General features: G+C 38.4%; 1 protein-coding gene across 3 annotated transcripts; it reads left to right on the forward strand.

Annotated features, from left to right (window-relative positions):
• The first annotated feature begins 14,809 nt into the window (after positions 1 to 14,809).
• On the forward strand, positions 14,810 to 24,804 carry LOC122041159 (nuclear poly(A) polymerase 4-like). Of its 3 annotated transcripts, XM_042600760.1 has the most exons (13): positions 14,810 to 15,185; positions 15,575 to 15,742; positions 15,862 to 15,939; positions 19,466 to 19,573; positions 20,614 to 20,676; positions 20,754 to 20,915; positions 22,138 to 22,251; positions 22,331 to 22,393; positions 22,488 to 22,817; positions 22,898 to 23,062; positions 23,155 to 24,039; positions 24,122 to 24,195; positions 24,293 to 24,804. In XM_042600760.1, the coding sequence occupies exons 2-13, from the start codon at positions 15,617 to 15,619 to the stop codon at positions 24,324 to 24,326; spliced, it is 2,202 nt and encodes a 733-aa protein (XP_042456694.1). In that variant the 5' UTR covers positions 14,810 to 15,185; positions 15,575 to 15,616; the 3' UTR covers positions 24,327 to 24,804. The 3 variants fall into 3 exon arrangements, with proteins under 3 accessions (XP_042456694.1, XP_042456692.1, XP_042456693.1); XM_042600758.1 differs by having other exon boundaries at positions 24,122 to 24,804; XM_042600759.1 differs by having other exon boundaries at positions 14,810 to 15,167; positions 24,122 to 24,804.
• Positions 24,805 to 72,089: the final 47,285 nt, after the last annotated feature.

The raw sequence follows: 72,089 nt of genomic DNA on the forward strand, positions 1-72,089 counted from the left end.
TGTGAATGGAGATGTACTTGTAAGTTGGGGTTGCCTTGATAGTAGTATCAAAATAAGATCATTTGTAAATTGATAATGATTGGAGTGTTGGTTGCTATATTTGGAGACTGCTCTAGTTCCCTTGTACAAAAATTTTGTACAAGCATAGAACTTTCCTAGCTACCCTTGTGCTCTACTGAAGTTCAACTTAGATTGCAAACAAAACTTAATATTAATAATCCAAATTGTCCTTCAGAAGTTAAATTTGGATTGGGAACGATGCTTAACATTCTTACTCCAAATTTAACCGATATGTTCTTCTTAAGTTAAACCATATTATAGAAGTTGATCAAATATCTATTTCGAGGATCGACTCCCAGGTCAAACGTGGCGAGGCACATATCCTTCTTGGGTATGGGAGCATCCACACTGCTTAGACAAAGCCTTTCAAAGAAATCGGATATTTAAACTTCTTAAGTAACCTAGGTTTAACTATAAAGACCTCAATAGAAGCACAATATTGAAACATGAAATCAAAACGAAAAATCGATTACAAAAATGATAAATAAAAATTGATAGCCTCTTGTGTTTGGTTTTTCAAGATCTATACATAAGATGAACTAGTTATGATGCGGAATTAAATAACTAGTTATATCTTTTGTAACTTATAGACCTCACGATCTTCTATTGTATTCCTCTTCTTATTTCGGACGTTTTGTGGGCGACGATCTACCAAGATGAGAACCACCCAAGCCTTTCTTCTTCCTTCCAAGTTTCGGCCACCAACAATCTTCTAGAGATGAAGAACTTCGGCCACCAAACAAGCTCCAAGGGATGTTTAGAAACAATACCTCCTATCTCTCCTTCTTCTCCAAGCAAGATCCGGCCACCAAACAATCTCCTAGAGATGATGTTGTCGACCACCAAAGAAGAAGAGAAGAGGAAGAGCAAGGGAGGAGGGTCAGCCACACCAAGGAAGAGAGGAGAGGAATAATAAATGTCTATCTTTTGTGAGGCACCCCTACCCTCTCTTTTATATTCATTGGTTTTGGCAAATAAGGAAAGTTTTAGACATAACTTCCTTATTTTCCTTGCCAACAAAAAGAAATTTTAAAAACAATTTCCTTTTGTTCTTTCAATGGTTGGCCACCCCATCAAGCTCCAAACAAAGAAAGTTTTAAACACAAAATTAAAACTTCCTTAATTGTTTCTAATAAGAAATTTTAATTAAAAATTTCTTTCTTTAAATCCTTTCATGGTTGGTTATAAAAAGAAAGTTTTATAAATTAAAATCTCTTTTTTAAAAAATATGGATGGTTACAAAAAGGAAAGTTTTATCAAAAATTAAAATCTTTCTTTAAACTACAAATAAGGAAAGATATTAAATCTTTCTCTTAATCCTTTATAGAAAGCTATAAAAGGAAAGATTTATAATTAAAACTCTCTTTTAAAACCATGGCTTCCACATAAGGAAAGATTTAAAATTTATCAAAAAATTAAAATCTTCCTTTTAATTACAAATAAGGAAAGATATCAAACATTTCTCTTAATCCTTTATAGAAAGTTATAAAAGAAAAGATTTATAATTTTAAACTCCCTTTCAATGTGAATGTGGCCGACTACCCTTGCTTGGGCTCCAAGCTAGGGCCGGCCATAACTTGAACCCATCTACCTTGGTTTGGCCGACCCTAGCTTGGGCTCCAAGCCAGGCTTGGCCAACCACCTTAAGGTGGGTAAGAAGGTGGACTTTAGGTGGATATAAGACTTTATAATTAAGAGACTACAATAGGGACCGAAAGGAGGAATTGGTTTTGGTCTCCCGATGAACTTGAGCTTCCCGTGTTCGCCCCGAACACCCAACTCGAGTTCATCAATAATAATTCATACTACTAAATAGTTATTATTGAACTACCGCACCAATCTCATATTACTATATGGGTTCCTTCTTATCATGAGTGTGTTAATCTCCCTGTATTTAAGATATTGAATGTCCATTAATTAAATGAGTTACTGACAACTCACTTAATTAATATCTAGCTCCAAGAGTAATACCACTCAACCTTATTGTCATGTCGGACTAAGTCCACTTATAGGGGTTACATGACAATCCTTATAAGCTCCTCTTGGGGGCATCATCAACCTAGATTACTAGGACACAGTTTCATTCTATAATCAACAACACATCATATAAATAATATCATTTCCCAACTTATAGGGCCTATTGATTTAACTAGCTAAATCACACCTTTTGATAAATTAAAGAATAAACATTAAGTATACATGCTTGTCATTATATCATGATTAAGATCACACACTTCCATAATAACAAAGGTCTTGTTTTCTTATGCAGTCAGTATAAAAAGAAACTACCTTAAATGGTCCTGCCCAATACACTCAAAGTGTACTAGTATAATTTTATAGTCAAGATAAACTAATACCAAATTACACTACAACTATTCCAATGGTTTGTTCCTTTCCATCTTAGTCGTGCGCCACCTTTTATAATTTATAGGGAACTGATAACATGATCTTCTGTGTGTGACACCACACACCATGTTATCTACAATATAAATTAATTGAACAACTACACTTAGCATATAAATGTAGGCATTTAACCAATGTGATTCTTTATTTCAAAAAGCTAGACTTTTAGTATACACTCTAACATTGAGTACATGTACCCACCGTTTACTAAACTTGTTGGAAGTCAAATAATAATTCATAAGTTGAATTCATGATTAGACATTAGGTATGTCTAGATCAAAATATATACAATGTTAAATTTATGAAATACATACGCTCTTTATTAGTAAAGAAAATAACATTGTAGTATGTGATTCTACCACATGTGCTATAGCAACAATAAGGGTTGTAGGAGAATGTATCTCTACTTCTCTACTAGATGAGATCCTTAAAATTATAAGATAATCTTAGTTTTAATCTTAATGACTTTTTAATTGTATACTTGCAGTTTTAATCAGGGTCTACTACTTTAATATATATTCTAATGAATATGGTTGATTCAGTTTATGAGACATGACTAACAAAGTGACTGATTAAATTCTAGCTAATAAGGAATATTAAAATTATTTTATATTTTTAAATTTATTCACTAGTCCACCAATTATATATTTTTTTATTTAGTAGTAAAAATGTGATTGTGAATAATTATAATGATTAGAGATATTGAACATGTTATTATCATATAGTTATTATGAGATATTATAGATGTTTATATTGATATAAATGATTCAATCTAGTGTGAATACAAGGTATTGATGCCTCTAATTTGTCTTGAAGAGCGACTATGTAATGTGTGACAACTTTTATAGCTTTAATTGCTTAGTCTGCTTATTGTCGCATGAACTATTTTTTATAAATATGAATTGGATGTTCTAATATGATCTTAGTGACTTGACTTCTACAAATGAGATATGTTAGTAGTGGATGATAACTACACTTGTAGTTACCATAACTACCCACCTATAGTTAATAAAACTACCTATTTTCCATTATACAAAGGTGTCTAAGCAAAAAGAATGGATGATAAAAAATCTGTGAGAAGGAACATCGATCGAAAGGAATTTGGCTCGTGATTCTACAAAGGGTTTGTTGTAATCGTCCTTTAGATGACAAGCATAAACAAGAAGATATTGTTTGTCATCAGTGAGTTCATTCTACTTTATTTATTGCAATTTATTATGCAAATGTAGATTAACAATTGGTACAACCAAGTTGGTGTCACTTGACGAGGTCAAATTGTGCTGTTTAATGACTTAGAGATTCATTAGAGATTAGAGAAGCATGATATGAGACATTCAAATTGTAAGAAAAGAAGCATTGAGTTAGTTTGATAAAGCTTATAGATCTAACTTAGAATAACCAAGTTGGTGTTGTTTAGTTTCATCACACACAAAAAAAAGCTTCATAAAAAAGAGTTGGTGTTGTTTAGGGGCTCAAATGTCTGTTCGAGATCAGAGAAAGATGAAATGAGATATTCGAGAGACCATAAAATAAGAAACATTGAGTTGAGTTTTTTTAATAAATATTTTTTATCAACAAAAAAAGATGTACAATGTTCACCTTAAATATACTATCATGTTTAAGAGTGTCAAATCTGAATAGATGCTCAAAGTTTTATATACACGTTCCTACCTCAAACTGTCGATGAGTGAGCCGCTGGGCTCTTCTATGTTGATGAAGTTGTCAAGCATAGGAGGAAGGCCTAGCTATACGAGTGCTTGTAAAGCTTAAGAGAGGGTTAGAATGGAGGTTCTGGGTGCTTGTAAAGCTCTTCGCGACCCACTTGGACTTTTTCCTTGTTTAGCCTTGCTAAGACTTCCACTACCTAGTTCCCAACTAGGTCTTCATTGCCTAGCTCTGCTAGAACTTCCACTACTTAGTTTCCAACTAAATCTTCACTTCCTAGCCCCCGCTAGAACTTCTATTGCCTAGTTTCACTCACTAAGATTTTTCTTTTGCCGTGTCAAATCTAAAAGATGCACCGTGTATCATATGCATATGCACATGTATACGTCACTCTTACACATGTCTCCAAGCTATCACTATATCAATGTGGCCGAGACGGGCAGGGTGTAGAGTAGCTATCTAGCTACATAACAAGAGGGTTATTGACTGCGTGACTCTAGCCACCACTACACAGAGTAGCCGAGCAGGCATGATAGGACAGGTTGAACCCAACTCCAAGCTACCACTACACCTGAGTGGCCAAATGGGCAGCAAGATAACTGACGATCAGCTCATACAACAAGGGAGCAATGGTCATCGGTATGTAGTGCAATGATGAACATAATATAAGTAATCATGATACAGGTACAGTCATCAATAATGCAAATAACTCCATCATCATAGGTACATCCAATACATGATTTATCTATCACATAAGTCTATAGGTATGGATATATATTCAACATGTGTCTACTAGACAACAAGTGCAATAGGTAACGACACCTATAGTACACACTAGACACATATATACCCTACAATATAGGTATAATCAACATGATTCCTCTAATAATACACACCATACACATATGCACGCTACAACATAGGTATAATCAATATGATTCCTCCAATAGTACACACCAGACACGTATGCACCCTATAACATAGGTATAATCAACATAAATCCTCTAATAGTACATATCAGACATGTATGCATGCACAATATGCAAATGTACAATCAATATAGTATCTCCTATTGTACATACCATATATGTGTATATTTTACATTATATGTATAATCAACATGTTAACTTCTATAGTGCACACCATATACGTGTACACACTATATGCATATAATCAGTCAATATAGTATCTCCTATAGTACATACTCTGCAGAGTATATATATCCAAAGCTTAGACTATATAAACAATAAATAGATTATCTCTAAGGTCAAACATATAAGTATCAAGTATGGATAAATATGAGTAGATTTAAAATAAAGCAATCTAATCCATCAATTAAAAACTCATGCAATAAGTTCAATAAATTATAGAAGTCAAGGAAGAAGTACCCGCCTCAATATAATCTCGTGTCAAAAAATAGCCCCCATATCAATCTGCTCGTCGCCAATTAAGGTCATGCGCTACATGCGCAATTTATCTAATTACATATATTATAAATAGCTAAATTACATTTCGAGATAAATAGCTAACCCCAAATTATTAGTGAACCTTAGTTAATTCTCCTTTATTGATCAAATTGGATTTAACACAATCCCTAGTTTAATCCATCCAAATGATTATATTATTTTAGATCTAACCTCAATCATTTTGCAACTACATAGATTAATTAACTCCTACCTGTTGGTGCAATTTCCAGTAGGTCAAGGTTGACCTAGTTGACCAAGCGTAAACCTTGGTCATGGTTTCGATGTTTGACAATACAGAAAGACATGTAGACATGGACAATGCAGGTGCAGTTGTCCATGCGGAGAGATACTGATCAGAGTCTGATCAGGTTGGATGAAGAAGAGTCAAGTAGGTCAAGGTTGACCGGATACTTGACTGGGAAGTCCTAACTGGGATGTTAGGCAGTTCGGAAAGTCCTGGTGAGTGAAACCAGGCAGTTCGGAAAATCCTGGTGAGTGAAGTCAGACAGTTCGGAAAGTCCTGGTGAGTGAAGCCAGGCAGTCAGGAAATCCTGGTGAGTAAAGCCAGGTGAAAATCCTAGTGAGTGAAGCTAGGTGAAAGTGAAAGTCCTGGTGAGTGAAGCCAGGCAGGGGAAATACCTAGTGAGTGAAGCTAGACAGCTTGGAAGTCCTGGTGAGTGAAGCCAGGCAGATGGAAAGTCCTGGTGAGTGAAGCCAGGCAGTTGGAAAGTCCTGGTGAGTGAAGCCAGGCAGTTGGAAAGTCCTAGTGAGTGAAGCCAGGCAAGGGAAATCCAGATAGGTCAAGGTTGACCAGACATCTGGTGAAAAGTCCAAGCAGGGAGCTTGGCACGAGAAAAGTCCAAGTATGGAGACTTGGCACGGAAAAGTCCAAGCAGGGAGCTTGGCACGGGAGAAGTCCAAGTATGGAAGCTTGGCATGGGAAGTCAGAGAGGGCTCGGTAGCTCGGTAGCTCGGTAGCTCGTAGCTCGGCAGCTCGCTCTCCGGACTAGGTCAGAGAGGGCTCGGTAGCTCGTTCTCTGGACCGGATGGAGTCGGAGAGGGCTCGGTAGCTCGGTAGCTCGGTAGCCCGGTAGCTCGGTAGCTCGGTAGCTCGGTAGCTCGGTAGCTCGGTAGCTCGGTAGCTCGGTAGCTCGGTAGCTCGGTAGCTCGGTAGCTCGGTAGCTCGTAGCTCGGCAGCTCGCTCTCCGGACTAGGTCAGAGAGGGCTCGGTAGCTCGTTCTCTGGACCGGATGGAGTCGGAGAGGGCTCGGTAGCTCGTAGCTCGGTAGCTCATTCTCTGGACCGGACGAAGTCGGAAAGGGTTCGGCAGCTCGTTCTCCGGACTAGGTCAGAGAGGGCTCGATAGCTCGGTAGCTCGGTAGCTTGGTAGCTCGGCTGATCGGTCTGGTGACCGATCAGTAACCAAACAGAATGCTTCTGTGGATTATCTGATCGGTCTGGAGACCGATCAGAAAGCAAACAGAAGAAGAAGAAGGAGAAAGGCTAATCGGTCCAGGGACCGATCAGACTCCTCCTGGACCGATCAGGGCATAGCCTGATCGGTCCCCAAGACTGATCAGAACACTCCTGGACCGATCAGGAGTGTGCTTGATCGGTCCAGGCCCTAGCCGTTGCGACACAACGGCTAGTTTATGTGTCTTCTTCTTCGCAGGATATATATCGAGGTCTAGGGCCTCTACAAAAACAGTTCTTGCTCTTCCTCCTTGCTGTGATTTGAGCTTTGTTGAGCTCTCGTTTTGCTGAAGCTTCGCATGAGCTTCGTGCTGGTTTTCTAGCTGCTGGAGCCGTGAAGCTGCTGCTTCATCAACGGACTCCGACGAGAAGGCAAGCAAGTGTGTTTACAATTTCTATTGTTCTTATTTTTTTCCTCTATTGTTGTACTCCTCTGTTTTGCTGTTGCAAAGACTTTGTGGTGAGGTTTCTCCACCCAGAAGGAGTTCATATTAGCCGGTTATCCGGGGTTTCATCCACCGACGGATTGATAGGCTTCGTCCACCTTACGGACACGCCGAGGAGTAGGAGTTTCATCTCCGAACCTCGTTACATCGCTGCGTCTAAGGTTTGATCTTTTCGTTCTCGTTTCTATTATTGTATTTCCACTGCGCTAACTTGATTTGCAGAAAGAAACGCGAATTTGGGGTCGGCTATTCACACCCCCCTCTCTAGCCGAGTACGACGATCCTAACAAGTGGTATCAGAGCGAGGTCACTCTTCGTTGGATCGACACCCGGGGGAGCACAAGCTAGAGATGGATCAACTCGGAGAGGACATCACGATTCCACCCTTCTACGATCGCGACGACTTCGCGTTTTGGAAGGTAAGAATGAAATATTTTCTTATGACTAATCTTGAGAATTGGAGGTGTGTGCAAGTAGGTTTCACTCCTCCGAAGGATGAAGAAGGAAAACCTCTCAAGAAGAAGAAGTGGACGAAGGAACAAATCCACCGATTTACAATCAACGATGAGGTAACGAAAGTTTTGGAATTTTCATTACCTAATGACATTTTGTGTAAGGTAGGTGGATATAACAATGCCAAGGAGTTGTGGAACAACTTGGCCAAGCTCCATGAGGGAAGCTCCATTTCAAGTCATGAAGAGGAGTCAAGTGAGCCAAGTAGCTCACATCATGGAGGAGTGGAATTAGAAGTTGAGGGCTACTCAACATCTAAGGAAGAAGAGGAGGAGAGTTCTTCTTCAAGAATGGAGCAAGAGGAAGAAGCTTCTACCTCCGGAAGGGATGAAGAAGAAAGTCTTTATCCATCCTCAACCCTAGGTAACTCAAGCATTTCAATTTCAAATAAATTACACATAATGTGCTTTGAGTGTAGGGAGTATGGACATTACAAGAGTAAGTGTCCAAGGAGGATTAGGAAGACTCCACCGGCACCAAAAGTCAAGGAAGCCGGAGTCCCAACACGCAAGGGCAAGGAGCACGTGGTGTGCTTCCAATGCAAGCGAAGGGGACATTATCGGAGCCAATGTCCGAGGGGGAGGCAACCTCACAAGGACAAGAAGACGAGCACATCGATAGGGGGAGCTAAGGCAAACCCTAAGGTAATCTCTAAGGCACATTATTGCAATAATAATAAGACACATGCTAGTAGCCTTATTGCTATTGTTAATAATGGTAAGCATGATAACATTAGAAATCGATACACATGCTTAGGTGCCAAACATGTGAGCCTAGATAAGGATAATACTAGAAATGTCAACCCTAGAATTAACTCATCTAAGGCTAAGGAGAACCTCGGCAGAAATCCCAAAACAACTAGACATATGGCTAGGAATACCTCTAGGAAAAATGACAAATCAAAGCTTGAGGTGTTAGAGAAAGAAAATCAAGTCTTGAGGTCAAGACTTGACTCTCTAGAAAAGGCTCTTGAGGATTTGACTCTAGAGTCTAGGGGTCAAAAACCCAAGTCCAAGGACAAGAAAGGGTTGGGTCACAAACCTAAGTCCCAAGTGGTCAAGCCCACTTATCATAATGTTCCATTCGATTATGGAACAAAATATAGGGCTAGGAAGATCATCGCCAAGGTCACAAGGGGAGTCACCCCTAGAGTGGATCTTGATGAGTCCCAAATGACCAAGACTTTAAAGCCTAGGAGGGTCATTAGGAGGGTTGCTAGGGAAGTCATCCCTAGTGAATATTTAGTGAACCCAATGAGCTCCAATAGGTATTGGGTTCCTAGGAGCGTGATTTCATCACGCTAGATTAGTTAGGGTGTGCCAACCTTACTTGAATAGGTAGTTAACCTAATCATGGCAAAAGGTGGCACTTTAGGATTTTTCAAGGTATAATCAAGCCTTGAAAATGAAATTAAGAATTATTCCTAAGGTGATTAGAATGTGCCAATCGAATTTGAGGAGTTTTCTAGGGTCAATTGAATTGGCACATAGTGATCTAAACATCCTTGGTATGTGATTTTAGGTCTATTACACTTAGGAATATAGAATTTATGGCAAAATGATAGAAATTATAAAAAATGGCAACTAAGGCTAGAATTAGGTATTTTCTATACCTTTACATGTTATTTGCCATATATCGTTTGTCATATGTCATGTCATGACATCATATTTATTTTATGATCATTTAAAATGTCATGATAATGCTTAGGTTAGTTTAAATGTCATGCGTTATTTAAGTCTCACACTTTATGCCATGACATCATGACATTGGCACATGTTTCCATTTATGATACAATTATATGCTATGTCATCATCTTGTGCATTAATGATCAATGAAATTGATTTAAGGACTAAAACACAATTTGATATGGAGATCAAATTGTTATTTAGAAAATGCATGAGAACTTAGATTAAGATGACCTAAACTCATATCTCACATCAAAATTGACTTGGATGTGTTTGATACACCTTAGATGTGTGTGAGATATTAGGATCATGAGTTAGGATCAAGGTGCATAGTTCTTGTACCTAGATGAGCCTAATTCAAAACGGGGATCATAGGGAAAGCTTGTGTACAAGTCATGTACATTTAGCCCTAAGATTGTGGTCTCAAATTAAAGGGTTTAAAATCATTTCAAAATTGATTTGAAAAACCTTGATGAAGCTTTTCTAGTGATAGCATTCATCATTGAACAAGGTGATACAAAAATGAGTTAACTTTGAGCTATTTCAAAGACTTTTGAACTTTGTATCAAGATTTGAAAATGGAAGTTATTTTCATAGAAAACTATTTTTCCTTGATAGTATATGTTATGAGGAATGTATCCTCAAAGTTTTATAATTTCTGGAATTTTCTGGAATTTTGTAGGGGTTTCTGAATTTCGGAAGGAAATTCAGAAACTGATATCAGAGGTTGTGGGCCGATCAGAAGGGAGTCTGATCGGTCCAGGCAGTTGTGGATCGGTCACTGTGACCGATCCAGGGAAGACCTAATCGGTTTGGTGACCGATCAGGGCGTGCCAGTTTCGACTGTGGTGTCTGAAATTTCAGCAATGAAGTTGGTGTTTTGGATTTCTAAAGGGTTGAAACTCTCCAAGACATTGTTGGTGCAATGGTCAAGGGGGAGTTGACCTTTAGGGGGAGTTTCACCTATTGGTTAAGGGGAGTTGACCTTTAGGGGGAGTTGTCATGAGTGATATGGTATCACTAAATTGACTATTGACATTAGTATCAAGGGGGAAATTAAGGGTTTCAATGAAAGGTATGAGACTTTCATTAGGAAGAAACTCTTGACCTTGATTCACTCTTTTTGATGTGTGTCAAAAAGGGGGAGAATGGAGAATGTCTAGAGAATGTTCAAGGAAGAACATTGGAGTTAGTGGGAGAGTTTGTTGATCACAACGAGTGAAGTTGTGAACAACGGTAACTTACTCTTCAGGGGGAGAGTTTGTTGATGTGTGCCAATAGGGGGAGAATGAAGGGTTTAAGTTAGACCTTCATTATCTAAGAAGGAGGTTGTCTTCTTAGAAGGAGAATGTAAGGTTGTAACTTATGTTTCATTACCTAGTGGCATGAAGAAAGTTGAGGCTATTGGATTAGCCTAACTTAAAGGTATTGTCAAACATCAAAAAAGGGGAGATTGTTGGTGCAATTTCCAGTAGGTCAAGGTTGACCTAGTTGACCAAGCGTAAACCTTGGTCATGGTTTCGATGTTTGACAATACAGAAAGACATGTAGACATGGACAATGCAGGTGCAGTTGTCCATGCGGAGAGATACTGATCAGGGTCTGATCAGGTTGGATGAAGAAGAGTCAAGTAGGTCAAGGTTGACCGGATACTTGACTGGGAAGTCCTAACTGGGATGTTAGGCAGTTCGGAAAGTCCTGGTGAGTGAAACCAGACAGTTCGGAAAGTCCTGGTGAGTGAAGCCAGGCAGTTCGAAAAGTCCTAGTGAGTGAAGCCAGGCAGTCGGGAAATCCTGGTGAGTAAAGCCAGGTGAAAATCCTAGTGAGTGAAGCTAGGTGAAAGTGAAAGTCCTGGTGAGTGAAGCCAGGCAGGGGAAATACCTAGTGAGTGAAGCTAGGCAGCTTAGAAGTCCTGGTGAGTGAAGCCAGGCAGATGGAAAGTCCTGGTGAGTGAAGCCAGGCAGTTGGAAAGTCCTGGTGAGTGAAGCCAGGCAGTTGGAAAGTCCTGGTGAGTGAAGCCAGGCAAGGGAAATCCAGATAGGTCAAGGTTGACCAGACATCTGGTGAAAAGTCCAAGCAGGGAGCTTGGCACGAGAAAAGTCCAAGTATGGAGACTTGGCACGGAAAAGTCCAAGCAGGGAGCTTGGCACGGGAGAAGTCCAAGTATGGAAGCTTGGCATGGGAAGTCAGAGAGGGCTCGGTAGCTCGGTAGCTCGGTAGCTCGATAGCTCGTAGCTCGGCAGCTCGCTCTCCGGACTAGGTCAGAGAGGGCTCGGTAGCTCGTTCTCTGGACCGGATGGAGTCGGAGAGGGCTCGGTAGCTCGGTAGCTCGGTAGCCCGGTAGCTCGGTAGCTCGGTAGCTCGGTAGCTCGGTAGCTCGGTAGCTCGTAGCTCGGCGGACTAGGTCAGAGAGGGCTCGGTAGCTCGGTAGCTCGTAGCTCGGCAGCTCGCTCTCCGGACTAGGTCAGAGAGGGCTCGGTAGCTCGTTCTCTGGACCGGATGGAGTCGGAGAGGGCTCGGTAGCTCATAGCTCGGTAGCTCGGTAGCTCATTCTCTGGACCGGACGAAGTCGGAGAGGGCTCGGCAGCTCATTCTCCGGACGAAGTCGGACATAGCCTGATCGGTCCAGGCTTAGCCTGATCGGTCCCCAAGACCGATCAGAACACTCCTGGACCGATCAGGAGTGTGCCTGATCGGTCCAGGCCCTAGCCGTTGCGACACAACGGCTAGTTTATGTGTCTTCTTCTTCGCAGGATATATATCGAGGTCTAGGGCCTCTACAAAAACAGTTCTTGCTCTTCCTCCTTACTGCGATTTGAGCTTTGCTGAGCTCTCGTTTTGCTGAAGCTTCGCGTGAGCTTCGTGCTGGTTTTCTAGCTGCTGGAGCCGTGAAGCTGCTGCTTCATCAACGGACTCCGACGAGAAGGCAAGCAAGTGTGTTTACAATTTCTATTGTTCTTGTTTGTTTCCTCTATTGTTGTACTCCTCTGTTTTGCTGTTGCAAAGACTTTATGGTGAGGTTTCTCCACCCAGAAGGAGTTCATATTAGCCGATTATCCGGGGTTTCATCTACCGACGGATTGATAGGCTTCGTCCACCTTACGGACACGCCGAGGAGTAGGAGTTTCATCTCCGAACCTCGTTACATCGCTGCGTCTAAGGTTTGATCTTTTCGTTCTCGTTTCTATTATTGTATTTCCGCTGCGCTAACTTGATTTGTAGAAAGAAACGCGAATTTGGGGTCGGCTATTCACACCCCCCCTCTCTAGCCGAGTACGACGATCCTAACACTACCCATTCTATAATCAAATTGCATTTAGATTTATGCATAATCCATCACCCAAACTTATCCAAATCTGGAGACTCTACTGTTGACTTACAGTCAGAGATGCTTGTTGTCGAGAAATGTGGTCAAAGCAAGATGGAATTGCAGATCCCTAAGACAAACACCCTAAACACACAATCAATAATCCATATATGAGCATTAGACCTAATTACTGATGAATAACCTCTTAACCTAGAGATCTTACCCTCAATTGATCCCTGACTTCTATTTGGATCACTAACGCCTATAAAGATTTTGGTCGAAACAGTGTTGCTTGGCCAATACAGGGATTTGACTAGGAGCTTCATGTTAGACCAAGGAGAGAGGTCCAATACTATCCCTAGAGGTGGAGGGATATCCGGAGTGGAGAATACGGTGGCTGTAGTTAACCATTGGTGGCCAAGATCCAACTAAAATTGAACACTCAATAGAGGAGAAGATTTGGAGTGAGAGAGCTTGGTCTCTAGCAAGGGTTGGCTGGAACAGAGGATTCTAGTGGTCAGAGCTGTGGCGCGCAGGTGCGGCGAGGGAAGATTAACACTAGGGTTTAGATTTTTCCCCCTCTTGGCCGAAGATCTACCTGCATGGGTGGTGACTCTAGGAGAATGTCAACTGTCGAATAGACTCAGGAGATCGGTGGAGGAGAAGATAGGCTTGGGCGGTGCTGGGTTGAATGACGCCAAGCGATTAGGATTTTTGGCCTCGGGGTCATCGGGGCAGAGATGACAGAGGGAGAAATGGGATTGGGATGAACTTATGGTTCAATACTTATGTTTTTTATATTCCTAACCTAGTTTAATTAAATCCAACATTATGCTTGATAAACTCAATCACCTCCCATTTAAGAGATATCTTCATCCCCTTAAATGTATCATACAGATTCCGTTTAAATCCTAAAAAATTCAATAAATTCTCAAAAAAAAAAAAAAACTTTATAAGATTATTTAGAATCCTAGTATGAACTAATATTCTAGAAGTTTGGCTACTTTGGATATTGACACTTCTAATTCGAATTTAATAATTTAACATATTTCATATTAATAGGAGGCCATTTATATTTCTACTTCATGAATATGATATTTTATGAGTATTTTTGATAATATCAACTATCAAGTATTATTTCTATCTTGGCATCTATAATTTCCATAGTTTTAGAGTTTGAGGAGGACCAAAAAAAAAAAATTATCTAATTATGAATCGATATGGAATCCATAGAGGATGCTTAATTATAATTCCCAATCCGCTATTACATATTTGCTTTAGTTTTTATATGTTGAAATGATATTTCTTTATCGATAGACAATGAGTTTAGATGTGGTGGGTGTGTTGGTATGGATTTTATTTGATAAAATAACTGCTAGTATACTAAATATCCAGACATCTAGATTATAAAAAAAATGTCTATGATTGTTATATTTTAAAGATTTTTTTAAAATCAAAATGGGATGTAATATAACAAAAATAAAGGTTGTTTTTTTTAATCTTTTCATTTAATGGCAATTAAATTCAAAGAATTTGCCCGCATTATATTATTTTTTGCCTTAATAATTTCACCGCAAATTGAGCGACTGCGACGATTTAGGACCAATTTATCGGAACCGTCCGTTCATTTTAGTTCGATAAAATTATTCGTGACCGTCCAAAATAATCTCCCGTCAACGCATGCATCTGGGCCGTCGATCAGGACAGATGCGCGCACATGTGCCGGGTCATGCATCGCACGTGCCTTCCGCCACCAATTCCTATAAAAAATGGCACAATTTTAGCCAAGGCAAAGGCGAAGAGATATTTACAATTCGCCTCTTCGAGAAACAACGCGACAGCCAACGCCCCCTCCTTCCTCGTTCCCCCCTTTTGAGAGACGATCGCCCTCGACACCGAAACCGCGTGGAGGTCGATCCTGGCCCCTTCTCCTTCGGTTTCCTTCAAGATCCGGGTTCTTCAATCCTCCTGAACGGCCTTTTCCGCCGCGTCCTCCTCTCGTTTGGATTTGCCGCCGCCTCTGACTCCGACTCCGCCTCCGCCTCCACCGTCGCACGAGTAGAGGCCTGGCGTCCTGCATTTGAAGTTTCCCCGCTTCGCCGCTGCCGTACCGGATCAGAGGAGTCTTCGTGATTTGGTCAACTCTAGGGTTGGATCTGCCGTTTAGGTTTTCCTCCTTTTCTTTGTTGGCTCCGTCTCCGATTAGGTCTCATTGTTTTGGTGGAGTGTAAAAGGAAATTTTAGGTTTCTAGTGTTCTCGTCTCGAGTTTGTTTCTCCAGCGTGATTCTGTTTGCATTCTGATTCGTGGCTGTCGATGCCCCTTTTTTCCTTTCAAAGTTCTTTTCTTCGGTTCTGCTCTATAAGCTCTACCACTTTTTGTCAATAGATATTGATAAGGACGGAAAGTTAGATGTTAATTTAGGGTGTAAGAAAAATAAAAGGGTGTTTCGTCTCTTGTATTATGATTGGAATCTCACATGTGCTTGAGTTGCAATCATAATTGACTTCTGGAAGTTTTAATCTTCAAGTTTTTAATCTATTTTACTTTCTCATAGGACCGGCCCTCGTCTAGAGGGAATATCTCTTTCATCGTGTCCATGGGTAGTTCTTCTGAAATGGGCAATGCACCTCCACCTATCTCAACACAGTATGGCATAACCAAACCAATCTCGACCGCTGGACCTACTGAAGCTGATCTCAAGAGGACTGCTGAACTTGAAAGAGTATGCTTGTTGTATTTTTTGTCCTTTATCACGCTTCAGTTTTGATCTCCTTGGTCCTCCTATATTGCATCTAATTATCTACCATAATTTGACATATGCTTTTTGGTGTCTACTTAAAGCTCTTGGTTGATGCTGGACTGTATGAGAGCAAGGAAGAATCTACCAAGAGAGAGGAAGTATTAGAAGAATTAGATAAGGTATTTATTATTTTTTGAATGATCATCTTCTTTATCGTATGAATAGATATTTTCTTCCTATTCATTGGAGGATTACTTTCATAATCATTGTTTCATATGTTAGTATCTTAATTTTTTTTTCTGTTGGATCTACTGGTAGGCTGGTCAATCTATTTGAAAACTCTTTTGTCCATTTCTGTCTCTTTTAATCTTCTGAATAACTTTCTTCAATTGAACTTGGCACTAGGCTAATATTCTTAATAGAATAGGCCACCTTTTGTTATTTCCAAATCCAAGACATGTTCAAACCTGCTGACACAAGGTCTGCTCTGGTTTTCTATCAGATCTGGTTATAGAGACAACATGTAATGGAGTTCAGTCCAGTCACACTACAAGTGGGATTTTTCTGGTTCATTTGAATTGCCAAGAAATTGGTTGAGCTGACTGTAACCTTAGGAATTTGACTGAACTGTAACTAAACCCTGAGGTTCCAAGGGTGATCTTTGCAAGGTTCTGATGTTTACTTCAAAATATGCAAAGTTGCATCAGAGTTATCTAGATTCTGGAAACTTCCCTTAATCCTGATCTTTGGTCTATTTATAGGCTCAGAATAAATCCCTCCTGTCATGCAGTCAATGGATGATGACATGGCATAAGGGTTGATTGAGAACAATTTCTAAGGTAAGACATGCGTCAGCCTCTGATTTGTCCAGGTTGGCCTTTCCTGGTTTAAGTCAGGTCCTCCCATTGAGAAATGCATATTGGATACGTAAATTGATTAATCATAGTAATTGAAAGATATATCTACTATTGTCATTTAGAATTTCATCAGTGTGGTTTATGACATAGGATAATGATACTTTTATTACAAATGTTTCCTATGAAGGAGGGAGACAACTAAGGAAGGGAATATGGTGTGGTAAAATAATTACAAGGAAATGATAGAAAAATGTTTCTTTAGTTTGTATTTCCATAGAGGTGAATGGATGGAAGGAAAAAGGGGGAAGTTTTTAAAAGAAGTAACTAGAGTTGTAAATGAATTAAATGTTCATGAGCAAATTTGGTGTATGTCTCGGCAAGAGCTTGTTTATGTTTGTTCAATATGCGTAATTTCAATTAAATGAATAAGTTTGAACAAGCATAATTTCAATTAAATGAACAAGTTTGAACAACTTATTATCCTAAGTGGAAGGCTCAAACACATTTGTGTTTAGTTTGTTAATTTCATGAACAAAGATATGTGAGCTGCTCATTAACAATGTTCATGAACGATACCATGAATAAAGTTTTTGAACCACTCTCAAAATGAACAAATAAACTTGAAAAGCTCACCGACCAACGAAAGCTTAAAAATATAAAATTTTCAAACAAGAAAGCTTAAATTAAGAGCTCAATAATATTTAAACGAACCAAACCAAGCTCAAGCTTGTAAAATAGAAACCAAGTCAAATTTGAACACCCATTTTAACAACTTGGTTCATTCTAAGTTCAGTTCAAGCCGGGTTATCTTATATTTAAGCTAAGATTGGCTTGGCTTAGCTCGGTTGCATAAAGCTTGGCTTGTTTACAACCCTAGAAGTAATTCTAGAAATTTGATTTGATAAACATTAATAATTAACAGATTTGTAAAAAAAATAATTATGAATTTTCCATGTCAGATTTAACTAACATTTGGCTGATTATATGTGAATAGATTTTTTTTTCCTGTTTGGTTTGGGAGAAAGGAAATTTGGGTAATATTTGCCTTGCCCTTTTCTTCCTTCCATTCATTTTCATCAAATGGAGGGAAATGACTGCCGAGGAATCCCACAGCCCGATCCTTTCTCTAGTGTTTTCACTTATGGAAACACAGCTTAAATCTTTATTGTTTCTATTGTGATCTGTCTTTCATTTGAATCTTAGATATTGTCTTCTTGAACATAATTTGGATATTTTTTCTACTCCCAAACCTTTTATTTTATAGGATCTCCTAATTATTCTTCCTAGCTTGAGTTTGATATGTCCCTGGCCAAATGTTGTTTCATGCATATTGTATTTGAAACTTGGGTGTCATAGGGCACCATATGCCTTTAATAGTTTCATTGTCATTATTAAGCATATGCTTATTATAACATGGCTGCTAAGTAAGTATGGTTACACAAATTCAGTTAATTAAAGTCAAATCAGTGGAGGATAAATGGATAGCATTAATAACCAGAGTCCTAACAGTGTCACTGTCACTTTGGAAATCTATACGAGTCTACATTACTAGCAATATCTGGTCTTTTAAATTAGTTAATATGTTAAGAATTGATTTATTTCATCTTCTTCTATCTCTCACTTGTTATCTTTGTGCTCTTGCTTTCTTACTGTCTATCTGTTCTAATTGGACCCATAAAGTATAGCTTACTATACTCTAGTTTTATAAATTTTCTTTTGATGGTAAAATCTCGAAAGTTTTTCTTTTGACAATGCAATCATTGTCCTTGATAATATGCACCGAAGGTTAAAAGGTGATTATAGTAAGTTCTACTTTAAGTGATCAATAATGATCTGAATGATATTAATACTACTATTGGTATAGCTTCGAGCTTGATGACATTGCCGAATTTCCTCTTGTCTCATATGTTAATTAGGTTGCATTTTTTCATTTATTGTGGTAAAGATTTCATTAAGATTCCACCGTGGATGCTCCATAAACTAATAAGATTTAATTAAGATTCAAGAACACCTTCAAATTTAGATTTATGAATACCTACAACGTTAAAATCTTCATTTTATGAGTTGTGTATAATTAGATGTACATCCTTGGCCAAGTTGTTTGTTTTACTTTACCTCTCTTTGGTCAGTGATTTTCCCTCTCAACTCAATTGGAGAAATTGATCAATTAGAATTTGTGCAAACAAGGAGCAGTTTTAAGTTTAATTTTACTGATTTTGATCTAAATTTATCAACTATCCAAGTCAGTAATCTTAACATACCTCTCTTTGGATTGTTATTTTTATTTCTTAAACCGTTATGCAATATTACTACATATGTTATGTGATTACGTCAGATTAGGACTTATATACCAAATTATTCTTGTCTATGTCATTATGTATATTTCGGGCATTTGTAATTTTCACGTTTAATGACTTGTTCATGATTTGTCACTATCTATCTGAAGTATATTTTTTAAATGCTTAGAAAACTGCAATTTCTTAGGCATTTTTAATATTATCTTCTTCGAATGCTTGTAATTTACCCTTTTAGGTGGCATGGGCTGTGTGGTGTGAAGACATAGAATTTGTGAATGGTTTTATTGTTTGTGCATTAAGATCATTATAATTGAACTTATCCTTCATTGGAGCTACCATGAAGTATCATTGCTTGGTCCTTGAATGTTTTTTTCCTCTCTCTTTCCAAAAGAAACTCTTAGACTTGTTTTCTTAATAAATGCAACATTATTTATTTTCTGATTGTTTTTATCTAGTCACATTTGAAATTTGACATAGTTTGCTAATCTTGGTTCATACTTAGATATTTGGTTTCCAAGTTTTATATAGTTTTTTGGATTTGATATTGTCAGATTGTCAAAAATTGGGTGAAACAATTAACACGACAAAGGGGATATTCTGATCAAATGGTTGAAGAAGCAAATGCTGTCATCTTCACATTTGGTTCTTACAGATTGGGGGTATGATATCAATATTTCATATTCTAGATGTATAAAGCTTCAAGTATGTAATTTTGCTAGACCGTGTAATATGAATTTCACATTTCCATTCCAGATTTTTGTTTCCTGTGTATTTGTGTATTTGTAAATAAGAAATGAACCTATTAGTAAAAAAAAGATAGTCCGATGGATGAAGTTTCCACCAATACAGGTCTCGGAGAAGGTATTGTATGCAGCCTTACCTTGCTTTGCAAGAGGTTGTTTCCATGACTTGAACCCATGACCATCAGATCACACGGTAGCAACTATACCGCTGCACCAAGACTCTCCTTCAAACGAACCATTTAGATAATGATTCAAAATGAGCAACAACAAATTTTAAATGTGGGCCTAACTACTGGCTGCGGATTTCCTGGCTTTTCAGCTGTTAAATAAAATTCACATTGTGTCATTAACTCTTCCACTACTTTAACTATCATTTAAGTTATATGGGTTGGGAGCCAATCTATCTTCCTGCATAGAGGTTCAGTAGCTTTGCATAATTAATTACAGAATTAATCAAGTAATCACAGAATTATTGACAATATTATTTAATTAATTTCAGAATTATACATATAATTATTTGGACATGATTAATTAATTAAACTAACCAAAAGCTAATTGATTCGTGTTCATAGTGGATAGAACAAAATTTCCAAACGCTGGATAGAACAAAATATGAAATTGTAAGTTCATAATATCCCTGTCCGATTCATGTTCTACCTAGGATTTTGAATGTCTAGGCATCATCTAGGTCTGAATCTTAATCTTGACACCCATGGTTGCAACGACCTAGTGTATTTCTCTATATCCTTTTCGAAGGGTATATGCCCTGTTTATGAATTACTCATATATCCCTTTTCAGCTTAGTATGTAACCTATGAGTTTTTATCTAATGCTCTCTCTTACAAACAGTCTCTCTCATTCACCCACACACTTGTAATTTTTTTTGGCATTTGATAATGTTATTCAAGTTTCTTGTTAAATATTAGTAAGTTGACATTGCTTTTCCTGGGTGGCAGGTTAATGGACCTGGAGCTGATGTTGACACTTTATGTGTTGGACCTTCCTATGTTAACCGAGAGGTTCAGTTTTTCTCTCTCTCTCTCTATATATCTAATTTACTTCATGTGCTATACTTGTTCTCTGCTTTTTTATGCAGGAGGATTTCTTTATTATTCTCCATGATCTATTGGCTGAAATGGAGGAAGTCTCTGAACTACATCCAGTTCCTGATGCTCATGTTCCAGTTCTTAAATTTAAGTTCCTGGGAATATCCATCGATTTACTCTATGCCAGTATATCACAGTTAGTTGTTCCACTGGTATGTACATATGCTGTGAAAGTTGGGGTTCTTAATGTGTCATAGGATTTTTTTTTTCCTTTCAATGCTAGTCTTGTCTCAGTGTTTATATGCTTTACTATATTAGTTCAGTTTCTTTTTTACAGCTTGCTCTTACCAACTTACCCGCTTCCTGAGTTTTCTATTAAAAACAAGAAACTATCAACTAAAATATGACATTTGTCTGATTGGTTTTATTACCCTCGATGAGGCAATTATCTCTATGACTTCCTTCCATGTATTGGTGCTGTACCTACTTCATTGTTGTTCCTTGATTTTATTCCCTGGAATTTCTAAGTGTCGACCATATATAGCAATTGTCTGAACCACACCAAAAACATCAATTTTCAGACTGTAAGCATCTCTTTAGACCAGATATAACAATTGTCTGAACCCCGTCAAAGCATTTAAGATCAGAATGTAAGCATCTGTTGATGGCTTTCCTTAACACAAATTCCTTCTTTTCCTTATATTAGTTTCTTGTTCACTATACTCATCTGACTACACATTTCTGATAGTGATTTCACATACCCATATTTGATCCTCTTTATTTTTTCTTCATGTGACAGACCTGATACCTAGTTGTAGCAATAATCATTGTGAATCACAGGGAAGTCTATCATGTGTTATCTCGATGTTACAACACTATTGTTTTGGTGGGTTGTGAGATGCTCAATGGTCAATGCTCCTGTTCTCTTTTATAGCCTCCTTTTATCTTAACTGCATATGTATGCCAAAACCTGACAATGTCTGGCTATTGTTAACGACTTACACTACTCAAAATTTGGTCCTTACTCTTAGATCATATTAGGAAAGCTTTTTTAATTATTAATGTTACGCTGCTTCTAAGTTCAACATCTTGTAACTTTTACTAGCACTGCTATTTTTCACAGCTTGTGATTTTTTACTAGTACGTAAAGTCTGTATCTTAGTAGTCCTGAAGAATATAGATGTTCATTTGTTTTGCTTATTATTACTGAGTTTATCATTTTTACTTTAATACTGAGATGAACTGACTAGCCAATCATGTACTAAGTTAAATACAAATGCTCACAGCTCTTTGTTTTGTTGTATTTTTCACTTTAAGTCTTATGATTACATGGACTTTATATTCTTAAAAATTTAGAGAATTCGAGTTTTTTACATTGCAAACTGTCCAGAGAGTTGGCTTATGCTTGACATGTCTACTCAACATTTTTTGAAGGATCTTGACATATCACACGGGTCTGTGCTTTATAATATTGATGAGGCAACTGTAAGAAGTCTTAATGGCTGCCGAGTAGCAGACCAAATTCTCCGTCTGGTGCCAAATGTTGCAGTTAGTTTCTCTGTGTTAAGTTTTATTTTTGGCACTTTATTATGCATTTCTCTAAACAGGTAAGGTATATTTTCCATAGAATTTCCGGACTACTCTCAGATGCTTGAAGTTCTGGGCGAAGAGGCGTGGTGTTTATTCAAATGTGAGTCTAATTATCGTTGTTCTGTAATATAATCTCGTCAACATCCTTATGATGTAATATCCCATCACCATTTACATTTTACTTTCATGTTCAGGTCACTGGATTTCTTGGAGGTGTTAACTGGGCACTGTTGGTTGCTCGAATCTGCCAACTGTACCCTAATGCTGTGCCCAGTATGCTAATCTCACGATTTTTCAGAGTCTATACACAATGGAGGTGGCCGAATCCAGTCATGTTGTGTGCTATTGAGGAAGATGAGCTTGGCTTTCCAGTTTGGGATCCACGTAGGAACCCACGAGATCGGACTCACCACATGCCTATTATTACACCGGCATATCCATGCATGAACTCTAGCTACAACGTATCAACAAGCACATTGAGGGTCATGATGGAACAGTTTCAAATAGGCAACAAGATCTGTGAGGTCTGTATGTACTTCATGATTTACCTGAGCTATTATTCGGAACCATGTCTTCTGTATTTCCCTGTTTGCCATCCTTGCAGGAAATCGAGCTGAATAAAACTAGCTGGAATGCACTGTTTGAGCCTTACCTTTTCTTTGAGACATACAAAAATTATCTCCAGGTTGACATTGTTGCTGCCGATGCTGAAGATCTAAGGCTGTGGAAGGGTTGGGTAGAATCTCGTCTTAGGCAGTTGACACTGAAGGTTTTGACAATCTAAATTTTACTAATTTCATCAACCTTTCTTTTTTTTCTATGCTCGAGTGAAATTTTCAATTATTTCTTGTCTTCACACAGATTGAGCGTGACACCTATGGTATGCTGCAGTGCCATCCATACCCCAATGAGTATGTTGATCCATCCAAACAGTGTTATCATTGTGCTTTCTTCATGGGATTGCAAAGGAAGCAAGGGGTTAAGGTACAGGAAGGCCAACAATTTGATATCCGGGGTACTGTTGATGAGTTCAGGCATGAAGTGAACATGTATATGTTCTGGAAACCTGGGATGGAAATATACGTATCTCATGTACGAAGGAAGCAAGTGCCTTCTTATGTATTTCCTGATGGTTATAAGAGACCCGTTCCATCAAGGCTAATGTTCCAGCACTCTGTTGATAGAGCTACAAGTGAAAATATTGGCGAGGAGTGCCAAGGTGGATCCTCAGAGCAGCGCCTTAAGAGGAAAGCTGATGCTGATTGCTTTGGTGCTATTTCAAATAAACGTGCATCAGTTAGCCCAGATAAGGAGAAGCCACTAACATTGGATCAACAGGATCCTGTGGGCATAGCTGAGAATCGGAATCATAATCAGAGTAGAATAGATGCCCAAGGTGAATACACTTGTAAACAGATTGGTGATGATTCTGCACAGAGGCAACCTAAGATGAAAACTGAAACTAGTAGCTTTCATCCTAGATTGAGAAAAAGGGCGTCAAGTAGTCCAAATCATAACCACGATAAAGCAATGGATGGAAAAGATCATGTAGTACTCGATAAAGGGTGTCAGAATGATAGTACATTAGGTTACCAGGAGGAATCTGTTGGTCCAGGCAGGCAATTGGAGCAATCAAAGAATGTAGATGATAGCGGAATATTGCAAGATGGGAGACGGGTTACAGGCATAGGGATGGACCAGATTGAAAATGAATCAGCACAAGATGGCATGGCAGATGAATTGGAGGTATTACTTTTTGGTGCTTATTTATTTCCTACATGATTATCAAAACTTCATTTTATTGATGAAATATTCATCCTTTGGGAAGCCCAACAAGGCAGTTGGAGTGTCACTTAAATCTCATGGAGTGACTGCCGATGCTTCCCAGAAGTCTGCACTGAGGCATGCATATCTCAACCCTAGATGTGATTTGGGAAGTGTTAATATCTGTTTTCTTTATACTGTCTTGCCTCGTATTGTTTTACTACCTCTGTCGCAGGTTGAGTCTGACTACAGCGGAAGTTTCAGGATGAGCAATCAACGCATGTGATGGGTACTTCCAACGGAGTGGCATATCAGATGCTATTTTATGGATCTGCAGTTCACGGTAAGCTCACTAGACTTATGCAGTTTGTCTAAATGGCACCTGCTTGCGCAGGAAGGCGGATGACACAATGGAATGGCTGAAGCGAGATTGCTATAACCTGCGGCAAACATATTTATGCAGTCATCAGATAATTTGAGCTTCAACACTTCTCGTGATGTAATTATTTCAGATTGGTGGCTCTAAAACGAGTCATGCTCAATGCTGTTTATATTTGTCTTATTCCAAAAAAAGAGGGGAAAAAAAATCAACTGCCAGATTTTGGACCAAGGATCTTAGTCTAGGCTTTAGGTTAGAATAGGATTTCTTTTGATTTCTAAGTACAGCTGTGTATACTATGGTTGGTTTGTCAAACAAATAGTGAGTTATTTGTCTTCAGTGATTCTAACAAGAGTTGCTTGCTAAAATTTCTAGTGTGATTTTGATGGCACTGAAGCTTCGATTTTGGCATCTCACACTCTAGACTTGAATGCGTGATGAATTTCTTTGTGCCCCATTTGAAAGAGTCACCAAGAGTTCATTCATTCACATAACCTTGAATCTCATCTCTGTCTCACCTCTATTTTTTAGTTCACGTGCATTAATTATTCAGTAAGGTTTGCAATATATTGTGTAGGAGCTTCAAAGTTGATAAAAATATGCTAACTGTCTAGATCAACCCTAACCTGGCAATCAACATGTTTTCATAAGCACATTGACATATTTTTGTCTGAGCCTGAAAGTAACCAAAGTCAACTTGGTTGATGAATTTTCATATCAAAACGTGCCTAATAAATGGATCCTTTATGGTACCTAATCATACACAGAGTGTTGGGACAAGATCCATGAGATGTGGATAAACTAGAGGGGATGAATATATCTGCAAATATAGATTTATAATTTCTCTTGTTATAGATTTATTAAGGTTACATCATTTTGGACTCGACTTTAAATTGGAGGTACCGCATAAATGGTGAGACTAGGGGGGTAACTTAGTGTAACTTTAACTATTATTTATATATTTTTTAAACAACTTTTTAAGTGACTAGTGGATAATTTCAGAACATGAAGTACATTTTTTTAATAACAAGGTTCTATTGTAAAATGGACTGAGATGGGGTCATATAATTTGTGGTTCATGATTCAAGAGAGTATAAAACTATTTGAGGCATATAATATGAGAGAGGGACTTACCAGAAAATGCTAATGAACATAAGCCACCAGACTACTCTAATGATCCTAGCTATTAAAAGATAGGTTTTTGTCGTTTCATCATTAGATTGAGAAGAGTTGTTTGTTTCTGCGATCTTATACATTGCAGACCATGAAAAAATGCCAACTATGAAGGCCGTCACAACAGGAAGGAGAAAAAAAGGGATGAAGACCAACAACTAATCAATGGTGAAAGTGTTGGCATTTTGGTGGAATTAGAATGAGTAAATAAGAATGTAAAAGATGTTGGGATACACTCGATGATGTATGTGTTAAAATATGTTTCGTAAATATGCACAATAGAAGACTTAATGATAAATAAATTAATTTATTATATCACACATCAAACACGTATGCAAGATACAAAGACAATATTATAAAATATACCGAAATTGAAAACAATTATTCTAGGTATACTTTACGGATGACTTGTAATGAGAAATGTATCAACTTTTTGCGACGTTATCGAATCTTGCTTTTATTTGTATTCATGCCGAGCTCTTTAAGACAACTCCAAGAGAACAAGCTTCGCCTTCAGAAGGTACTAGCCACGAGTGAAGGAGAAGAATCAAGAAGAGGAAGAAGCAAAAGGAAGATCTTCTTCCTTTGGATGACTCACGACAACAAGAGGAGAACCTCTTGTTGTGTCTGGTGGCAAGAGAGAGGGAGAGGGAGAGAGAGGTATTGAGTTTAAGTTTCCAAAACCTAATCAAGCTAATAATGAATTATGTATTAATTCTCTCTTAACCAAAGCAGATCCTCTGGTCCACAAAAAAGTCGACCAGGGGATGAACCACTTGCAAGATCATGGCTGCGATCCAGTTACAATTGGTTGTGATCCCTTCCTAAGTTCACAGTCCCCCTAGGTTATAGTTTGAGTTGAAGCAAGTGGCCAGAGGCTGGCAGTGGTGGGCAAGTGGCAAGACAACCTGGTGCTGAGTGGGGGGCGGCCTTCGGGTGGCCTTCGGCCACCCACCCCAACTCAAACTATAACTTGAGGGGGATGGTGAACCCAGAGAGAGATCACAACCAATTACCGCTAGATCGCGACCACGATCCTACCATAATTGCAAGTGGTCCATCTCTGGTCCACTTTTTGTGGACCCTAGGGGATCTGGGCTCCAAATCGAATCTATTATGCCTTAACTAAAAATTAGCCTATTAACCCCTTAGTTTGGTTCACAACTAAATCAAGTTGATTCATGATTAAATCGAATAGGGTCTAACTCTTTCATAAGAGATGTGGATCCACACTTTTGTTTCGATAAATATTTTCATATTTGTCTTATGTATAGTTCAACTAAATATTTATCCCTTGATCTTAGAATTTTATTCTTTAACTTGTTTTACGTCCTTTAGAGACTCATAGTGTTTGTGATCCAATAGGTTTCCAATTTATCTTGGTCGTCCATAATTAATTACTTAATTATAGAACGATTATGGGTGACACCTAGTAGTACATCATGATCCTCAATTAATTGAAAAATCATAATTGATTTTAGAACTAATTTTGAACCTTCAGCAGCTACAGTGAGTCATGTCTCGTTCCTTTCACTCATCTTATACCCATTTAGTTTAATACATGGTCTATGTGTCTGCTCCCACTAGGTTGACTACGTCACACCTAGCCCAAGTAATACTTCCTTGTTTTGCGGCTTCAAATTACTCGTATATGTGTACAAGAGTCCTCTACTCTTAACATGTGATGCTTTGACCAAAGACTCTGAGTAATAATCCTAATGAGTGGCCATAGGGTATACGTCTCCTTGCAAGGAGCGATGAATCCTCTGTGGGTTATCTAAACACATTCGGACACTTCAACATATACCCAATCATCTCGGGTCTACATCTCTAAGAGATGCTTACTTAAGATGTCAAAGTATAAGTCTCCATGACCAAGATGCCTTGTATACCTCAAGTTAAAGGAAACTTGCACTCGAGTTGCAGTAAGAACTTTACAGACATATCCATATTTGTAAAGAACTATATGAAATATTACAACAAGTCACTCCAATGAACTAGTTACCATAATTAGCATCCACGTTTAACTCTCGACATCCCAATGTCTCTAGCTAGTGAGAAACAGTTGTTTGGCTAAACCAAGGAGTATAACCTGTGCTAGTCTTATAGAATTGATGATGTTCGAATGCACCAATTCAATGACTATAGAAATTCTAATATATTCATAATTGCACATGTAGAGATAATCACAAGTTGTGATCCAATTATAAATTCTCTTATGCTATGAATTGTATTACGGATATTTAGTAAATGAGTTTAAAACTATTCAAACATATAATATACACTCAAATAGTGAATCTATATTTATCAAATAAATAGTAAAATCATAAGGCGATTGCCTTAGGACATCCCTCAAAATATAACAGAAGAGACTTTGTAACAAAGTAGGAGGATGGGAGAGACTCTATGAAGAGAAATGTTTACTATATACTTTCATCATCATATAAGGTCCCTATTTATATACTTAGATTCATACTTCTATATTCTTCTACAATTAAATCACAACATTAAACATAAGACAATTAGATTTTATTCTTTTCTATACTAATGACTCTTATCATAAAGAGTTTCATTGAACTTAATATGATAATTAAACTTTGCTTAGTTGATGAAGAGTCACATGAAGTCAAATTGATTTTGACAACTTCCTTGCACGGTTGATGAAGTCAAGTTGTTCTTGGCATTGTTCTTGCGTTTGAAGAAGTTAATTTGTCTTTGGAATAAGTTTACATGCGAACATCTACCCCTCTTAAACTTGTTCTTCCTTTAACTCCTAGCAAATTTCTTAAGTATTGGAAAGCTTATGCTTTTAGAGGCTTTATAAATATATCATCTAATTAATCATTTGACTTCACATGGAGTAATTCTATTTCTTTTAACTTAACATACTCCCTTATGAAATGAAAGTGAGTATCGATATGCTTGGATCTTTCATGATGAATTGGGGTTTTGGCTAAAGTAATTGCTGATTTGTTATCCACATAGATCTTGGTTGTAATTTCTTATTGCAATCTAAGATCCTAGAGTAATCTCTTTAGCCAAATAGTATGACAAACACAAGAGGCTACAACAATATATTTATCTTCACAAGTTGATACAACAACAATTGATTGTTTCTTTAAAGACTAAGTTGTTAGAGTAGGTGTCATGCAAAGCCAACTGTTGGCTAAAGCTTTATTAACTCTTGTAAATGAGCAACCTTTATTTTAATAAAATTTAATTTAGTTTGACATTTACTTTATCTTTATACCCATGCTAGATGCATAGATAAAGTCCTTGAATATAATATAGTGAGATGTGATGGTACATATGATGGTCATCATGAAATACATCAATATTCACTATATATTCTAAATTTATTCCTAGTTAATTGGCCTGCCTAATAAACAAGGATAAAAGTTTCTTGAGGTAGAGACTAGCATCTGTGATATAGTGTACCATGTTTCATTGGTAAGGACATAGAGATGTTCAAACATATAGATGGGTGATCACACGATGAGTTCATCGAACATCCCTCACATAGACTTTCTAAATGGTTATCATTTATCAAGTAGATAAGTCTTTTGTTGTACTTGTACACTAGTAGTCCTTATGACCCGGGACAATACTAAGACTCTATATGCTGGGGCTGCATTTTGGCTCATTTACCGACTCTATTAGGGTCATTAGGTGGTGAGATTGGGTGTAGTAATGAAACATATAAGAGTTAGTGTATTGTAGTTGAGGATTCACCACACACGCACAAGTGTGGATACCCTATGTAATATATTATTTTATAGTGTATGAAGTCTCTGATCAGTGTGTAAGATGTACTTTAGTAAAGGACTTTCCTAGTTATACATGCGATATCACTATAAGATATATCACATGGTTGTCGAATCAATATACAATCCTCAATATACTAATGGTTGTAGATTTGATCAGGATATATGAAATGAAGGGACTAGACTGTACATTAATCATAATCGGCTGGTTCTTACAGGTATTATTCAGTGATACCCAGGGAATCATAGGGCGGTGCTGCTAGACGCTCTTACCATGATTTATTGGTGTTAATCAGAATTAGTTCCAACGCCCTATAATTAAGGAGTTGATTATAGGATAGAGCTATTAAGGGTATGCTCGAATAAAGGATAAGTATAGTCTTGAATCACAAAGAGTTATGAACCCACAGTTAGCTGTATCCTTGAACCATTGAGGGTCACACAAGTTTGATTTCCCTATTTCCCATTGAGAAAGTCAAATTCAAGTAGTTGAATTTGACGAATAAAGTTTGATATGATCAAACAGTGTATTGACAAATAAAGTTAGATATGATCAAATGTTAGAGTGATTTCCAATCAATGGAAACAAGGAGGGTGTAAGAGTTCCACACAAATTCTATAAATTAGATTTATATTATTATAATAGCAAGCAAGTGTGTTTGCTGCGTCAACGATATTGGATCATTGATATGATTATAATGGACTCACGTTATTAGGGTTTAGAAAGGTTCTAAAAACGCAATAGACAAAGATGAAAGAGACAATGGGCTTTGAAAGTTCAAGTCCAAGAGGAAATGCAATCACATTAAATTTTGCATCATGAAGAGAAAATATATTATGAAAATAAAAGGGGGCTTGGATGATCAACGTATCGTGTAAATTAAAAAAAGGAAAAGGGGATTTCATTTTCAACGTGACATGAGATGGAAAGAAAAGAAAAAATTAATTTTGGTTTTTTATTTTCCCCTTATCCTCCACCTTCCCACCGTATTTTTTATTTTTGGAGATGATGAAAGCCATTAACCCCACTTCCACCACTTTATCCATTTTGAAGAGGGTTGTGCTGCCAACGCTTTTTTTTGTCTCTTTGGATAATTTGGGAAAAACTTCTTTCCTTTTGCTTAAGAAAAAGATTCAACAGCAACACATTTTCTTATTTTTGCTGAATTCGGATAGCAAGTCTTGCTTTCTCTCCTTGGAGTTTCAACAGCCACATCCTCTCTTCTTCTTGAGAGTTTCGGCCGCCCCTTCCCAAAGAAAGAAAATAGAGATCTTCTCCCTTTTTTTCATAAAAAAGTCCCATCTTCTTGTTGTTGCTTCTCCTTTTCGAGAAGCATTATTGCCACCCACCTTCTTGCAGAATTTTGAAAGGTGTAGCCCCTTATTGATGGTTATTAGACAACTTCTTGTGAAGGGGTAATTGGGTATCCCCTTCTTCATCTGTGAGGAAGGTGTTTTAACCGTTTCGACGAAAAACAACACTTGATCTCTAGTGCGATCAGGTGTTGGAAAGAGGACTCCAATCGTGGATCGAATTAGATGAAGAAAGTATGAGCTCGTGACAATCAACGAAGAATTATTTCACTACAACTGGAATAGTTGGAAACATCCCCAAACACATGTTGTTTGGAAGATATGTTTATGCTTGTACTATGATTCATATGTATATTGATGCATGTACTAATAGTTTTATTTAGGTTATTCTTAAATGATCTAATATATTTATTTAAGATAGTTTAGCATGTCTAAATAAAATGATTAAATTAGCATTATATGAATCAATCACATAATAGTTTATCTTTGTTATGTTTATAGGATCTTAAACGGTTAGATTATAATGCATGCTTAGATAAAGATCATGCTTATGTTTATTTAAAAATCTATACGAACACTCCTTTGATTTAATTGTTAAATCATAAATAAAATTTTAAATTTTTACTACACATAGGAGTGTAGAAATACGATATCCAAATTTCGAATTTGGAGCTAATAGTGGTATCAAAGTCAGGTTATTATTGTTTGTTGTATGGACTTTAAGACAAAAATGTTGGTGCGGGAAGCATCCGAAGATCGAACCGTTGTTTTGATAATGACAAAGGAATTCAAAGTTAAGGTTATGTTGTTATCTAACAAGGTTCATGGAGCTTGCAGGAAAGTCCTAAGTGGTACTTAGGCAAAAGTCCTAGCTGCGGTTAAGCAGGTGGAAAACCCTAGGGGGTGGTAACCCTAGGTCATAGGGGGCAGTAACCCTATGTGGAAAGTCTTGACGGGTCGAGGGCTTCAGGAAAAAGTCCTAGGGGTGGTAACCCTAGGTGGAAAGTCTTGGTGTCGCGAACCAGGTGGAAGACTGGATGAGCCCGGAAGCGGGAGTCCAGCAGAAAGTCCGGAAGCATCGAGCACCGAGCAAAAGTCCAGACTATCTGGAGGATCGTACTGGCAACAGGTAAAACTCCTGAGTGGAGTAGGTGAGGACGCGTTCCCCGCAGAGGGAACAGTAGGCGTCGGGTCGACCTAGGACTTCCGGTCGGAAATCCGAAGTCAGACCCGGACAGTCCGAAGACTGTCAGAATATTCTATTATCATGATTAATATCTGTGCTAACTTGGTTTTGCAGGATGTGTTTGTATTTGTAGACTAACATATTTTGCAGGGCTAAAAACTAGAGTTTAGCCTCGGAGGAACAGTGTCTGAGGCGCCTCCATGGAGCATGGAGGCGCCTCGGGTGCAAACCGAAGCCAGCTGTCCAGAAGAGCTGGAGGTGCCTCGGATGAAGCTGGAGGCGCCTTAGACCAAGGCATGAAGGTGCCTTGGACCAAGGCATGAAGGTGCCTTGAGGAGGCTTGAAGGCGCCTTAAACCAGATAAGGTGCGACCAGGTTTGTGCTGATCCAACCGTGCGACTCAGCGGCCTGGAGGCTCCTCGGACAGGCTTGGAGGCGCCTCGGACAGGCTTGGAGGCGCCTCCAGCACAGTATAAAAGAGGGGTTCGAGGCAGCACTCAATATATCTTCATCCAAGCGATCCTTCCGCGAAAAGCTGCTAACGACACGATCCCGAAGTGCTGCGACAACCTCCCGACGACCCGGAGCTTCGTTTCTTCATCTCTTGTTGTTGGTATAAGATCATCATTTTAATTTGAGCTGTAATTGCTATACTTGTAAACTTTATCGATTCTATAGTTGTTGCCCACTGAAAGCGGTCAACGACCGCGGGTCTTGGAGTAGGAGTCGTCATAGGCTCCGAACTAAGTAAACGACCTGTGTTCGCATTGTGTGCCTTTTATTTCCGCTGCTTTATTACTCTTATTACTCGTCGAGTTAATTAGTTTGACCATGTAAAATATTTGGTACAAATTATGGTGGAACATGATTTTACCTATAATAATTAGTTTACCAAAATTGATTATAGATAAATTAATTTATCAATTTAGTTGATAATATTGTGGTCAAATTTAAAGAATTAACAAGAAACATAAATTGATCAATTAATTAATTGATATAAAATATTTGATATTATGCATACGATGCAAGAAGGATGACTCTCACTGATTGCTCATCCTTAAAATTGTTAGTTAGAGCCCTAGAGCCAATCATTTGATGATTGTTGTATGGACTCATTGTATCATATTCTTGTATATAAATAAAGACATTTGTTTTTGGTTATTATACTTGTATTGGTGTCAAATAACTAAGTATAATAGCGTCCTTGAGTAGAAGGTTCTTACCTATATCAATCGATTGGTTGAATCGATAGTGAGATGATATAGGGAACACTATTCTTAATCATTCCTAGTCAAGTATTAACATTCAGGGACAATGTTGATGCAACGAGACTAGCATGTAGGTCAACTCGATGACTTGATCTCACAAGTCATGGATATAGAGATATCAAGTTGACACATGGGTATGCATTGGAGAATGTATACTGAATGACCCACCATGAGAAAGTATCATGGATCGTTATATGAGTGTCATATACTTTCTCATGTGACTATTAGTCCTTGGACCTGAAGTCACCATGGTTCTCTACATAAGGAGTTACATACTTTGGCTTCGTCAAACGTCACCCGTAACTGTGTGGACTATAAAGGCGATTACTGGGTTTGTAACAAATTATGAGGAGGGATGTGATTGATGTAGATGAGATCTATCCCTCCTATATGACGGGAGTGACATCGATATTCTTGATAGAGTGAGACCACGAAGTGCATGACCATGCCCAAATGAGTCAATATGAGATATTGAGCTCATTTGATTGAGTGAGTCTACTTGGGATTCAAGATTTAGATTGATTAGAGGATGACATGGTCTATGTCTCACATTGATCAACCTAGATGTCAAGGATAGAAGGACACTTATCATATATTGTGAAGAGTCACAATTAGTAGACACAAGGTGATGTTGGATCTTAACATTCTTATAACTTGGGTAGTAATGATGTGTTGCTAGATACCGCTAATTACTTATGCTTCTAAATGGGTTTAGGAGCATTGCCAAGGTTATAAGAACCTATAGGGTCACACACAAAGGATAATTAGATGGAGATTAGGTTCATTTGATGAACCTAAAGGATTAGGTCCATGTGATGAACCAAATTGGATTAAGAGTAATCCAAATTAGGCTAATTGAGTTGGACTCAATTTGGTTCATGTGTTAGATGAGCCTAATTTGGACTTAGACTCATTGAGTCAATTTAATTCAATGAATAGAGATACATTAAATTAATATTGACTTGAACCAATGGTTAGATTTGATCAACCATGGGAGAGAAGTGGTCAAGTTTGACTTGACTTGAGAGGAAGATGAAGGGTCAAGTTTGACTTGACCATTTGCCACCTCATTGGTGAGTTGGCATTAAGTGAGCCAATGGTGATGCTCCACATCATCATGGTTGCTTAAGTGGGATGCCACCTCATGGGAGTTACCAAGAGTTGTGACTCTTGGTATCCTATGGAGATAAAACTCCCTCTTAATGAGGCCGACCACACTAATTCATTGGTGAGTTTTATTTCTTTTGTGTAACTCTCATCTTCTTCCTCAAGCTCTCTCTTCTCTCCCTCTCCTCCATTTTGGCCGAACCATTCAAAGGTGCTAGCACACCTTTTTGTTTGGTTTCTCCATCTCTTGCTTGTGTGGATACACATAGAGGAGTATCTACTTTGATACTCTCGAGATCCGGCGAACATTGGACGAGCGGGATTAAGCGAAGGGCATCGCATCATGGGTAAAGCTCTTCTCCTTTGTAGATCTAGTTTAGATCTCGGTTAGAAGCTCGTACTCGAAGTTTTATGAAATTTTATTTCTTCGCACGGATCCGGTGGTGGGGTTTCGGGGTTTCCGTAACGCAAAAAGCGATTTTTGCGGCCCGAAAAACCCAACAGTGGTATCATAGCAACGTGCGAAGCGCGTACGAGTTTTAATTTATATTTTTATGAAAATTACAGATCTGTGAATTTCTGTATGTTTGTGTTTGTATAGATTTTATGGGTATTTTTCTCGTAGAAGCGAAGCACAATAGTTTAGACACTTTAGGCTTCGACTACCGAGAAAATTTTTCCGAAACGGCAAGGTTTCGCCCCAAATCATTTTGGGACAGCGGCCTAAGGCACTGTAGGATCACTTAGGAACACTCGCAATGGTTATATCGCGCGTTGGGGTGTTGCCCCTAACCCCACAAGGGGCTTCGTTCCGCGATTGCGCCCGAAAATCGCTAAACGAGACCGCCGGGAATTTTTACTCATAAAAATTAAAAAAAATTGTGGAAAATTTACAGAAATTTATAGAAATTACATAATTTAGAATTATATATCATTTTGTGATGGTCATGGCCCAAAGACCCCAATTTGATTGGAAATTGTGTTGTAATTCATATTATGGCCTGCGTGCCATTTTCTATGATGTGCGTGTTGTACTTGATTCGCGACCTGCGCGTCGTGCCCTTCTATTTATTTATTCCTATTATAAATAGTTTAGACTCGAATGTAACTCGAGTTTCACCTTTTGTAATGTACAAAATTGAGGCGGTGGAAGATCCACTCGAGACGGAGTTACGAGGAGGGTGCGAGCAACACGAGGTGGTCAAAGGAAGGAGCTTGAGAAGCTATTGACCTTAGGTTGACAATCCGATCTTCTCATTGGCTTGAGAAGATCGTAGTAGGGCCATGACTAATCACAAAAAGTTTAATTAATTGCTTGTTTGTGTATATGTGATGCATGCTAAATTAGTAATTAATTAGTGCCTTAACGATTAGATTAGATCTAAGTCGCACACATGATGCACCTCCACGATTAGATTAGATCTAAATCGAGTATATGATACACATCGTCAATTAGATTATATCTCAATTGCGTCAACTCAAAAATGCCTACCATGCCGTGATACCTATCACGTTTATATTAACTCTTGGGCGTATTAGCCAAAGCTAACTCGAGTTTTAATATAAATGCGGATCTTGATCCTATAAACAAGAGTTGAATAGAGATGTAATTGGTAATTAGTTACCTACCGATCATACTAAGTCTTGGGCAATTTAGCCAAAGCTAACTCAGGGCATAGTATGATGTGGATCTTGTCCCACATGAATTATAGAATTCAGTGGGAGCATCATTTAATTAAAGGCCTAATTAGATGATTAATAGAATATGATATTTATTTATTTTCTGCATTTTTCTGTTGTAGATAACCATGACATCAAATACGAACTCTTTCTCCCTGAGTTCCGTCCTTGAGAAGGACAAGCTCAACGGAGCTAATTTACTGGACTGGTACAGGAATATGAGAATCGTTCTCACACAAGAACGTAAACTGTACGTTATAGAGCAGCCCATTCCTGAGGCACCTCCTGCCACTGCCACGCGAGCTGACCGTGATGCTTACAAGAAGCATCAAGATGATGTATTAGATGTGTCATGTCTTATGCTCGCGACCATGAACTCTGAGCTTCAGAAGCAACACGAGTTGATGGGAGCTTATGATATGGTTGAACATCTTCGTCAACTATATCAAGGACAAGTGAGGCACGAGAGATTCGAGATCTCTAAGGCACAGTTTCAGTGCAAGATGCAAGATGGGACTCCTGTAGGCCCATATGTACTCAAAATGATTGGGTACATAGAAAACCTACAGAGGTTGGGATTCCCACTTGGCCAAGAGCTGGCCACTGATTTGATCTTGCAATCCTTGCTATATAGCTATAGTCAATTCGTTCTAAATTATAACATGAACGAAATTGATAAGCCACTGCCTGAGCTTCTTAGCATGTTAAGAACTGCTGAGCTCAACCTTAAGAAGGTTAAGCCCAACTCTATTTTGATGGTGCAAAAGGGAAAATGTAACACTCACGAAATTACAAGATAAGTATATGGGTATCATTTTTCTTTAGGGCATAGAAATAAAAAGAATAAGAGAAAAGGGAAAATAGAAACCAAAATAGAATAAGAAGAGGTGAGGTCAAGGATTGAATCTTGAACCTCCCACAAATAATAGAGATAAATTGATGTATGATAACCACTAGAATAATGAATAATATATGGATAGAAAAGAATGAAATTTTAGTTAAAGGTGAGAAGAAAATAAAAGAAAACTAAGCAAAAGAGCAAGAGAAAACCAAGTTGCTTACTTCCTCTTCCTCTTGGTTAAGAGAAGAAGCAAGCAAAAGATAAATTGCCTACTTCCCTCCCTCTCTCTATTTTCGTGGGAATTAAAGGAATGAGGGAAAAGAGGAGTTGAGGGAATGAATGAAGACATGTTCATTTACAAAGGAATAAATTGATTGAGAGAAGAAAAAAAACAAGAGATTAAATTCCTTTTTCTTCCTCCTTCCTTCTCCTTCTTCAGTCTTCACCGAAACCAAGAGCCCTTCCCTCTCCTTATTCCAAAAGCTAAGCTATGTTCCTCTCCAAGAAAACTAAATTTCGAGAAGAAGCCTTCAAGTTCTATCCCTTCCAAGCAAAAGAAGCAAAAGGAGGTACAAGAAGAAGAAGCTTTCTCCTTCCTTGACACTTAGGATACCTTTTTCATTAAGAAAAACCACAAGCGAAAGGATGTAAGTTTCCCTCACCTGTGGTACAATAGCTTGTGTATTTCTATGAGATTTGGTTCCTAAAAACCTAGGATACCTTCATGAAATTTTCGGCCAAGACAAGACCAAAAAGAAGGACCTAGGAAATGTAAAGACCTAAAATTTGACATGCTCAATATGCTTCTTGTAACATGTATCTTATGGTAGGGATTTATCTAATGTTCATATGCTAGAATGGTTGGTTTGAACTTAGGGTCATACCCTAGACTCTCGGCCAAACATGAATAAAGGAAATAGGTAAGTTAAGACTCAAACCAAGCATGCTCCTTTTTGTTTTATGATATGTGCCTCATGATGAGAAAGTTATTAACATGATATGCTCATATGATGATTAAACTTTATTCCATGCTCATAAGTATTCGTCCATGATAGGATTAAGGGCCTAGAAAATTGTTAAACCTAAACTAATCATGCCATGATCCTTCTTAAGACAAGTTATGAAATTAATATGACATGCTCATGTTGTAGTGTGGTTAGAAATTGTTTTTAATGCCCCATGAAATTTCGGCCACAGCAAGTTTAAGGGCCTAGGAAACATAGAACTCAACCTAATTATGCTCATGATGCTCCTTGTAATAATTGCTATGATATTGGTTTAGGGTTGCTATGTTTTTATGATACTTGAAACCTAGTTCCAAGCCTTAAAGGTTTCGGCCACAACAAGTTTAAGGGCCTAGGAAACTTGGAACCTAACCTAATTATGCTCATGATATTCCTTGTAATCATTGCTATGAAATTTGTTTAGGGTTTCCATGCTTTTATGACACATGAAACCTAGTTCCAAGCCTTAAAGGTTTCGGCCACAACAAGTTTAAGGGCGTAGGAAACTTAGAACCTAACCTAATTATGCTCATGATGTTCCTTGTAATAATTGCTATGAAATTTGTTTAGGGTTTCCATGTTTTTATGACACTTGAAACCTAGCTCCAAGCCTTAAAGGTTTCGGCCACAACAAGTTTAAGGGCCTAGGAAACTTGGAACCTAACCTAACTATGTTCATGATGTTCCTTGTAATATTTGCTATGAAATTGGTTTAGGATTCACATGCTTGAATGTTGTTCTTAATTGATAAGATTCCGCCATGATAGGATTTATAAGCTTAGGAAACCTAGAACCTAACCTAAAACATGCTCATGATGTTTCCTTATGGTATATGATATAATATTGGTTTAGGGTTCACATGCTTGTATGTTGATTTCTCACCTAAGTCACATCTATATATTTCGGCCATTACATGACATTAGGGTTAGAAATCTAAATATGATTTCCCATGTATCTCACATGCAATGTTTTATAATGTGGTAAGAGCTTGTTATGCTTCTATGTTTAATTATGTATACTTATGATCTATGTATGTTGGTAACCCTTATGCTGTGCTGTGTGCCCAAGATATGCATGCTATTTATGATGAGCTGTGTGCCCAATTTATGCATGATATTATGATGAGCTGTGTGCCCAAATTATGCATGCTATTTATGATGAGCTGTGTGCCCAAACTATTCATGTATTTATGATGAGCTGTGTGCCCAAATTATACATGCTATTATGATGAGCTGTGTGCCCAAATTCTGTATGGTATGATATGATAAGAAATATAATGTGCATGAAATAATAAGAACCATGATATGTATGACATGCTACTTTACTTTATATGGCTTGTACCAAGGGTGGGCTCCATAAGTGCCCCGGGGTCGATGGACTAAGAAACGAGCCTCGTTAGGGATGAGCTCCTAAGTGCCCCTAGGTCGATGGACTAAGAAACGGGCCTAGTATGTATGCCTTGTAGGGTTCAAGACTTGCTATCTTGGACCTACATAGGACGCGCGCATTTATGTATGTGGTACAAGCCGGGGCCCTAATCATGTTATGATTATGTTTAAGTATGTATATAATAAGTTTTCAAAAGACATGTTGCATATATTTTTCATGATACATGTTTTTGAAAGTCATCTCGCATAATACTTTATGATTATGTTATGATATGCCATGATGCTTATGTTTATGATATGTTATGCTAGGATGCGCTTTATGATTATGTTATGATATGCCATGATACATATGTTTATGTTATGCTAGGATGCACTTTATGATTATATCATGATATGCCATGATGCTTATGATTATGTTATGTTATGCTAGGATGCACTTTATGATTATGTTATGATATGCCATGATACATATGATTATGTTATGCTAGGATGCACTTTATGATTATATCATGATATGCCATGATGCTTATGACTATATTATGTTAAGCTAGGATGCATGTTATGATATGCCATGATACTTTACGATTATGTTACGATATGATGCTTCTATACATGATATGATTAGTTGTCTTTATGTTTTATGCCTTGGAGATTAAGTTATGCTATACGGTTTTTGTGAGTAGGAAAGGATCTTACTGAGCCTTGTGTGCTCACAGCTTACTTTCCTTGTACCACAGATAAGGGCAAAGAATGGATGTACTAAGGGAGCAGCAGGAGGGGGGGGGGGGGCAAGAAGGACGTGTGTAGTAGTGACTCGGCTAAAGAGAAAGACCTGCTTCTAGTTAATAAGAATTATGTTTATGTCGTTCTTTTATGACTCCATGACATTTCATCATGCTCTTTAGTATTATGACTTAAATTTATGTTAAGCATGTTATGTGACTCATATGATAGGTAGTTAGTGATGATAATTTGAAAAGTAAAGAAAAAGTTTTAAAGGGAAAAAAAATATATACTATAGATAAGACTTCCGCTGTTTTAAGAAGAAAAGATAAGTAACCCCCGTCAGCTTAAGCAGGAAGGGGCGGGGCGTTATAGCAAAGGCAAGGGCAAGCCTAAAGGTAAGGGAAAGTCCCAAGCCAAGGGCAAAGGCAAGACACTGAAACCCAAAGGAGGGGTAGCCAAGGATGCTACCTGCTTCCACTGTGGTCAGACCGGGCACTGGAAGAGGAACTACAAAGTGTACCTGAAAGATCTTAAGTAGAAGAGAAGTGAGACTTCCACTTCAGGTATCTATGTTATAGAAGTCAATCTATCTATTTCTTCATCATGGGCATTAGATACCGGATGTGCTTCTCATATTTGTACTAAAGTGCAGGCGCTGAGAAATAGCAGGGCATTGAAGAAGGGCGAGGTGGACCTACGCGTAGGCAATGGAGCACGGATTGCTGCTGTTGTTGTAGGAACTTATCATCTATCTCTGCCTTCTGGGCTTGTATTAGAATTAGATGAATGTTGTTATGTGTATGCTTTAACTAAGAATATAATTTTAGTTTCTTGTTTGGACAAGAAAGGTTTTTCATTTATAATAAAGAACAAATATTGTTCAGTTTATTTAAATGATATGTTCTATTGTAGTGCACCTCTGATGAACGAATTCTATATTCTAGACCTTGAGAACCCTATCTATAATATAAGTACCAAGAGGTTCAAGTCAAATGACATGAACCAAACCTATCTCTGGTACTGTCACTTAGGTCATATAAATGACAAATGCTTATCCCAGCTCCATAAAGATGGTTTGCTGGACTCATTTGATTTTGAATCATATGAGACATGCGAGTCATGCCTTCTACGCAAGATGACCAAGACTCCCTTTAGTGGATACAGTGAGAGAGCGACTGACTTGTTAGGTCTTATACATAGTGATGTATGTGGCCCTTTCAATGTCACTGCTAGAGGTGGTTATAGGTACTTCATTACATTTACTAATGACTTCAGTAGATATGGTTATGTGTACCTGATGACACATAAGTCAGAATCCTTTGAAAAGTTCAAAGAATTCAAGAATGAAGTACAAACCAGCTTGGCAAAAGTATTAAGATACTTCAATCAGATCGAGGTGGTGAATACCTTAGCCATGGGTTTCGTGACTATCTAGCTGAGTGTGGGATTCTATCTCAACTCACTCCTCCTGGAACACCACAGTGGAATGGTGTATCTGAAAGGAGGAATAGTACCTTATTAGATATGGTACGATCTATGATGAGTCACACAGACCTTCCTATGTATCTTTGGGGTTATGCTCTAGACACAACAACCTTCATTCTCAACCAAGTTCCATCTAAGGCTGTAATAAAGACATCATATAGGATATGGACTGGGAGAGATGCCCAGGTGTCTTTTATGAGGATTTGGGGTTGTGAGGCTTACGTTCGATGTCAAGTCTCGGACAAACTGGGACCCAAATCTGACAAGTGATATTTCATTGGATATCCCAAGGAAACGAAGAGATATTACTTCTACATTCCCAGTCAACACAAGGTAGTTGTGGCTAAGACTGGGGTATTTCTAGAAAGGGATTTTGTTTCTAGAAAGACTAGTGGGAGTATGTTCGATCTTGAAGAAGTTCAAGATGTGGACCATAGCACAGAAGCCTCGATGGAAGTTGAACTGGAACCACAAAGTGTTGTGCATGATGTTGTTCCACAAGGAGTTGAGGAACCACAACCAGTTCAAGTAGACCTACCTCTTCGCAGATCTGATAGGGTATGTCGTCAGCCTGAGAGATACTCATTTCTCTTGTCTGACCATGATGACGTTGTGCTCATTGAGGATGAGCCTACCTCCTATCAGGAAGCTGTGATGAGACCAGATTCTGAGAAATGGCTAGAGGCCATGAGATATGAGATGGAATCCATGTACACTAACCAAGTATGGACTTTGGTTGATCCACCTGAAGGGGTCAAACCCATTGGGTGTAAGTGGGTCTTTAAGAGAAAGACTGACATGGATGGACTTATTTATAAGGGTCGCTTGGTAGCTAAAGGTTTCAAGCAAATTCATGGTATTGACTATGATGAAACCTTTTCTCCAGTAGCGATGTTTAAATCCATTCGGATTATGCTTGCTATTGCAGCGTACCACGATTATGAGATATGACAGATGGATGTCAAAACTGTGTTTTTGAATAGAAACCTGCTCGAGGATGTGTACATGACACAACTTGAGGGTTTTGTAGATCCACAGTATACTAGCAGAGTATGCAAGCTGCATAGGTCCATTTATGGACTAAAGAAAGCTTCTCGGAGCTGGAATCTTCGATTCGATGATGCAATCAAACAGTTTGGTTTCGTCAAGAATGAAGATGAACCTTGTATCTACAAGAAGGTTGTAGGGAACACAGTTGTCTTCCTTATATTGTATGTGGATGACATACTACTCATTGGGAAAGACATCCCTTTGCTGCAGTCTATCAAGACTTGGTTAGGGACTTGTTTCTCAATGAAGGACTTAGGTGAAGCATCCCGCATTATAGGCATACAGATCTATAGAGATAGATCTAAGAGATCGCTTGGCCTAAGTCAGAGTGCATACATTGACAAGGTACTACTTCGGTTTGCCATGCAGAACTCCATGAAGGGATTTCTGTCGATGTCACATGGTATGAGTCTTTTGAAGACTCAAAGTCCCTCTTCTAGAGAGGAGAGAGACCGCATGGATCAGATCCCTTATGCTTCAGCCATAGGATCTATCATGTACGACATGCTATGTACTCGTCTTGATGTCTCGTATGCTTTGAGCATGACGAGCAGATACCAGTTAGATCCAGGTGAAAGTCACTGGATAGCGGTCAAGAATATTCTTAAGTACTTGAGAAGAACTAAAGAATATTTCTTGATATATAGAGGCGATGACGAGCTAGCTGTAAAGGGTTATAGTGATGCCAGCTTCCAGACCGACCAGGATGATTATCGATCGTAGTCAGGGTTCATGTTTTTCATAAATGGTGGTGCTGTGAGCTGGAAGAGTTCGAAGCAAGACACAGTCGCTGATTCTACAACTGAGGCCGAGGATATTGCTGCATCAGAAGTAGCAAAGGAGGCAGTTTGGATCCGCAAGTTCATTACTGAGCTTGGGGTGGTTCCTAGCATAGCTGATCCCATAGAGCTCTATTGTGACAACAATGGAGCAATAACACAGGCTAAGGAACCTCGCTCACACTAGCGGACCAAACACATACTACGGCGCTTCCATCTAATTCGAGAGATTATTGAGAGAGGAGATGTGAAGATTTGCAGAGTACCCACAGAGGCTAACATCGCAGATCCCTTGACCAAGGCTTTGGCACAGAGAAAGCATGATGGTCACACTAGGTCATTAGGCCTTAGAGCCTACACTGATTGGCACTAGTGTTAGTGGGAGATTGTTAGTTAGAGCCCTAGAGCCAATCATTTGATGATTGTTGTATGGACTCGTTGTATCATATTCTTGTATATAAATAAAGATATTTGTTTTTGGTTATTATACTTACTTATATTGGTGCCAAATAACTAAGTATAATAGCGGCCTTGAGTAGAAGGTTCTTACCTATATCAATCGATTGGTTGAATCGATAGTGAGATGATATAGGGAACACTATTCTTAATCATTTCTAGTCAAGTATTAACATTCAGGGACAATGTTGAAGCAATGAGACTAGCATGTAGGTCAACTCGATGACTTGATCTCACAAGTCATGGATATGGAGATATCAAGTTGACACATGGGTATGCATTGGAGAATGTATACTAAATGACCCGCCATGAGAAAGTATCATGGATTGTTATATGAGTGTCATATAATTTCTCATGTGACTATTAGTATGACTATTAGTCCTTGGACTTGAAGTCACCATGGTTCCCTATATAAGGAGTTACATACTTTAGCTTCGTCAAACGTCACCCGTAACTGGGTGGACTATAAAGACGATTACTGGGTATGTAACAAATTATGCGGAGGGATGTGAGTGATGTAGATGGGATCTATCCCTCCTATTTGACGGGAGTGACATCGATATTCTTGATAGAGTGAGACCACGAAGTGCATGGCCATGCCCAAATGAGTCAATATGAGATATTGAGCTCATTTGATTGAGTGAGTCTACTTGAGATTCAAGATTTAGATTGATTAGAGGATGACATGGTCTATGCCTCACATTGATCAATTTAGATGTCAAGGATAGAAGAACACTTGTCATATATTGTGAAGAGTCACAATTAGTAGTTACAAGGTGATGTTGGATCTCAACATTCTTATAACTTGGGTAGTAATGATGTGTTGCTAGATACCGCTCATTACTTATGCTTCTAAATGGGTTTAGGAGCATTACCAATGTTATAAGAACCTATAGGGTCACACACAAAGGGCAATTAGATGGAGATTAGGTTCATTTGATGAACCTAAAGGATTAGGTCCATGTGATGAACTAAATTGGATTAAGAGTAATCCAAATTAGGCTAATTGAGTTGGACTCAATTTGGTTCATATGTTAGATGAGTCTAATTTGGACTTAGACTCATTGAGTCAATTTAATTCAGTGAATAGAGATTCATTAAATTAAAATTGACTTGAACCAATGGCTAGATTTGATCAACCATGGGAGAGAAGTGGTCAAGTTTGACTTGACTTGAGAGGAAGATGAAGGGTCAAGTTTGACTTGACCATTTTCCACCTCATTGGTGAGTTGACATTAAGTGGGCCAATGGTGATGCTCCACATCATCATGGTTGCTTAAGTGGGATGCCACCTCATGGGAGTTACCAAGAGTTGTGACTCTTGGTATCCCATGGAGATAAAACTCCCTCTTAATGCGGCCGGCCACACTAATTCATTGGTGAGTTTTATTTCTTTTCTGTAACTCTCATCTTCTTCCTCAAGCTCTCTCTTCTCTCCCTCTCCTCCATTTTGGCCAAACCATTCAAAGGTGCTAGTACACCTTTTTGTTTGGTTTCTCCATCTCTTGCTTGTATGGATACACATAGAGGAGTATCTACTTTGATACTCTCGAGATCCGGCGAACCTTGGACGAGCGGGATTAAGCGAAGGGCATCGCATCAAGGGCAAAGCTTTTCTCCTTTGTAGATCTAGTTTAGATCTAGGTTAGAAACTCGTACTTGAAGTTTTACGAAATTTTATTTCTTTGCATGGATTCGGTGGCGGGGTTTCGGGGTTTCCGCAACGCAAAAAGTGATTTTTACGGCCTGAAAAACCCAACAAAAATATGATATATTTAATATAGAGTATCAGATATATGTATGTATGTTATTTTATAACATAGTTGCTTGATTCCGTCAAACATACATAAAACATATTATATCTTCCGAGTGATGATATAAATATTTAAATTAAAATATCTCATTTTGAATATGATTCAAAATTTAGATCAAGTCATAAAGGGAAAAATATAAGAGTATATTTTTCAGTGTCTTTCATCAACGATGGTTGCATGATGAAAGCTACCCACGGTCAGTGTCTGTCTCATATCATTGGGGAGGCTTGGACGCTAGAAAACTGTGTCTTCCACTAAAATAAATGATGTGGATTAGGTGAAACTCCTATGACTTCAGCTCATATCATTGAGGGAACGCATGATGACCGCCCATTACGATCTAACATTGATAGATCGGCTTCACACATAAAGATAATCATCGTCATATTATTGGGCCCTTTTCAAACGTGAGGTGAATTACATAGAGGTTGCATATGATGTAATTGAGTTCTTCTGTTTGGGAATTGTGATCGGTTGATATCATTTAGGGATCGCAATTGGCTAATTGGGCTCTATGTACTCACTAAGGAAATATAATTTCCCATTTCCATTAGAAGGTGATAGAAATGTTCAAAATAGTAGGAGTAAATTAAAAATATAAAAGTTCACATATTTTTTCTTATGAATTATATAAAATAGTTGGTAATGTTAATTATCTATTTTTCATTTCAGTATATTTTCGATATAGCATCTCGAAATCCACTATCTATGATACTTGATCAGAATAAATTAACCGGACCTAACTATTCTGACTGACTAAGAAATTTAAAGATTGTTCTGACATCTAAAAAAATTGCATATACATTGGATAAGGCACCTCCAAAAGAGGCTCCTGTTAATGCCACCCCTGATGAGTTGGCAAAGCTTGAAAAATGGTCGGACCATAATCTTCAAGCAAGATATTATATGCTGGCTTCAATGTCAAATGAACTACAAAAGCGGTTCGAGGAGACTGTGGATGCTAAAGATATTCACATACACCTACAAGAATTGTATGGTGCACAGACTCGTTTAGTTAGGTACGCGACTGTCAAGGAGCTCATGACAGCTCGTATGCAAGATGGGGCTTTGGTCCATGAGCATGGGGTCAAGATGATTGGGCTTGTTGAAAACTTATTAAACCTTAACTTAGTTATTCTACATGAACTGTCAACAGACATCATATTATTTTCTCTTCTCTCCTTATTTGACAATTTTGTGGTTAACTTCAATATGAATAAGCTAGAGGCTACCCTTGAAGAGCTAGTCAATATGTTTGCAAATTATAAAGCAACCATGAAATAGAAAAAATCTGTTTTCCTTGTAGGTTCATCTTCTGGATCCAAGAAAGGACCTAAGAAAGAGGGAAAGAAGCTTTCTTCCCCTATGAAGAAGATCAAGCCTAATAAGAAGCCAAGGCCCACAAAGCCTAATCAGTCAGAACATGTTTGTTTCCACTGCAACAAGCTTGGACATTGGAGGTGCAATTGCAAGGAGTAACTTGCTCAGAAGTGTTCTGACAAAGGTATGCTCTATATAGAAGTTAATGTCTCTATTAACTCTACTTCTTGGATATTGGATACTGACTGTGGTTCTCATCTTTGCAATGATTTGCAGATGATGACAAGAAGTAAAAGACTCAAAGAGGGTGAAACCTTTTTAAGACTTGGGAATAGAGCAAGAGTTCTACTAAAGCTATGGGAGATATTACTTTGATCTTGAGCAATGATTTTAAGTTGTATTTAAAAAATATTTTATTTGTTCTAGACTTAGTTAAAAATATTATTTCTATTTCTATGCTTGATAGATATGGTTATTCTTGTCTTTTTGCAAAAGGTGTTTACAGTATTTACAAGGATAAATGTTTGATTGGGACTAATGAATTAGAAAATGAGTTCTATAACTTAAAATTAAAAGATATTCCAGTAAACAATATATAAACACAATCAATAACAAAGAAAAGAAAAGAAGATAGTACAAATCAAGCACACATATGACACGCTAGACTTGGTTATATTTCACAAAGAAGGATGACCAATTTAGTAAGTGAAGGATTGTTTAATTCGTCAGACATAAATTCCCTACCAACTTGTGAATCTTGTCTGAAAGGAAAAATGACTAAGACACCTTTTAAAAGTCAAGTAGAATGTGCACATGAGATGTTGGATTTGATCCATACTGATGTGCGTGGTCCATTAAGTGCTAGCACAAAATATGATCATTATTATTTTATTACTTTCACTGATGACTATTCACGGTATGGGTACATATATTTGATGAAATATAAGTCCGAATCTTTTGAAAAGTTTAAAGAGTTCAGAAATGAAGTAAAAAAAATAACTGGAAAAAAGTATTAATTGCTGGGATGTATACTATAAGCTTAGCTTTTGTATGAACATCTGTTTTTGAAATATTTTGAAATAAGAATCACTTTGGTCAAATATTTACATTTTATATTTATATATATGTCGATGCAGTTGTCCATTTAATTTATATTATAGATAGCATGGTGTGTGGTGACACACAGAAGATCATGTTATCGGTTCCTTATAAATTATAAATAGTAGCTCACAACCAAGATGGATAGGGACAAACCATTGGAATGGTTGTAGTGTAATTTGGTATTAGTTTGTCCTGACTATAAAATTACACTAGTACACTATGTGTATATTGAGCAGGACCATTTGAGGTTGTTTGATTTATACTGACTACATAAAAGAACAAAACCTTTGTTATTATGGATGTGCATCCTCTTAATCTCTATATAATAACAAGCACGTATACTTAATATTTATTTATTTAACTTATCAATGGGTGAGATTTATTCGTTAAATCAATAGGCCCGATTAGTTGGAAAATAGTACTGTTTATATGGTGTGTTGTTGATTATAGAAGAAAACTGTGTTCTAATTATTTAGAATGATGATGTCCCCTTGAGGAACTCATAAGGATTATCATGTAAACCCTGTAGGTGGACTTACTCCGGCATGATAATAAAGTTGAGTGGTACTACTCTTGGAATCAGATGTTAATTAATTGAGTTGTCAGTAACTCATTTAATTAACGGACATACGATATCTTAAACACAGGGAGATTAACGCACTCATGATAAGAAGGAGCCCATATTGTAATATGGGATTGGTGCGGTAGTTCAATAATAACCCTTTAGTGGTATGAATTATTATTGATGGACTTGAGTTAGGTGTTCGGGCCGAACACAGGAAGCCCAAGCCCATCAGGAGGCCTAAACCAATTCCTCCTCTAGGTCCCTGGTATAGCCTCTATATAAAGCCTCGCATCCACCCATCCATGGTTTGGTTTAACTTAACTTGGTTTGTTTTAACTTAACTTGGTTTGGTTTAACTTAACTTGGTTTGGTTTAACTTGGTTATAGAAAGGGAGATTTTTTCTTAACAGAATTCTGTTATTTTTCTTTCTTTGTAACCTACGGCAAGCCTATAAAAAGGAGTAGGTGGTGGCCTATAAAACCTAATAATAATTTTCTCTCTTCTCCTCCTTGTGGCCGACGCCCCTCCCTTTCATCCTCACCTAGGGCCGACGCCCCTCCCCTTCTCCTTTGCTAGGGTCGACACCCCCTTTATCCCTGGTGGTCGGTGCCCCTCCTCCTTGGTGGCCGACACCCCCTCCTCCTTGGTGGCCGACACTCCCTCTTACTTGGTGGTCAGCGGATTGGAGAAGAGGAAGAAGAAGAGAAGGAAGAAGATTAGAAGGTGTCCCATCCTAGAGCCTCCTTTTGTAGCCGGCGGTTTGGAAACCGAGAAGAGAAGGATGGTGGTGTCGTCTTGGTTGATCGTCGCCCACATGACATCTAAGAAGATGAGAGGAATATGACAGAAGATCAATAGGTCTTTAGCTACGAAGAAAGGTGCAACTAGTTCTTTAATTCCGCTATGTAATTAGTTTGGTTTTCTTCGTATCGATTTTGAATACCAACACAAGAGGCCAGTGATCTTGTACTTTGATCAAGGTGTGCTTTGATCCATCAAGAACTTTCTTGATTGATCAAACACATGTCTGATCGAACATGCGGGTTGCTAGGAAAAGTTCTGTACTTGTACAATTTTTGTACAGGGAAATTTAAACAGAACGGAATTCTAGTGCCCTTCAAGTGGTATCAAAACAAGTTTTCTGGTTCTGTGTGATTGATTTTCGGTTAAATTATGCACTGATCATATACAAGTTTAGGCAGGATAATAGTAGGATGTGCTAGAAAGATTAACTTTGTGGTTGCAGGCATCCTAGTTCTAACTATTATGACTTTTTATGTTTGTGTATGATTTGAACCCTCGGGCATGTCGAGGTTGTTTTGTGTGCATGATTGTAATAATTAAATGCAGTCGATCGCTACATTATTATTATTTTACATTCTGTTTGATTTAGATTACATGTAAATTCCTTTGTGGAATATAGGATCGATAAATGTAAATTTTATTTTTTGTTGCGGCTTGTATCCTTGTTATGCATGGTGCTATTTTGAGGACCGGAGGCGCGGCGAAGAAGGAAGCAAGATAGACGCAGCGACTTGATCTATTGGCAACATATTAGAGGACAACGTTGGATGAGGCCATAATAGTTGGAAATTTTATTTTCATATTTATTGCCTTTATATGCTATTTTTATGTGTTGTGATGCTATGTGCTGTAATGTGTGTGCATGTTAAAATTTTTTGATTTAAATAACTAAGTGGGAGAAAGATTATTTAAATAAATTCCACGGTCTCCATTACTAGTTTGTAAGTGATGCATTCAAACTTGCGCATTGGCTTTAAGTGCCTTCCTCCATATCGGATGAGTTTGTTTGCGGATCACTAGATCAAACTTCCTCTATGGATGATTATAGGAAATTATTTATGTATGTGTGATCTTCTCCATCTAAAGGGGCACAATCCTAATTAATGGACTAAGTATCAAGTAATGGTATATATTTAGGCGCATTTAATAGTATCCTCCCCATCGGAGTCACTGCTATTATTTGTGTGGCCGAAGATAAACCAACTATTAATTTTATTTGTCACAAAGTTAGGTTGACAAGATAATAAAATTAATGGGTAAAACCTCCTCTTACAAATGTTTGAATTAGTATACGTCCACACTATCATGACATACAAAATTCACGGTGTTTTGAGGTGTTGGTGAATTTAAATGATATTGTTTGAGGAATCAATATTATTTTAAATTCTAAAGTTTTGATCAAATATTGTATTTTGTGATTCTCAGTATTTCAAAATGATTTTCAATCCTCTTGCTGTTATTTTAAAAGAAATAAACTTACTGGTCAAAATTCTATTAATTGGAAATGAAACTTGGACATTGTCTTAACTGCTGAAGAATACAAGTTCGTACTTCTTGAGGTCTGTCCTAGCATGACGGATAAAGATTCTAGTTAAGAGGAGATAGAGAGACATAGGAAATGGGTCAAGGCAGATGAGATGACATAGTGTTACATTTTGGCTTCTATGTCAAATGTGCTGCAGCATCAACATCAGGCCCTACCCACTGCCTATGACATGATGCTCAATCTCAAGGAACTCTTCGGACACCAGAATTGGGCTGCCAGGCAGGAGGCCATGAGAAACTTAATGACAACCACCATGACTGAGGGGACACCCGTGAGGGATCATATCCTCAAGATGATGACTCATTTGAATGAGATGGAAGTCCTTGGAGCAGAAATCAATGGGGAAACCTAGGTCGATATCATTCTCTAAACGCTGCCCAAGAGTTTTGAGTAGTTCCGCCTAAACTACAACATAAACAAAAGGGTTTATTCGTTGGCAGGACTTTTGACAGAACTCCAAGCGGCAGAAGGGCTATTTCGTCAAAGTTCTCAAGTTCACATTGCTGAAAACATTTCTGCATCTAAGCCGAAAGGCGGAAAGAAGAAGAAGAAACAAGTTGGTTCGGCAAAGAAAGTGATTCGACCTCAAAGAACTGGGTCGCAGGCAGGTGTGAAGAAGCTGAAAGGCAAGTGCTTCACATGCAAATAGTCTGGACATTAGAAGGTGGAATGCTCTCGCAGAAAGGAGAAAAATAAAGGTATATCCTATTCATTAGTTGTTGAAACATGTTTATGTTAGAATGTATACTAAAAGCCTAGCTTTTTGTATAAACATTTATTTTAAAATGAGAATCACATTGGTCAAATATATGCATTTAGTTAAATGCAATTGTCCATTTAATTTATATTATAGATAACATGGTGTGTGGTATCACACAGAAGATTATATTATTAGTTTCTTATATATTATAAATAGAAGTTCACAACCAAGATGGATTGAGACAAACCATTGGAATAGTTGTAGTGTAATTTGATATTAGTTTATCTTGACTATAAATTATACTAGTACACTTTGTGTGTATAGAGCAAGATCATTTGAGGTTGTTCCTTTTATACTGACTGCATAAAAGAACAGAAACTTTGTTATTATGGATGTGCGTACTTTTAATCCCGATATAATAATAAGCACATGTACTTAGTATTTATTTCTTTAATTTATCAAAGGGTGAGATTTATTCATTAAATCAATAGGCCCGATAAGTTGGGAAATAATATTATATATATGGTATGTTATTGATTATAGAAGGAAACTGTGTTATATTTATTAGGATGATGATGTTGCCTTGAGGAGCTCATAAGGATTGTCATGTAAACCCTACAGGTGGACTTAGTTCTAACATGACAATGAAGTTGAGTGGTACTACTCTTGAAGCTAGATGTTAATTAAGTGAGTTGTCAGTAACTCATTTAATTAATGGATATTCGATATCTTAAACACAGGGAGATTAACACACTCATGATAAGAAGGAGCCCATAATGTAATATGGGATTGGTGCGACAGTTCAATAATAACTCTTTAGTGGTATGAGTTATTATTGATGAACTTGAGTTGGGTTTGGGTCGAACTGTAACACCCACGAAATTATAAGATAAGTGTATGGGTGTTATTTTCTTTAGAGCATAAAAGTAAGAGGAATCAAAAAGAAATAATAGAAATAAAAAGAGAGAGAGGTGAATGTTTGAACCTTGAACCTCCCACCAATAATAGAGATAAATTGATGTATGATAACCACTAGAATGATGAATAATATATGGATAGAAAGGAATGAAAATTGTAGTTAAAGGTGAGAAGAAAAAAAAAAAAACTAAGCAAAAGAGCAAGAGAAAACCAAGTTGCTTACCTCCTCTTCCTCTTGGTTAAGAGAGGGAGCAAGAAGAAGGCAAAATTGCCTTCCTCCCCTTTTCTTCTTCTCATTTTCGTGGGAATCAAAGAGGGAAGGGATAGAAGAGTTAAGGGAGGGATTAATGAAGACATAATTCACTCTCATGATGAATAAATAGGATTTAGAGGAGAAAAGAGAAAGAAAATTTCCAATTCTTCTTCTTCCTCCTCTTTCCTTCTCCACCGAAACTTGGAGTTTTCCCTTCTCATTCTCAAGGGTCAAGTTAGGGTTTCCTCTCTAAGAAAACCTTATTTCTAGGAAGGAATCTCAAGGTCTACCTCTTACAAGAAGAAGAAAACAAAAAGGGAAAACTAGGAAGAGAAGTTCTTCTTCCTCCTCACAAGGGTATTATTTTTCTTAAGGAACAACAAGCGAAAAACTATGTAAGTTTCCCCTCACCTGTGGTACAATAGCTTATGTATTTTCTATGAGATTAGGTTGCCTAAAAATCTAGGATACCTTCATGGAATTTTCGGCCAAGACAAAAAAAAAAAAAATAGAAGGACCTAGGAAATGTAAAGACCCAAGTTTGACATGCTCAATATATTTCTTGTAACATGTATCTTATGGTAGGGGATTTATCTAATGTTTATATGTTATAATGTTTGGTTAGAACTTAGAGTCATGTCCCTAGACTCTCGGCCAAGCATGAATAAAGGAAATAGGTAAGTTAAGACTCAAACCAAGTATGCTCCTTTTGTTTTATGATATGTACCTTATGATGAGAGAGTTGTTAACATGATATGCTCATGCTTATATGTTGATTGAACTTTATTCCATGCTCATAAACATTCGGCCATGGTAGGTTAAAGGGCCTAGGAAATTTTAAAACCTAAACTAAGCATGCCATGATCTTTCTTAAGATAAGATATGAAGTTGATATGATATGCTCATGTTTATATGTTGGGTTGAACTTTATTCCATGCTCATAAGCATTCGGCCATGATAGGATTAGGGGCCTAGGAAAATTGTTAAACCTAAACTAATCATGCCATGATCCTCCTTAAGACAAGATATGAAATTAATATGACATGCTCATGTTTGTAGTGTGGTTAGAACTTGTTTTCATGCTCCATGAACTTTCGGCCACAACAATTCTATAAGCCTAGGAAACCTAGAACTTGAACTAAACATGCTCATGATGTTCTTGGTAATAAATACTATGAAAATGGTTTAGGGTTTCCATGCTTTTATGCCACATGAAACCTAGTTTCATGGTTCACAAGTTTCGGCCATGGTAAGTTAATAAGCTTAGGACACCTAGAACCTAAACTAATCATGCTTATGTTGTTTCTCATGATGTATGATATGATTTTTGGTTTAGAGTTCACATGCTTGTATATTGATTTTCTAGCAAATATGATGCTTGATGATATTTGGCCATAACAAGTTTATAGACTTAGAAAACCTAGAACCTAAACTAAACATGCTTATGTTGTTTCTCATGATGTATGATATGATGTTGGTTTAGAGTTCACATGCTTGTATATTGATTTTCTAGCAAATATGATGCTTGATGATATTCGGCCATAACAAGTTTATAGACTTAGAAAACCTAGAACCTAAACTAAACATGCTTATGTTGTTTCTCATGATGTATAATATGATGTTGGTTTAGAGTTCACATGCTTGTATATTGACTTTCTAGCAAATGGGATGATTGATGATATTCGGCCATGATGAGTTTACAAGCTTAGAAAACCTAGAACCTAAACTAAACATGCTCATGATGCTCTTTATGATACATGATATGATAATGGTTTAGGGTTCACATGGTTGTATGTTGATTGTTAACCTAATTTATAACCATGTGTTTCAGCCACTATATGATACTAGGGTGGAGACCTAATTATGATTTCCATGTGCCTCACATGCAATGTTTCATGATGTAATAAGAGCTTGCTATGCTTCTATGTTTATTTATGTATGCTTATGATCTATGCATGTTGATAACCCTTATGATGTGCTGTGTGCCCAAATTATGCATGCTTGTATGATGAGCTGTGTGCCCAAACTATGCATGTATTTATGATGTGCTGTGTGCCCAAATTATGCATGTTATTATGATGAGCTGTGTGCCCAAATTTTGTATGATATGATACGTTAAGAAATATGATATGCATGAAATAATAAGAACCATGATATGTATGACATGCTACTTTACTTTATATGACTTGTACCAAGGGTGGGCTCCATAAGCGCCCCGGGGTCGTTGGACTAAAAACGGGCCTCGTTAGGGATGGGCTCCTAAGTGCCCCTAGGTCGATGGACTAAGAAACGGGCCTAGTATGTATGCCTTGTAGGGTTCAAGACTTGCTACCTTGGACCTACATAGGACGCGCGCATTTATGTATGTGGTACAAGCCGGGGCCCTAATCATGTTGAAATTATGTTTAAATATGTATGTAATAAGTTTTCAAAAGACATGTTGCATATATTTTTCATGATACATGTTTTTGAAAGTCATCTCACATGATACTTATGACTATGTTATGATATGCCAGGATGCACTTTATGATTATGCCATGATATGCCATGATACTTATGACTATGTTATGATATGCTAGGACGCACTTTATGATTATGCCATGATATGTCATGATACTTATGATTATGTTATGTTATGCTAGGATGCACTTTATGATTATGCCATGATACTTACAATTATGTTATGTTATGCTAGGATGCACTTTATGATTATGCCATGATATGCCATGATACTTATGATTATGTTATGTTATGCTAGGATGCACTTTATGATTTTGTCATGATATGCCATGATACCTTACGATTATGTTACGATATGATGCTTCTATACATGATATGATGAGTTGTCTTATGCTTTATGCCTTATGAATATGCTATGCTTTACGATTTTTGTGAGTAGGAAGGATCTTACTGAGCTTTGTGTGCTCATAGCTTACTTTCCTTGTACTACAGATAAAGGCAAGGAATGGATGCACTAAGGGAGCAGCAGGAGGGGCAAGAAGGACGTGTGTAGTAGTGGCTCGGCTAAAAGAGAAAGACCTACTTTTATTTAATAAGAATTATGCTTATGTCGTTATTCCATGACTCCATGATATTTCATCATGCTTATTAGTATTATGGCTTAAACTCATGTTAAGCATGCTATGGGACTTTATATGATAGGTAGTTAGTGATGATGATTTGAAAAGTAAAAGAAAAGTTTTAAAAAGAAAAAAATATACTATAAACAAGACTTCCGCTGTTTTAAGTAGAAAAGATTATTAACAAGCAAGTAAGTAAAATAAGATAAGAAGAAAAAGATAAGTAACCCCCGTCAGCTTGAGCAGGAAGGGGTGGGGCGTTACATGAACATAGGAAGTTCAAGCTTATCAGGAGGCCAAAACCAATTCCTCCTCTATGTCCCTGTTGTAGCCTCTATGTATAAAGCCTCGCATCCACCCAAGTCATCCTTATGGCCGACCACATCCTTGCTTGGTGCCCAAGCAAGGGGCCAACCAAGATGGGTTTAAAAGTGGGTTTTTAATTTTTTAAATCATTCTTTTTGTAGCCATCTATAATATTTTAAAAGAGAGATTTTAAATTTTAAAAACTTTCCTTTTTTGAAACCATCCACATGGTTTTAAAAGAGAGTTTTAAATTTAAAAAATCTTTTCTTTTGTAGCCATCTACAATGGTTTAAAAGAGAGATTTTATTTTTGTTAAAACTTTCCTTTTTTGTAACCATGATTTAAAAGATAGATTTTAATTTTAAAAATCTTTCCTTTTTGTAGCCATCTACAATGCTTAAAAGAGGGATTTTTAATTTTAAAACTTTCCTTTTGTAGCCATCCACAATAGAAAATTTAAAAGAGAGATTTTAATTGTTGTTAAAATCTTTCCTTTTTAGCCATTACCAAGGATTATAAAAGAGGATATATGGTGCCTTAGAGGAAGTAATCATATATAGAATTTATATTCCTCTTCTATTCTCCTTATGGCTGGCCCCCTCATATTCTTATTCTCCCCTTGCTTTCTCACCTAAGGCCCGTGGCATCAAGAGGCTTCAACCATCTTGTGCCCGACAGGTTACAAGGAAGAAAGAAGAACAAGAGGTGGTATTCCTAGCTTTGATTGCTTGGTGGCCGAAAGTCTTGGAAGAAAGAAGGACTTGGGTGTTTTTTGCATCTTGGTAGATCGTCGCCCATATGACGTCCAAGAGGAGGAGAGGAATACAGCAGAAGATCAGGAGGTCTTTAAGCTACAAAGAAAGGTATAACAAGTTAATTGTTTCCTCTGTGTACTAGTTATTTTTCCTTTGTATGGATCCTGAAATACCAACACTAGAGGCTGACGATCTTGTGCTTTGATTGAGGTCTCTGTAGTTTAACCTATGGTTTACTATAATGAGTTTAAATATTCAATTTCTTTGAAAGACTTTGACTAGGAAGTGGTGGATGATCCTATACCCAAGAAGGCCGAGTGCCTCGCCAACGACCTGGAAGCCAATCCTTGAAATAGATATTTAATCAACTTCTATAATATGATTTAACTTCTGATGAACACATGGGTTGAACTTGGATTAATAATTTTAAGTTTCATTTGCAATCCAAGTGTAACTTCTGAAAAGCACATGGGTTGCTAGAAAAAGTTCTGTGCTTGTACAAATTTTTATATAGGGGAAACAGAATGAAATTCTAAGTAGCGCCAACAATTGGTATCAGAGCTAGTTTTCTGCCTCTATGTGTTTGGTTTTCAGTTAAATTATGCAATTTTCATACATAAATTTAGGTAGGATAATAGTAGGATGTGCAAATAGATTAACTCTGTGGTTGTAGGCATCCTAGTTCCAACTATTATGACCCTATTATATTTGTGTGTGATTTGGACCCTCGGGCATGTCGAGGGCATTTTATGTGTGTGCATGATTGTAATTATTAAATACAGCTGGAGCTGTATTAGTTTTAGGATTTTACATTCTATTCGATCTAGATTACATGTACATTCCCTTGTGTAATATAGGATCGATAAATGTAAAATTTTATTTTTATCGCGGATCGTATCCTTGTGAGGCGTGATGCTATTTGAAGACTAGAGGTGCAGAGGAAAAGGAAGCAAGATAGTCACGACGACATGACCCGTTGGCGGCGGCTAGGGTTGGTGGCACATGGACGACAGCTATGGATGAGGCCATAATAGTTGGAAAATTATTTTCATATTTATTACCTTTTATGTTGTTTATATGTGCTATGTGTGTGTGCATGTTAAAATTCCTCGTTTCAAATAACTAAGTGGGAGAGAAATTATTTAAATTCCATGGTCTCCATTACTGGTTTGTAAGTGATGAATTTAAACTTGCGTGTTGTCTTTGAGTGCCTTCCTCCACATCGGATGAATTTGTTTGCGGATCACTAGATCAAACTCCCTTTATGGATGATTATAGGAAATTATTTAGGTTTGTGTGATCTTCTCCATCTGAAGGGGCACAATCCTATTTAATAGACTAAGTATCAAGTAATGGTATACACTTAGGCGCATTTAATAGTATCCTTCCCATCGGAGTCACTGCTATTATTTGTGTGACCGAAGAAAAATCAACTATTAATTTTATTTGTCATAAAGTTAAGTTGACAAGATAATAAAATTAATGGATAAAACCCCCTCTTACAAATGTTTGAATTTGTATACGTCCACACTATCGTGGCATACAAAATTCACAATGTTTTGAGGTGTTGGTGAATTTAAATGATATTGTTTGAGAAATCAATATTATTTTAAATTCTAAAGTTTTGATCAAATATTTTGTGATTCTTAGGATTTCAAATGGCTTTCAATCCTCTTGCTACTATATTGAAAGAAAACAAACTTACTGGTCCCAATTACATTGATTGGAAACAAAACTTAGATATTGTCTTAACTGCTGAAGGTTACAAATTCATACTTTTTGAGATCTGCCCAAGTCTGCCTAATAGCGATTCTAGTGAAGAGGAGATTGAGTATCATAAGAAATGAGGCAGGGCAGATGAGATGACGAAGTGTTACATTTTGACTTCTATGTCAAATGTGCTGCAACTGTTAGAATGTATACTAAAAGTCTAGCTTTTTGTATAAACATTTATTTTAAAATAAGAATCACATTGGTCAAATGTCTATATTTATATGCTAAATGTAGTTGTACATTTAATTTATATTGAAGATAACATGGTGTGTGGTGTCACACAGAAGATCATGTTATCAGTTCCTTATAAATTATAAATAGTTGCTCACAACCAAGATGGAATGGGACAAACCATTGGAATGGTTGTAGTGTAATTTGGTATTAGTTTATCTTGATTATAAAATTACACTAGTACACTCTGAGTGTATTGAGCAAGACCATTTGAGGTTGTTCTTTTTATACTGACTATAAAAAAAAAGAATAGGACCTCTGTTATTATAGATGTGCATACTCTTAATCATGATATAATAACAAGCACGTATACTTAATATTTATTTTTTTAATTTATCAAAGGGTGATATTTAGTTCGTTAAATCAATAGGGCCGATAAGTTGGGAAATGATATTATTTATATGGTGTGTTGTTGATTATAGAATGAAACTGATCTAGGTTGGTGATGTCCCCTTCAGGAACTCATAAGGATTGTCATGTAAACCCTGCAGGTGGACTTAGTCCGACATGACAATAAGGTTGAGTGGTACTACTCTTGAAGATAAATATTAATTAAGTGAGTTGTTAGTAACTCATTTGATTAGTGGGCGTTCGATATCTTAAATACAGGGAGACTAACACACTCATGATAAGAAGGAGCCCATATTGTAATATGGGATTGGTGTGGTAGTTCAATAATAACTCTTTAGTGGTATGAGTTATTATTGATGAACTTAAGTTGGGTGTTCGGGGCGAACACGAGAAGCTCAAGTTCATTGGGAGATCAAAACCAATTCCTCCTCTCGGTCCCTATTGTAGTCTCTTATATGAAGCCTTATATCCACCCAAAGCCCAGCTTCTTAGCCTAAGCTAGGGGTCGACCCCTATCCTTGCTTGGAGCCCAAGTAAGGGGCCGACCAAGCCAAGCTTGGAGCCCAAGCTAGGGCCGGCCAAGCCTTACTTGGTGTCCAAGCAAGGGGTCGACCATATCATAAGAGAAAAGGAAGTTTTATTAAAAATAAAATTTTGATAAAATCTTTCCTTTTAAATTTCAAAATCTTTCCTTTTATAGCTTTTCTACAAAGGATTAAAAGAGAGATTTGAAATCTTTCCTTATTTGTAGTTATCTATAATATGAAAGAAAGATTTTAATTTTTTGACAAAACTTTCCTTTTTTGTAACCATATTTTAAAAGAGAAGTTTTATTTTAAAATCTTTTCTTTTATAGATATCCATAAAAGGATTTAAAAGAGAGAGATTTTAATTTATAAAACATGCCTTTTATAGCTATCCACAAAAGGGATTTTAGAAGAGAGATTTTAATTTTTTGTTTAAAATCTTTCCTTGTTTGGAGCACAAGCTTGTGGACGTCCATGCCATGATAGAAAAGGAAGTTTTATTTTTTGTTATAAAACTTTCCTTTTTTGCAATCACCAAGGATTATAAAAGAAGAGGAGGTGGTGCCTTATGGTTTAATATATCTCTTAGTCCTCTTCTCTATTCCTTGTGGCCGACCCTCCCTCTTCTCCCTTTCCTCTTCTTTGTGGCCGGCGGCATCATGCCTTGGAGAGACATTGGTGGCCGGTTGCTTGGAGAAGAAGAAGAAAGAAGTGAAGGAGGTATTGCATCCTAGTATCCTTTGGTGGAAGGTGGCCGAAACTTGGAAGCAAAGGAAGAAGCTCGGGTGGATTTCATCTTGGTAGATCGTCGCCCACATGACATCCAAGAGAAGGAGAGGAATACAATAGAAGATCAAGAGGTCTATAAGCTACTACAAAAGGTATAACTAGTTATTTGTTTCCGCATCATAACTAGTTCATCCTTTTGTATAGATTTTGAAAAACCAAACACAAGACGCTATCAGTTTTAGCTTATCGTTTTGTTATCGATTTTATTTTTTGATTTCATGTTTCAATATTGTGTTTCTATTGAGGTCTCCATAGTTAAACCTAGTTTATTGTAAGAAGTTAAATATCTAATTTCTTTGAAAGGCTTTGTCTAGGAAGTGGTGGATGATCCCATACCCAAGAAGGCCTAGTGCCTCGTCATGTTTAACCTGGAAGCCGATCTTTGAAATAGATATTTAATTAACTTCTGTAATATGGTTTAACTTATGAAGAACACATCGGTTAAATTTGGAGTAAAAATGTTAAGTATCGTTTCCAATCCAAGTTTAACTTCTGAAGGACAATTTGGATTAATAATGTTAAGCATCGTTTGCAATCCAAATTTAACTTGAGTAGAGCACATGGGTAGCTAGGATAATTCTATGCTTGTATAAATTTTTATACAAGAGAACTAGAACAGTATTCCGAGTAGCAACCAACATCAACATCAGGCCATGCCTATTGCTTATGACATGATGCACAATCTCAAGGAACTCTTCGGACACTAGAATCGGGCTGCTAGGTAGGAGGTTATGAGAAACTTGATGACGACCACCATGACTGAGGGGATACCCGTAAGGGATCATATCCTCAAAATGATGGCTCTTTTGAATGAGATGGAAGTCCGTGGAGCAAAAATTGATGGGGAAACCTAGGTCGATACCATTCTCCAAATGCTGCTTAAAAGTTTTGAACAGTTCCGCCTGAACTACAACATGAACAAAAGGGTTTATTCTTTGGCGGAACTTCTGACAGAACTTCAAGCATCAGAAGGGCTATTTCGTCAAAGTTTTCAAATTCACATTATTGAAAATGTTTCTGCTTCTAAGCCACAAGGTAGAAAGAAGAAAAAGAAACAAGTTGGTTCAGCAAAGAAAGTGAATCGATCTCTAGGGGCTGGGCTGCATGCAGGTGTGAAGAAGCCGAAGGGCAAGTGCGTCACATGCAAGCAGTCTGGACATTGGAAAGTGGGTTGTCCTCGCAGAAAGGAGAATAATAAAGGTATATCTTATTCTCTAGTGGTTGAAACATGTTTAGTGGTGTTATCTATCGGTACCTAGTGTGTAGATACGAGAGCCACTGATCATGTCTGCAATTCATTACAGGGGTTTCAGGAAACTCGATGACTACATGAAGGGGAGATCACCGTCTACATGGGCAATGCTACAAAAGTAGCGACTGTTGCAGTGTGAGATGTTTATTTATCTTTTGATTGAAATAAAACATTGATTTTGAGAAATTATCTTTACGTACCATGTTTTAGAAAGAACTTGATTTCAGTTTCTAAACTATTTATGGATGGATATTCTGTTTCTTTTGATGACAAAGTAGTTGCCAAGAAAAATAGGGTAGTTATCTGTTCTGGTATATTGGTTGGCAATTTGTATACTCTAAATCCAATAACTCTCACGATACAACAAATAGAAATTAATAACACATTTTCTAATTCTAATAAGAGAAAGCAACCTTCGGAAATAAACTAAACATATCTTTGGTATCTAAGGCTTGGTCATATTAATTTGAGTAGGATTCAAAGGCTAATAGATGATGGACCTTTAGGTTCATTGGTGGTGGAAAATTTTCCAACCTACGAATCTTGCTTGGAAGGAAAAATAATCGAGAGACCTTTTAAGGCCAAGGGGTATAGAGCCAATGATGTGTTGGAATTGGTTCATTTTGATTTGTGTGGACCTATGACTATCCAGGCAAGAGGTGGTTTGGAATAATTTATCTCTTTTATAGACGACTATTCGAGATACGAGTACATTTACTTGATGTGCCACAAGTCTAAGTGCTTTGATAAGTTCAAAGAATACAAGGCTGATGTGGAGAAATGTCATGGTAAAGGTATTAAGACACTACAGTCTGATCGTGGTGGTGAGTACCTTTTAGGAGAGTTTAGGAGTTTATCATAGGTCGGGATTCAATCTCAACTATCTGCACCTGGTGCACCCCAATAGAATGGTGTGGCAAAATGAAGGAATAGGACTCTTATGGAAATAGTTTGATCAATGATGAGTTATTTAGAATTACCAAATTCATTTTGGGGATATGCTCTGGAAACTGCAGTGTACATTTTGAACTTGGTATCTTCTAAGTCAGTAATCTCTACTCCCACAGAATTATGGAATGAGCGTAAGCCTAGTTTGAAACATATTCAGATTTGGGGTAGTCCAGCACATGTGCTGAAGGGAGACGCTGATAAGTTGGAATCATGTACAGAAGTTCGCTTGTTTGTGGGTTATCCTAAAGGAACGACAGGTGGTTTATTTTATAGTCCTAAAGATCAGAAGGTCATTGTTAGCACCAATGCCCGATTTTTAGAAGAGGACTATGTAATGAACCACAAGCCCATGAGTAAAATTGTTCTTGAGGAAATAAGAGAAAGCACACCCATTTTAGTACCAATGATGCACAAGAAACTACAACACGTGTCACAAATGATGCACAATTACAAGTAGTGCCTCGTCGTAGTGGGAGGGTTGTTAGGCAACCTGATAGATTCATGTTTTTAGGAGAATCTTTAGACTTGATCCCTGGTGAACATGAACCTGATCCCTAGACATATGATGAAGTACTCCAAGATAAAGATGCAACATCTTGGCAAAGTGCAATGAACTGTAAAATAGAATCTATGTACTCTAATAAGGTCTGGAAGCTTGTAGAACCACCAAATGGTGTAAAAGCCATTGGATGTAAATGGGTCTACAAAAGAAAAAAGGGACAGACGGGAAGATAGAAACCTTCAAACCAAGGATTATTGCAAAAGGGTATACTCAGAAAGAGGGAATCGATTATGAGGAAACCTTTTGTTAGCAAATTCGAGCCGCAAAAATCGCTTTTTGCGTTGCGGAAACCCCGAAGCTAGCCATGGATCCGTGCAAAAATATATATAATGATCTTGTACATGTTTGTCTACACTAGATCTACCTTAGATCTACATGAAAAGAGGGTTACCCTTGTAGCGATGCCCTTCGCTTATCCCGCTCATCCAAAGGTTGCCGGATCTCGTAGAGTGTCAAGTGAACACTCCTCTACATGTATCCACACGGACAAAAGGTGGAGAGAATAACTTGGAGTGTGCTAGCACCCTTGAGAAGTCTCGGCAATGGAGGATGAGAAGGAGAGAAAAACTAGAGAGGAAGAAGAAGAAGTAAATGAGCACACACCTTGCTTCAATTCACCATAAAGTGGTCGGCCACTTCATTGTGTGTTATATATCTCCATGTAATACCAAGAGTCAAGGCTCTTGGTCTTCCTCATGAGGTGGCACACACAATGATGTAGCCATGATGATGTGGAATTGGTTAGTCCTGTTGGGTTTTTCGGACCGCAAAAATAGCTTTTTGTGTTGCGGAAACCTCGAAACCCCGCCACCGGATCCGTGCGAAGAAATAAATTTACGTAAAACTTTGAGTACGAGTTTCTAGCCTAGATCTAAACTAGATCTACAAAGGAGAAGATCTTTACCCTTGATGCGATGCCCTTCGCTAATCCCGCTCATCCAAGGTTCGTTGGATCTCGAGAGTATCAAAGTAGATACTCCTCTATGTGTATCCACACAAGCAAGAGATGGAGAAACCAAACAAAAGGTGTGCTAGCACATTTGAAGGTCACGACAAGGAGGAAGAGAGGGAGAAGAAGATGAGAGGAGGAAGAAGATGGGAGTTACCCTAAGCACACAAACACATTCAACACCCTTGAATGTGGCCGGCCACTAAAGGAGGAGTTTTTATACTCTATGGGATATCAAGAGTCACAACTCTTGATCTCCCTCATGATGTGGCACACACATGTGCTAATCTTGATGATGTGGCACATCATCATTAGCCCACTTAATGCCAACTCACAAATGAGGTGGCAATGGTCAAGTCAAACTTAACCTTTCATCTTCCTCTCAAGTCAAGTCAAACTTGACCATTTCTCTCCCATGGTTGATCAAATTTAACCATTGGTTCAAGTCAATTTTAATTTAATGAATCTCTATTCATTGAATTAAATTGACTCAATGAGTCTAAGTCCAAATTAGACTCATCTAACACATCAACCAAATTGAGTCCAACTCAATTAGCCTAATTTGGATAACTCTTTATCCAAGTTGGTTCATCACATGGACCGAACCCTTTAGGTTCATCAAATGAACCTAATCTCCATCTAATTGCCCTTTGTGTGTGACCCTATAGGTTCTTATAACATTGGCAATGCTCCTAAACCCATTTAGAAGCATAAGTAATGAGCAGTATCTAGCAACACATCATTACTACCCAAGTTATAAGAATGTTGAGATCCAACATCACCTTGCGACAACTAATTGTGACTCTTCACAATATATGACAAGTGTCCTTCTATCCTTGACATCTAGATTAATCAATGTGAGGCATAGCCCGTGTCATCCTCTAATCAATCTAAATCTTGAATCCCAAGTAGACTCACTCAATTAAATGAGCTCAACATCTCATATTTGTTGGAGGATCGGTGGCCGACTTGAAGGGGGTTGGATAGACGGCGCCCCAAATCGATCGCTCTCTACGTATTTGTTAGTTGCGCAGCGGAATAAAAATAATACAAACACAAATACGAAAGCTAAATACTAATACAAAGAACAAGAAAGAGCAAGCAAACCAACACGCGTCGATTTACGTGGTTCGGAGATAAAGCTCCTACTCCACGGCGTGTCCGTAAGGTGGACGATCCCTATCCGTCGGTGGATTAGTCCCCGGCAAACTCCGGCTAGCTCAACCTCCTTGTGGGTGGAGAAACCTCACCACAAACTCACCAAGACCTCTTGGACACAAGGGAAACCTTGAGCACTTTTGTGACTACTAATTAGGCTTTAACCAAGTCTAATTTCGTCGCCTTGGCCGGCCATACCAAGCTCCTTCTTATAGAGCTTGGAACAAATCAGTACCTGATTTGCCCGTTACCAGTCGACTGGTCCTTGCACCAGTCGACTGGTGCCAACCCAATGACTCTCTCAATGGCTATCTACCAGTCGACTGGTCCCAGGACCAGTCTACTGATCCCAGCCATTTCGGGCACAGAGAGCTTCTGTGCTCACCACCAGTCGATTGATCCCAGTACCAGTCGACTGGTACAACCCTATACCTAGGGTTTCCCATCCCGAGTACATTTCTCTCAGCACTCGGACCCTCACGACTCACTTGACTCTTCTTTGTAGCTTTGACCTCTTGCCTTCAAGCTTACTTCCTTTGGCTCTCGTCCCTCGGATGCATTCAAGCCCACGGCTCGTCCTCAATGCCATCCTTCGCGTATGCCTCGAAGTCGCTTCCCTCGGCCCTTGTCCTTGCTGCCTTGTCCACGGTCCCTCGGATGCTCCATCCTTCACCGGACCTGAAGCCGTCAACCTGAGTCACATGTGTCACCTGCAGTCCTGCACAACTCAAGTACACATATCAAATAACAAGGGTAATCCTAACTTAAACCCTTTGCCCAAACAACAAAACACATGGTCCCACGAACCATTGGGATTGCTCCAACAATCTCCCCCTTTTTGGTGTTTGGCAATACGTTTAAGTTAGGGAAAACATATAGCAAATAAATATGCTAAAAACAATGGACTTACGATACCAAGACTACACACTTGGACTTACTCCACCGAATGGACTTACGTTGCCAAGGATACACACTTGGCAACCGCCGAATGGACTTACATTGCCAAGGCTACACACTTGGCAACCGCCGAATGGACTTACATTGCCAAGGCTACACACTTGGCAACTGCTGAAACAATGCACCAAGCATTAGAACCTATCACAAGGCTCCCCCTACACCTAAGCTCCCCATTGAGCTAGGATTTTCCCACAGGGCTTTTTAAGAACCTATCCCAAGGCTCCCCCTACGCAAAGGCACTAAAGGTTTTCCCAACTAAACCTTAATTCTCCCCCTTTGCCTAACATCCAAAAAGTTCTCCAACAATATCCCAATTGTTGAAAATTTCTCATCCAAACTGACCATAAACTCATGTATTAATCCCCCTTGGATCCCATACATCTAAGTGAGTTGACATGGTCACAAACCAATGCTGAAAATAGTTTCAGACTGATATCAGTCGACTGGTCCTTAGTGCCAGTCGACTGCCCCTTTCGATAGAACCTTACAGAAGCATTCTGTGGTCGAAATCTACTGTTACCAGTCGACTGGTATCATCACCAGTCGACTGGTATCGATAAAATGAGCTTAAAGAGACATTCTGTGCTCAAAAACACTGTTACCAGTTGACTGGTATCTGCACCAGTCGACTGGTACCCTATTTCTGAAAAAATCAGCCTTTTCAGGCCAACTTCAGAAATGCACCAGTAATTCCCTAGACCTCCAAAAATTCTCAAATTTTGTGGAGAGGTCTATTGTACCCTTGTCTACCTGGGAAAAATATATTAAAAAATATATCTAACACCAATCCCAAGATTGACACAAAATCCAAAACTAGCTAAATGGTTCAATTGAACCTTGACCTAAAGTCCTAGTTTTGGCTTCCTCTTGATGTATTTGCCCATACCAACCCACAATGCATCCCTAGCATTGGTTTATATGGAATCTATACATCCAAAACCAATTATCATGCTATATGACTCCAAATGTCATATTTCTTGCATGAAACACAATCCATGTGTGCCAAATCCCTATGTTTGAGACTTAAGTCCGTCTCTAAACCATTTGGCACACTCCATGGCTCCTCTAGACCCCCAAGTAGAACCCACCTGAGATCCATTGACTATGGGTCCCAAATTGACTCTTGGAGCTCCCCCTAGAGCTCTTTACCTTAGTCACCTCTCTAGGTGACTCATCTATTATGACCAAACCACAATGATGTCCCTTAGAAGATCTCCTTATCTTCTTGACCTTGGACACATCATCCTTGCCATAATCATATGCAACTCTAGCATATTTCTTTTTATTGGCCTTGGATGACTCTCCCTTGCCCTTATCATGTGCCACCCTAGCACATGGTCTCCTTTTGACCTTGGAGGGACCATATCGGTATCCCACACCCGATCTATCATAGTTGGGTTTTTGACTACCCAACACCATATATAATCCTTTAGATCCAATAGTGAATCTCTTAAGGAATTTCTCCAAATTATCAAGCTTTGACTTCAAAGCTTGATTTTCCCTTTCTAGGTTCCTAAACCTAGAGTCAACATGTCCACCATGGACATTCCTAGACCTACCCTTTCTAGGCATATGTCTCCCCTTCTTGGGATTAATGCCTTGGGTCTCCTTAGGTCTATCATTTCTAAATTTATCATGCATAGATTTCCTAGGGTTATGATCTACATTTACCCTATTCCGATCATGATATTTGAAACCAAAATTTTGCATGGGCATATAATGATTAACATTATTTTTCCTAGCATGCATGGGAATATAAGAATTTGAATTATGATTCAAGTTAGGGTATACCTCCCTTACCCTTGAAGCTCCCCCTTGACACTTGCTTCTCTCCTTCTTCTCCCATTTCTTTAGATGCGCTAGCTTCTTAATTTCTCCCTTCTTGGGGCATTTGGTGTGGTAGTGGCCCTTCTTTCCACACGTGAAGCATATGATGCGCAATCTCCTCCTTTGGGCTTCTTCACTCCTACAACCCTTGTTAGTGTTTAAATTAACTTGAATGGGTTTAGGAGATACCTTCATCTTACCCATAGGACATCTACTTTTGTAGTGTCCCCTTTCATTGCACCCGAAGCACACAATGTGAGCTTTTGATTTTGCTTCGGTGGAGGTGCTCACTTGGTTGACCTCCAAGACCTCTTCTTCATCCTCTTCACTTGTCTTGGACTTTTCTTCAACCCTTGAGGATGTAGATGATGTCTCATCTTCCTTCTCCTCCTCAGATGTTGAGCATGACTCAACTTCCGTTTGTTCCATATCCTCTTCTTGAGCTACTAAGCCCATCTCCTTGGGCTCCACATCCGATTGGTCCTTCTTCTCCTCTTGGACCACTTCATCACTTTCTTCGGATTTTTCTTCTTCTTCTTGTGTAGGCAAAAATTCCTCCCATGGAAATTTCTTCACTTTGCTCCATAAATCATGGGCGTTCTTATATTCACCTACACCACTTATCACATGATTAGGCAAAATATCAATCAATATAGATATTACCTTTGAATTTGCCTCCGATCGTGTGGTTTGCTCTTCCGTCCAACGTCGTGGTTGGAGTCTTTTTCCTTTCTTGTCTTTCGGGACTTCAAACGGTTCTTTGACCACCATCATGGTGTCCCAATCCGTGTTGAAGAAAACCTCCATCCTCATCATCCAATACGTGATGTCCCCAAGGCTTCCTCCTTCAAATTTTAGAGGGACAATAAACCCGGCCATCTTGTGCTTCCTTGGCGGTTAGTCCAACGGAGAGCGTGCTCGCTCTGATACCACTTGTTGGAGGATCGGTGGCCGGCTTGAAGGGGGGTTGGATAGACGGCGCCCCCAAATCGATCGCTCTCTACGTATTTGTTAGTTGCGCAGCGGAATACAAATAATACAAACACAAATACGAAAGCTAAATACTAATACAAAGAACAAGAAAGAGCAAGCAAACCAACACGCGTCGATTTACGTGGTTCGGAGATAAAGCTCCTACTCTACGGCGTGTCCGTAAGGTGGACGATCCCTATCCGTCGGTGGATTAGTCCCCGGCAAACTCCGGCTAGCTCAACCTCCTTGTGGGTGGAGAAACCTCACCACAAACTCACCAAGACCTCTTGGACACAAGGGAAACCTTGAGCACTTTTGTGACTACTAATTAGGCTTTAACCAAGTCTAATTTCGTCGCCTTGGCCGGCCATACCAAGCTCCTTCTTATAGAGCTTGGAACAAATCAGTACCTGATTTGCCCATTACCAGTCGACTGGTCCTTGCACCAGTCGACTGGTGCCAGCCCAATGGCTCTCTCAACGGCTATCTACCAGTCGACTGGTCCCAGGACCAGTCGACTGATCCCAGCCATTTCGGGCACAGAGAGCTTCTGTGCTCACCACCAGTCGATTGATCCCAGTACCAGTCGACTGGTACAACCCTATACCTAGGGTTTCCCATCCCGAGTACATTTCTCTCAGCACTCGGACCCTCACGACTCACTTGACTCTTCTTTGTAGCTTTGACCTCTTGCCTTCAAGCTTACTTCCTTTGGCTCTCGTCCCTCGGATGCATTCAAGCCCACGGCTCGTCCTCAATGCCATCCTTCGCGTATGCCTCGAAGTCGCTTCCCTCGGCCCTTGTCCTTGCTGCCTTGTCCACGGTCCCTCGGATGCTCCATCCTTCACCGGACCTGAAGCCGTCAACCTGAGTCACATGTGTCACCTGCAGTCCTGCACAACTCAAGTACACATATCAAATAACAAGGGTAATCCTAACTTAAACCCTTTGCCCAAACACCAAAACACATGGTCCCACGAACCATTGGGATTGCTCCAACAATATTGACTCATTTGGGCATGACCATGCACTTAGTGGTCTCATTCTATCAAGAATAATGATGTCACTCCCATCATATAGGAGGGATAGATTCTATCTGCATCACTCACATTCCTCCCCATAATTTGTTACATACCCAGTAATCGCCTTTATAGTCCACCCAGTTATGGGTGACGTTTGACGAAGCCAAAGTATGTAACTCCTTATGTAGGGAACCATGGTGACTTCAGGTCCAAGGACTAATAGTCATACTAATAGCCACATGAGAAAGTATATGACACTCATATAACGATCCATGATACTTTCTCATGACGGGTCATTCAGTATACATTCTCCAATGCATACCCAAGTGTCAACTAGATATCACCATATCAATGACTTGTGAGATCAAGTCATCGAGTTGGCCTACATGCTAGTCTCGTCGTATTAACATTGTCCCTGAATGTTAATACTTGACTAGGAATGATTAAGAGTAGTGTTTCCTATATCATCTCACTACCGATTCAACCAATCGATTGATATAGGTAAGAACCTTCTATTCAAGGATGCTATTATACTTAGTTATTTGGCACCAATACAAGTAAGCATAATAACTATAAACAAATGTCTTTATATACATAAGAATATGATACAACGAGTCCATACAACAATCATCAAATGATTGGCTCTAGGGCTCTAACTAACAATCTCCCACTAACACTAGTGTCAATCAGTATAGGCTCTAAGGCCTAATGACCTAGTGTGACCATCATGCTTTCTTTGTGCCAAAGCCTTGGTCAAGGGATCTGCGATGTTAGCCTCAGTGGATACTCTGTAAATCTTCACATCTCCTCTATTGATGATCTCTCGAATGAGATAGAAGCGTCGTAATTTGTGTTTGGTCCGCTGGTGTGAGCGAGGTTCTGTGGCCTGTACTATTGCTCCATTGTTGTCACAATAGAGCTCTATGAGATTAGCTATGCTAGGAACCACCCCAAGCTTAGTAATGAACTTGCGGATTCAAACTGCCTCGTTTGCTGCTTCTGATGCAGCAATATACTCAGCCTCTATTGTAGAATCAGCTATTTTGTCCTGCTTCGAACTCTTTCAGCTCACAGCACCACCATTTATGCAAAACACAAACCCTGACTGCTATCGATAATCATCCCGATCAGTTTGGAAGCTAGCATCACTGTAACCCTTTACAGCTAGCTTGTCATCGCCTCCATATATCAAGAAATATTCTTTAGTCCTTCTCAAGTACTTAAGATTATTCTTGACCGCTATCTAGTGACTTTCACCTGGATCTGACTGGTATCTGCTCGTCATGCTCAAAGCATACGAGATATCAGGACGAGTACATAGCATGACGTACATGATAGATCCTATGGCTGAAGCATAAGGGATATGATCCATGCGGTCTCTCTCCTCTCTAGAAGAGGGACTTTGAGTCTTCGAAAGACTCATACCATGTGACATCGGCAGAAATCCCTTCTTAGAGTTCTGCATGACAAACCGAAGTAATAACTTGTCAATGTATGTACTCTGACTCAGACCAAGCAATCTCTTAGATCTATCTCTATAGATCTGTATTCCAAGAATACGGGATGCTTCACCTAAGTCCTTTATTGAGAAACAAGTCCCTAGCCAAGTCTTGACAGACTGCAGCAAAGGGATGTCTTTCCCAATGAGTAGTATGTCATCCACATACAATATAAGGAAGACAACTGTGCTCCCAACAATCTTCTTGTAGACACAAGGTTCATCTTCATTCTTGATGAAACCAAACTGTTTGATTGCATCATCGAATCAAAGATTCCAGCTCCGAGAAGCTTGCTTTAGTCCATAAATGGACCTATGCAACTTGCATACTCTGCCAGTATGCTGTGGATCTACAAAACCCTCAGGTTGTGTCATGTACACATCCTCGAGCAGGTTTCCATTCAGAAATGCGGTTTTGACATCCATTTGCCAGATCTCATAATCATGGTA

This window comes from Zingiber officinale, chromosome 2A, assembly GCF_018446385.1.
Source record: "Zingiber officinale cultivar Zhangliang chromosome 2A, Zo_v1.1, whole genome shotgun sequence".
Classification (NCBI taxonomy): Eukaryota; Viridiplantae; Streptophyta; class Magnoliopsida; order Zingiberales; family Zingiberaceae; genus Zingiber; species Zingiber officinale.

Excerpts from the sequence above, each read along its gene's own strand:
- LOC122041159 (XM_042600758.1), top strand. The coding sequence starts at position 15,617 with ATGGGTAGTTCTTCTGAAATGGGCAATGCACCTCCACCTATCTCAACA. Across the intron at positions 15,940-19,465 it reads TATTAGAAGAATTAGATAAG|ATTGTCAAAAATTGGGTGAA; the intron begins GTATTTATTATT and ends TGATATTGTCAG. Across the intron at positions 22,394-22,487 it reads GGCGTGGTGTTTATTCAAAT|GTCACTGGATTTCTTGGAGG; the intron begins GTGAGTCTAATT and ends TTTCATGTTCAG.